Source organism: Bubalus bubalis, chromosome 15, assembly GCF_019923935.1.
Source record: "Bubalus bubalis isolate 160015118507 breed Murrah chromosome 15, NDDB_SH_1, whole genome shotgun sequence".
In the NCBI taxonomy this organism is placed as follows: domain Eukaryota; kingdom Metazoa; phylum Chordata; class Mammalia; order Artiodactyla; family Bovidae; genus Bubalus; species Bubalus bubalis.
Genome location: NC_059171.1, coordinates 68,371,089 through 68,443,177, shown reverse-complemented (window position 1 = coordinate 68,443,177; position 72,089 = coordinate 68,371,089). Strand labels below are relative to the sequence as shown.

General features: G+C 41.7%; 2 protein-coding genes and 1 long non-coding RNA gene across 3 annotated transcripts; 2 read left to right on the top strand and 1 right to left on the bottom strand.

Moving 5' to 3' along the window:
- Positions 1 to 18,437: 18,437 nt before the first annotated feature.
- Positions 18,438 to 19,163, top strand: LOC123329371 (serine/threonine-protein kinase MARK2). Its single transcript, XM_044928466.2, has one exon. It carries the CDS (start codon positions 18,438 to 18,440, stop codon positions 19,092 to 19,094), a length of 657 nt encoding a protein of 218 aa, XP_044784401.2. The 3' UTR covers positions 19,095 to 19,163.
- A 1,927-nt stretch (positions 19,164 to 21,090) lies between these two features.
- LOC112579214 lies at positions 21,091 to 39,287 on the bottom strand. Its single transcript, XR_003103701.3, has 3 exons — positions 38,929 to 39,287; positions 35,690 to 35,850; positions 21,091 to 21,607 (listed from the first exon to the last, which is right to left on the bottom strand). It is a non-coding gene; the product is annotated as an uncharacterized LOC112579214 (long non-coding RNA).
- Positions 39,288 to 49,732: 10,445 nt separating this feature from the next.
- On the top strand, positions 49,733 to 51,791 carry LOC123329503 (serine/threonine-protein kinase MARK2). Its single transcript, XM_044928824.2, has one exon. It carries the CDS (start codon positions 50,965 to 50,967, stop codon positions 51,367 to 51,369), a length of 405 nt encoding a protein of 134 aa, XP_044784759.1. The 5' UTR covers positions 49,733 to 50,964; the 3' UTR covers positions 51,370 to 51,791.
- The last annotated feature ends 20,298 nt before the right edge of the window (positions 51,792 to 72,089 follow it).

Here is a 72,089-nt window from a genome sequence, read left to right as displayed (position 1 = left end):
CCCAGCCATCTAGCTAAGGTCACAGCAGTAACACTACGCCCAGGTGACACCACATGGAGCAGAGATGAGTTTCCCAGATGAACCCAGCCCAAGTCATCAATCCACAGATTCATCATCAAGTAAAGATTTGTCTGAATTTAAACTAAAAGTCACTTGATTTTCAAGTGACTTGTTATGAAGACAAAGCTGACTCATATACCTTCTTGAAGGTACTCTATTCTTGCTTTTCTCATAAAGGCAATATATTCTCCAGTTTGTCCAATTTGCTGTGTAGGATTATGTGCCTTCCTAATGGCCAATCACTCCTTTTCCTTTGACTACAAAATCTTCATTTTGTGTAGGGAGGCAATGTACCTAAGTAACTACTCACTCTGTCCACTTCTCTTTCTGTAGATATCATCATATGACACAGTTGAAGCCTTAGAGAAGGATATGAACAATCAATGAGACAGACCATACCTTTTCCACTTTCTACCTTCTTTCATACTAGAACACAGATGTGATGACGGGGGTCTCAGCAGGCACTTTGATTAAATGAGGGAGAAAATAAAATGAGTAAATGAGCCATGAATGAAAAATAAAAGAGACATCAGATCTGATAGTGTTGAGCTTTTAAAGCAATGCCAGTGACCATCTAACTCCAAAAATGTTACTGTAACAGGAGGGAAAGTGGCTGGGCACAACTTCTCAAAGAACGACATACCCCAAGGGCACAACATAAACAAACGAGAATTAAATTGGACCAGATGGCAGGCAAGACTAGACCTTGATCCTCAATCAGCAAGTGAAATGACACACCCAAGGTGCCCTGACAGTTCCAAGGCAGTGTTAAAAGACCAAGGAGTGGGTGCTGGCCCAAATCCTGGACATCCCCGCCCCTTCCCAAAAATAGTTGGCATAATCCTCCCACTCATTAGCATGTGCAATTCCCCAGCCTATAAAAACAATTCTGTCTGTGGAGTGTGCTTCTCTCTGAATCTGAATAAATTCACTTCTTTCTTATCACTTTGTCTCTCACTGAATTCTTTCTGTGATGAGACATCAAGAACCTGAGTTTCATTAGGTCCGGAAAACAAGTACCATGGGTTTTGGTTGGATTTGAGTTCCAGCCACGTGGGTTCGAATCCCAAACTGGGTTTTGGCTGGCTTCAAGTCCCAGGACATGGGTTCAAGTCCCAATCTGTGGTAAATGGTTTCATTACTGGACAACATAATCAGGAACTTGGTTCTAAGACAACAGTGTAGAGTGAGTCTCAGTTATACAAAGCCAAATACAATTTTAAATGATTTAAGTTAGAGTTTTGTCACTTGTGGCCAGAAGAGTCCTGCCTAGTGATTGGGGCTTTCCTCTGGGGAATCCTCTGGCTACTTCTGAATGCCACACCTTAAGGTGCCTGACCCCTCTTGACTCTCTGATTTGCCTGCAGACACAAAGTCATTTCCATTTTCCTTCTTAAAATACATGAGATAGTGGATGCTTCCAAAAAGTATTTTATTAAAGTCCAAAATAATAAAACACACATGTAAGAAATACAAAAAGCATGTAATTGTCGTGTTCCCATATTTGATCCTAAAAACACCAAAAAAGCTTAAGAGCCCTTATTCTAATCTCTTTAGTTTATGGCACTAGTTCTCAAAGTGGAGGCCCTGACAGGAGCATCAGTATCTCTGGAGAACTTGTTAGAAATGCGAATTCCCAGGCCAGCCCAAACCTACTGAATCCAAACCGTGGTGGTAGGGTGTTTTGCCAAAAGTTTTCACTTTCGTCTCAGGTTCAAAGGATGTGTTAACAAAATAAGCCACTCGTTTTATACAAATAAATATTCCAAATATTTATTAGACAATTATAGAGCTTACTTCCAATATACTAACATTAAAAGAAAAGAGAAATAGAAATAGCAGAAGATACATCACCAAATTGGAGTCAACATGCCGACTTAAACTGCGCTGGGAAGTCCCAAGTCACAGCACATCTGGAGTCCCATTTGAGAAAAGGTCCCAGGCAGCATGTCTGGTCTGTGTGTGAGACCTCCAAGATTGCAGTTCAGATTCCACTATGAATCCCAGGATACAAACAGATACCATCACCAATCTGTGAGCAAACTGCAAGCCTGGGTTCATGTTAATGCTGTTTGTTTTGTCTCGTACAACTTGGAATGTTGTCAGGCCTGGGACTTGGTTGGCCAGGCCCCTCCAGGGGCTCAACCATCTCAACATTCATCTCCCATCTTATCTATGGTGCTGCAAGTTTTACACTCACAGCAGGCAGTCATTCCTGGTCACTTACAGTCAGGGCAGTGTCCAGGCAGGTTAGAAGCAAGGTCAGAGGCCTGCTTTCTTTCTTTCTTTTTTTTTTTTTTCATTTTATTATATTTTTAAACCTGAAACACTGTATTAGTTTTGCTAAACATCAAAACGAATCTGCCACAGGTATACATACGCTCCCCATCCTGAACCCCTCTCCCTCCTCCCTCCCCACACCATCCCTCTGGGTCATCCCAGTGCACCAGCCCCAAGCATCCAGTATCGTGCATCGAACCTGGACTGGCAACTCATTTCATACATGATATTACACATGTTTTAATGCCATTCTCCCAAATCTTCCCACCCTCTCCCTCTCCAACAGAGTCCATAAGACTGTTCTATACGTCAGTGTCTCTTTTGCTGTCTCGTACACAGGGTTATTGTTACCATCTTTCTAAATTCCATATATATGCGTTAGTATACTGTATTGGTGTTTTTCTTTCTGGCTTACTTCACTCTGTATAATAGGCTCCAGTTTCATCCACCTCATTAGAACTGATTCAAATGTGTTCTTTTTAATGGCTGAGTAATACTCCATTGTGTATATGTACCATGGCTTTCTTATCCATTCATCTGCTGATGGGCATCTAGGTTGCTTCCATGTCCTGGCTGTTATAAACAGTGCTGCGATGAACATTGGGGTACACGTGTCTCTTTCCCTTCTGGTTTCCTCAGTGTGTATGCCCAGCAGTGGGATTGCTGGATCATAAGGCAGTTCTATTTTCAGTTTTTTAAGGAATCTCCACACTATTCTCCATAGTGGCTGTACTAGTTTGCATTCCCACCAACAGTGTAAGAGGGTTCCTTTTTCTCCACACCCTCTCCAGCATTTATTACTTGTAGACTTTTGGATGGCAGCCATTCTGACTGGCATGAAATGGTACCTCATAGTGGTTTTGATTTGCATTTCTCTGATAATGAGTGATGATGAGCATCTTTTCATGTGTTTGTTAGCCATCTGTATGTCTTCTTTGGAGAAATGTCTATTTAGTTCTTTGGCCCATTTTTTGATTGGGTCATTTATTTTTCTGGAGTTGAGCTGTAGGAGTTGCTTGTATATTCTCGAGATTAGCTGTTTGTCAGTTGCTTCATTTGCTATTATTTTCTCCCATTCTGAAGGCTGCCTTTTCACCTTGCTAATAGTTTCCTTTGATGTGCAGAAGCTTTTAAGGTTAATTAGGTCCCATTTGTTTATTTTTGCTTTTATTTCCAATATTCTGGGAGGTGGGTCATAGAGGATCCTGCTGTGATGTATGTCGGAGAGTGTTTTGCCTATGTTCTCCTCTAGGAGTTTTATAGTTTCTGGTCTTACGTTTAGATCTTTAATCCATTTTGAGTTTATTTTTGTGTATGGTGTTAGAAAGTGGTCTAGTTTCATTCTTTTACAAGTGGTTGACCAGATTTCCCAGCACCACTTGTTAAAGAGATTGTCTTTAATCCATTGTATATTCTTGCCTCCTTTGTCAAAGATAAGGTGTCCATATGTGCGTGGATTTATCTCTGGGCTTTCTATTTTGTTCCATTGATCTATATTTCTGTCTTTGTGCCAGTACCATACTGTCTTGAAGACTGTGGCTTTGTAGTAGAGCCTGAAGTCAGGTAGGTTGATTCCTCCAGTTCCATTCTTCTTTCTCAAGATAGCTTTGGCTATTCGAGGTTTTTTGTATTTCCATACAAATTGTGAAATTATTTGTTCTAGCTCTGTGAAGAATACTGTTGTTAGCTTGATAGGGATTGCATTGAATCTATAAATTGCTTTGCGTAGTATACTCATTTTCACTATATTGATTCTTCTAATCCATAAACATGGTATATTTCTCCATCTATTAGTGTCCTCTTTGATTTCTTTCACCAGTGTTTTATAGTTTTCTATATATAGGTCTTTAGTTTCTTTAGGTAGATATATTCCTAAGTATTTTATTCTTTTTGTTGCAATGGTGAATGGAATTGTTTCCTTAATTTCTCTTTCTGTTTTCTCATTATTAGTGTATAGGAATGCAAAGGATTTCTGTGTGTTGATTTTATATCCTGCAACTTTACTATAGTCATTGATTAGTTCTAGTAATTTTCTGGCGGAGTCTTTAGGGTTTTCTATGTAGAAGATCATGTCATCTGCAAATAGTGAGAGTTTTACTTCTTCTTTTCCAATTTGGATTCCTTTTATTTCTTTTTCTGCTCTGACTGCTGTGGCCAAAACTTCCAAAACTATGTTGAATAGTAATGGTGAAAGTGGGCACCCTTGTCTTGTTCCTGACTTTAGAGGAAATGCTTTCAATTTTTCACCATTGAGGATAATGTTTGCTGTGGGTTTGTCATATATAGCTTTTATTATGTTGAGGTATGTTCCTTCTATTCCTGCTTTCTGGAGAGTTTTGATCATAAATGGATGTTGAATTTTGTCAAAGGCTTTCTCTGCATCTATTGAGATAATCATATGGTTTTTATTTTTCAATTTGTCAATGTGGTGTATTACACTGATTGATTTGCGGATATTGAAGAATCCTTGCATCCCTGGGATAAAGCCCACTTGGTCATGGTGTATGATCTTTTTAATGTGTTGTTGGATTCTGACTGCTAGAATTTTGTTAAGGATTTTTGCATCTATGTTCATCAGTGATATTGGCCTGTAGTTTTCTTTTTTTGTGGGATCTTTGTCAGGTTTTGGTATTAGGGTGATGGTGGCCTCATAGAATGAGTTAGGAAGTTTACCTTCCTCTGCAATTTCTGGAAGAGTTTGGGCAGGATAGGTGTTAGCTTCTCTCTAAATTTTTGGTAGAATTCAGCTGTGAAGCCGTCTGGACCTGGGCTTTTGATTGCTGGAAGATTTTTGATTACAGTTTCAATTTCCGTGCTTGTGATGGGTCTGTTAAGATTTTCTATTTCTTCCTGGTCCAGTTTTGGAAAGTTGTACTTTTCTAAGAATTTGTCCATTTCTTCCACATTGTCCATCTTATTGGCATATAATTGTTGATCGTAGTCTCTTATGATCCTTTGTATTTCTGTGTTGTCTATTGTGATCTCTCCATTTTCATTTCTAATTTTATTGATTTGATTTTTCTCCCTTTGTTTCTTGATGAGTCTGGCTAATGGTTTGTCCATTTTATTTATCCTTTCAAAGAACCAGCTTTTGGCTTTGTTGATTTTTGCTATGGTCTCTTTTGTTTCTTTTGCTTTCTTTGTCTCTGCAGCCTAAGCAAGACCATTTATTTAATTTCCCTCACAGTTAGCCCCAGGATTGTTTAGGCCAAAGAGCATAGGAATAAGGCAAAATAACATGAGCAGTCTTTTTAATTTCTATAAATACCAATGTAGAACATATTGTAGGTTTTAGGGAAAACAATCCATTCATAGTAATTGATGGAGTCCTCCAATAAGTGGGGTTCTCAAAATCGAGAAGTTAGTCCTTTCATAGCCTTGTCACAGTCTGTCAGTAAATGGGTACAGTTATCAAAGCCTAGATAATTTAACCACCGCTGCACGAGTCTATGACTTTATGTTTCTACTGGCCAATGGTAGGGCAGGTGAAGTTGTCTTGGGTGCTGGCCAGGTGATATTCTTATATAACCACGTGGAGATCCATTTGCTTCATTCTCAAAGAACAAACTTAACAAGAGGGTTAAAGAGGCATACAAGTAGAAGAGCTGCCAAGGTGCCTAGAATAAAAGCTAGCCAGGAGAACCAGGACTAGACTTTGGCCCATGATGTTACTGTTTCTCTAGGTATGAGAAGATGCAAGAGTTTGGGTTCAGAAAAAGGAAAAAACAAAAAAATCTTTACCTGAAAACATCTATCTGAAGGCCTGTTTTGCCCGTTTTTCCCAGAGCACAGAGTGAGTGCCTAATTTCTGATATGCACCCTGAATTCCTTTAAGGGGGTGCTGAAGTTCAGCAGCTGTAGTGGCCATTATTTAATCTTGGCAGTGGCAGTCTGCAAGTGTCAGGCTCCAGTGAGCAGGGCCCCTTCATAGCCATAGATTTGATCATGTTTGGGGGGCATTTCATGGCCATCAGGTCCCATGATGCTGGAAAGGCTCATTCCCAGGTCTAGCGAAGATTCCATTGATAGGACACTCAATGTGCTATTAAAGGACCAGCCCTATGAATAGAAAAAGTCTGTGGACCATTCCTGTCTTACTAGCCTTATGGGCCAGGAAAATATTCCCTCTTGTTGCTTCTTCCCATATCTAGCATTACATTATTATAATCATTGATCTGATATTTTATCAGTGGCTCAGTCACATACTTGGTAATGTAAGAGATAGCAATTTTCTGCAACAGGCAACATAGACAATAATATAGATCGCAGTTATCAGTAAGGTCACAAGCAAGAATTTAAGTCAAGAACTTTCATTAGGTATAGCCCAGTATACCCCAGATCATCTGACTTAGTTAAATGATTACAGCCAGGTATTAATCTCCTTGTTGTACACTATGGAACATCTGATCTTTATCCAGAGATTGACTATTGATATAAACTTTAGAAACAAAATTAGCGTGTCTTTTAATACCTGAACTAAAATTTTAACAATAACACTTAACAAGGAACCATCTCAGAAGTGAGTAACAAAACTAGAATTTAATGTTTAGTGAAACATAAACATTTTTCCTTGTGAAAGCATTAATCTTGCAGCCAGGGAAGGCTTTATCCCATTAAATAAAAATGAGGTTTGTCAGGGAGCCGGGAAAAGCCAAGCGGCCATCTTGGGTTTCCCATAGCCCTGACTGATTTATAGCTACTGCTTACCCATTTTAAATTCCCCAGTTTAGGAACAGACTATTGCCATGTTTTAAGGACATCAGGATAGCAACAATCTGACAGTGAGGAGTTAATTTTGTAGAAGCAGAATGACCTTTAGCTACAAATACCAAAATCTTCATAGATCATTGTGAAATAATGCACATTTACTTTACTAAAGTAACAAAAGATTTTAACAAACATAAATCACTTCAAGGTGAAGAAATTCACAACCTATGATCAAAAGATGCATTCGAAGAAAACTTTATTCTCTTAACAGAGAGAGAAAACCAAATTCCAGTCTGGTACCAGCTCACTGTGAGTAACAAAATTTGTTTATCTGGTTAATCTTTGAAAGATTTCTTCATAAATCTTAAAAAAGTAATAGTGTTCTTTCAAAGGTATCAGAGTAAAACCACAGAAGGCATCATTAAAATCTGATTATATTGCAATTGACAAAGCAACCTGGTCATTACTCTGACATGCAACACTTTACTATGATAACTGGAATTATAATTGACAACATTTTATCAGGATACATCAGATGTTTATGAATTCCACATATTTTTTAGCATATCCATGGTAACATCAACCACAGCGTTTAACCTGAGAAGATTTATCACTCCTTAAACAATACTTCCCATGTAATTTAGCTTGTCAAATGAACCCATGTAGTTTAATATCTCTCTTTGAGAAGTCTTAGGGATCCTCTGAAGTACCCCAAAGTCAGCTAGAGGTCAAAAGAATTTCATTAGAATTTAATTTTAGGAAGTTCTGCCAAAACATCAAAAGGTTTTATAATACTTAGTGAGATAGGATCATTTAGGTCACTATGAAACAATAGTTATTCACTTAGCCAAAGTTAACAAAAGATTTCAAAGTAAACATAGAACAGATCACTTTAGGCATAAAGAAATTTAAAATCCATTATCAAAGGCAGTTCAACATCTCAAGAAAATTTGTATTATGCACTAACCTCTTTTCTTGGGGCCTACTTGCCATAAAACCTGTCTCTCTCTAGTTTTGTTTTTTTAATCACTTTGCTCATTTAGAAACAGCCACCTGTAAGTCAGTCAGACCTACTTTCTTTTTTCTTAATACAATGTAATTATATTTCTCATACTTTTTTTTTTAACTAAAAACACACATTCTCTTTCCCTTAAGCAACCATGACTGTCCTTTATATTAGCATTCTATAGATTACTGAACATAAATACCAGTGATAATTTCTAAAAACATTTGCTTTCTTATAGAGAACATCTCAGGATGGCACCAAACATATTCATTAATTGTCCAAAATCTCTTTAGTTTCTCTGTAATAGGAAATTATATCATCATGCAAGCTAAGTCGCTTCAGTCATGTCCGACTCTTTGAGACCTCATGGGCTGTAGCCCGCCAGGCTCCTCTGTCCATGGGATTTCCCAGGCAAGAATATTGGAGTAGGTTGCCATTTCCTCCTCCAGGGGATCTTCCTGACCCAGGGATCAAACCCTAATATTCCTGCTCCTCCTGCACTGTCAGGCAGGTTCTTTACCGCTAGTGCCACCTGGGAATCCCCAAGAGGAGGTTAGTGTTCAGTAATTAATGTTTCAAAATCTTATTTATTTGGAAATGACCTAGCTATTCAATAAACTTTCATCACTTAGTTTAGCACAACCCTAGAAATCCAAGTTACCCCAATCTGGAGAGACTATTTAGACAGACATTCCCAAAGTATAATTATTCTTAATAGAGTTTATCTAAAAGCTCTTGTCTCATTTATATTTTTCATTTTTAAAGTTTCTTCACTCGAGTTACTTTCCTTGTTGACAAATTTGGTTTACATTAAGCCTAGGCACAATGAAAGTATTACACAATATTGATGACTCAAGACATGTCTTAATTAGATTCGCAAACAGATATTTCTAGTTCACGTGAACCTGAAATTCATTTAGGTTAATTTCTCTTCTAATTGTTTGATTTGTAAGCACTTACTTTTGTTTAAGTCAATTGAATTAGAGCTCATTTACAAACTAACTTCAGCAATGTGACCCAAAAGCAAAGATGCACACTGAGACATAATACATAAATCCAGACAGAGATCTCATAGTTTTCTGCTTGAGATTTAAAATGTCTCTCTCTTTTTTTTTCCCCCGTGGCTTGAAATTCTAATTTGGACAAGGCTGAGGACAGACAAATTGGGCTGTGCATTTCAAGGACGTGACAAAGGTTGCTTGCTGTGCTGAGTCACTTCAGTCATCTCCAAGTCTGGGCAACCTTATGAAAGGCAGCCCACCAGGCTCTTCTGTCCATGGGATTCTCCAGGCAAGAATACTGGAGTGGGCCGCAATGCCCTCCTCCAGGGGATCTTCCTGACCCAGGGATTGAACATGGGCTTAATGCGTTTCCTGCAGTGGCAGACAGCTTATCTACCATGAGCACCATCTGGAAAGCCCAGGCAAAGTTAACTGGAAGCTTTTTTCTAGGTAGGCTTTTTAACAAGCTAGCTGTTTTTAACTGTATATGCAAAAAGCACTGGTTTTGCAGTTTCAAAGGAAAAAAACAATTTCATTTCAATCAGTTTGCTCCAGAATCTAAAGAATATCATGGCCACCCTGCATCCAAAAATGTCATCTTTCCTATCTGTGGTCAAACTTTCATAGCCAAAATATAGATCAAATGGTGTTCACATTGTCTCTGACAACAAGGGCAGAAAAGAAACAGGCGAGAGTGGGGGAAGGAGTTGGGGAAGCTAGGTTCCCCCCTTTCCCCTGAGAAATAGGGGAAGCTAGAAAGCAATTAGCTGATAGAGAGGGAAACAGAGGAAGGGGGATGGATAAGGCAGCAGCAAGATAGCAAGCGGACAAAGAAAGGAGAGAGAAAGGAGAGTTAGGGCTGTGGACTGGCTCAGGGGAGAGCTGACTTAAAGAAAAATGAAGACTTCATGAGTTAAAATATAATTTTGGCAGGGTAACATGGACAACTATTCTCACAAATCACATAATTCATTTTCCAATTGTAACCTCTCTAGACAATTTTAAGTTAGCTTCATGTAACTTACAGGAGGCAGAAAGGAGGATCAAGCCTCTTATCCAGCACGGCACATTCTTATCCTTTCTTAATCAGTGTGAACCACAAACATTCAATAACTTTTAAAGGTTTGGCCCACTTTAATGTAAAGGTACAATTCTCACACAATCCAGTGTATCTGTCCCATGTGTTAGCTAATGAGCAATAAGGTGAATCTTCCTATCTGGGAATAAAAAAACTTCATCAATCTTAATCTCTATCTTATTAGAGTGGCATTTTGTTTCACAAGTCCTGCTCACAGCACCAATTAATGTTTTGCCGGAAAGTTCTCCTTTTCGTCTCAGGTTCAAAGACTTTGTTAACAAGATAAGCCACACATTTTATGCAAATAAATAATATAATTATTAGAGAATTATACAGCTTATTTTCAATATACTAACATTAAAAGAAGGCAGAAATAGAAACAGCAGAGGATACATCACCAAATTGGGTTCAACATTCAGACTTAAACAGCGCTGGGAAGTCCCGTATCACAGCGTATTTGGAGTACCAATTGGGAAAAAGTCCCAGGCAGCGAGTCTCCTCAGTGCGTGAGACTTCCAAGACTGTAGTTCAGGGGTTCCTGCTTATAATCCCAGGACCCAAACTGATATCATCAATCTGCGAGCAAATTGCAAGCCTGGGTTCATGTTAATGCTCTTTGTCTTGTACAACTTGGAATGTTGTCAAGCCTGGGGCTTGGTTGGCCAGCCCCGCTCCAGGGGCTCAACCATCTCAGGATTCATCTCCCATCTTATCTGTGGTGCTGCAAGTCTTGCGCTCACAGCAGGCAGTCACTCCCGGTCACTCACAGTCAGGGCAGTGTCCAGGCAGGTTAGAAGCAAGGCCAGAGGCCTGTTTTGCTTTGTCTTTGAAGCCTAAACAAGACTATATATTTTACTTCCCTAACATGGGGGTAGCAATAAGTGCTTTAAAAAGCTACGGAGGAGATTCTGATGTAGCCAGTGTCTGACAGCCACAACCTTAGAATAGTTATTTGCTAGTTTCCTGTGGCTTCTTTTCTTCCAGGCAGTGTTAGGTAGAGCCCAGGGTTTGGAATCGGAGTCCTTGGTGCCATATCATGACCTCAGCATATCCTCTGTGACATCTTGGGCCAATTGACCAACCCCTAACTCTGGGGTCCTAATTTCTGCACAGGTAAAATGGGATATTCCTTAACATGATTGTTTAAAGGTTAAGTGAGATGAGACCAGCCAAATGACAACTCATCTGTCCCACTGCATGCAAGTACTGAACAAAGTCAGCGAGTCCTTTTAAAGTCTGCATCTCAGTTATGTGGCCAAGGGTCAGTCTAATGCGTACAGTCATCTTATCTTCAAAAAAAAAAAAAATTTTCTCTAAATTCAGTTCAAATCTCCTAATACCCCTAGATACTCCCACTCCAGTCAGGTGTCCAGATGAAGAGTCCATGTTTATTTCTTAACTGATTTACTACAATTACTGACACATCACTCCCAGGCCTTTCCTGACTGAGGATGAAGGAATTTTCCTCTGGAGCATTTCCATCCTCCCCACCTTCAATGGGCTTCCATCAATCTGCTTCTCTCCACTAAATCATAAACAGCCTCCAACCGTATCATAAATGCTCTCAGAGTAAATCACATTCAGAATCAACCATTCACTCACGGGAACCAATATAGAAACATCAGAAGGTAAGATGGACACAGGAATATACTCTGTTTTTAGTTTGTTTGTTTGTTTGTATGTTTAATAGTTTATTGTTTTGAATAAGGAATCCATAGTGATTAAAAGGTTTAAATATTATAAAAGAGAATGTAATGCATAGTTATTCTCTTTCCCACCTTTGGCACTTACGTTCCAACTCAGAGGCAACCATGTTTATGAAGTTTGAAGTAAACTTACAGATAGTCTATATGTGCAAAAATCATGGGGGGGAAATCATTATATGTGTATGTGTGTCTGTGTATCTCATCCTTTGTTTTCCACAAAATGTAGTATATTATACACACTTTGTACCAGGAACATGGAAAGCATGACCAATAAGATTAACAAGAAATCTTGGTAATCTGCAAAGTCCAACAGAGGGGATGCCTGATAATCTGGGTGATATTTCTGCAATAAAAGAATCTTGTCCTGTCTTTTGTGTCTCTGGCTGCACAGATGCTCTTTTGATGGCTGTGTCCGCATGTGTGTGCATGCATGTATGTACACACAATGTCCAATACTTGCTCAGTAGATGCTTGCTGTATGTCTGAAGACAAATCAAAATCTTTATAGACAGGATTTATATTTTAGACTCAAGATCAGATATTCTCCAAGTGGTCCTAAAATTCAGATGATGAATGACAGCTTCCAATACTACACACATATGTGTCTATATATAATCAAAATAGACAGCGTAGAGAAGTTTTCTTTTTTTAACTGTGGACTTTAGAATTAGGCACACTTAAATTTGAACCCTGATTCTGTTATTTTCTCTTTGTCTTTTTGGAAAATTAGTTCAGCTATCTATGCTTCTATTTCCCCATCTGGAGATAATAAAAGTCTCACAAAATTGTTGTAAATTAAAATCACCTATGTAAAACTCTCAGCGTATTCCTCATGCATAGCAATGGAATAAATGGGAATAAACTGAATGACTTTTAAAGACTTCCCAGATTATTTCTGGCATTTTCTAATAGAAAAAATATATCCATTTTAAAGGAAGTATGTATCAGCTCATATATACTATTACATTTGGCTTTAGAAACTTACTTTTGATGAAATAGTCACTCTGATCATATAACTATGGAAACAGTATATGTGTGGCTGAATTAGAAGCTCTCAGCCCTGCTCTACAGGAGCCATAGAGACTGGGTTACTAGTGGAGAATGAATTAATTCCCCAAAGTGTTCATGGGGAGCAGAGGACTTGAAAGACGTGTTGGACCTCCTAGTGCTAGGTCCCCTTTACTCTCAGTGTATTCTTTGCATTCAATGAACACTGTGTAAGCGATGGGGCTAGAGAGTTAAGTATAAACACCTAACCACACTGCAGTGGCACAACAGCCTTTTCGCCTAAATATACTTCCCCAACTAAACTCAAAACCTTTTGGGTCCCATATGACTAATGTCCAGGCCCTAATTCTCTCTGAATCCCTAGAACAGAAATAGGTATCTGGCACGTGGCCTGGGCTAACTATTGGTTATTGCTGATGGAATCAATGAGTGCCTTTTACAATAGTTATGGGGGCAAACAGTGTCCTTTTTAGGTCAACAATAATCGCCTTTAAGGGGCTTCCCAGGTGGGGCCAGTGGTAGAGAATACACCTACCAATGCAAGAGATGCAGAGACATGGGTTTGAGCTCTGGGTAGGGAAGATCCCTGCAGAAGGAAACAGAAAGCTGCTCCAGTATTCTTGCCTGAAAATGTCCATGGACAAAGGAGCCTGGTGGACTACCATGGGCTACAGGCCATGGGGTTGCAAACAGTCGGACACGACTGAGCAAATACAGACAAGAGCCTTTAACATTGAAGAAAGCAGCTCACCTACATGGTGCTCTGCCTCTCATCCGTGCAATCCACATGGAACTGAGAGAACCCACACAGGGCCATGTCAAAGGACATCTGAAACGCCAGGCTCACCTCACCTACTCTTTGGAAACAACAGCCGAAAACATTGTGAGCATGCTTTCACACACACACACTCACACACACTTTTCCCACGGAAATAGTGAGCACCTTAACTACAAATTCATCCTCAGGATTAGGAGGAGGCATTTAGTTTCCCAAAGAGGAATAATCTTAAAAGTATTCTGATCTGGTTCTGGGAATCATACATTAATGCAAAGATTTAAATTGTGATTTTCTAAGTAATATTCCAGTAATGATAACTCTATTTAAAATTAATGAACAGAATAATGTGTTAGTCACTCAGTCATACCCAATTCTTTGCAACCCAATGGACTGTAGCCCAACAGGCTCCTCTGTCCATGGAATTCCCCAGGTAAGAATACTGGAGTGGGTTTCCATTCCCTTCTCCAGGGGATCTTCACACCCATGGATCGAATCAAGGTCTCCTGCATTGCAGGCAAATTCTTTACCATCTGAGCCACCAGGGGCCCTTTCTGATTGGCTCATGCTTGCCCACAGACTCCCCTTACTTGGCATTTAGTCCGAACATATAAAAACATACAGATTCCCAATCCTTATCTCTCTTGACACCATCCTAAATCTGTCTCAGTAAGTCTACGCCCTGGGTTTCTCTATTTTTATAAGCTTCAGAGTGATTCCAGTTCCAGGTATGAGAACCATTCACTTGAACCGCCTCAAACCTCTTTCCATTCCTAACAGTCAATGAGTCAGCCAGGTGAGAAGGCTGTAACATCTATCAGCCCACAGATCTTGAGGGGCCTGGTGTGACTCCTGGAAAGTCGCACCGCCCGCCACCCCCTTAAATGTCCATCTGAAAGCTGCAAGCCAGGTATGAGAGGATACCCATCCCAGCTATAAGTCAGCTCCTCAGTCAAGAGTATACTTTACTGGGATCCCCTGAACAGACTTCAGAGATTTTCTCAGGGTCCTTGTGTGAATCTGATGAGTCCACATGTCAGTCACCATCCATGCTCCATGTTTCTCCAGTCCCTGGAGCTAAGCCAATCATCTAGAGGCATCAGCTCATCGTAGAACATTCTACCCCTTGTTCCCAGGTTCTTTCCTTATTGAAACCTCAAACGCCTTTTCATCTAGACCCATGATCTGAACCTTCCCCTTTGCAAAAAATCCAGAACCATGAAATGACATTGAAACTTTGTCACCTGGTTGAGTGTAAGGACCTGGGGTAAGTACAACTACAAGATGAACCAATCACCCTGTAATCTTTCTTAGCACCCCACATCAATAGGAGTCAATAATTATTTGTGCAACTTTTCTCTGATAGCACCTAACACCACTGTAATCTGACAAACACTTGTGTGTGTGGCCTGGTGCGCTGCAGTCCATGGGGTCACAGAGTTGGACACGACTGAGCGACTGAACTGAACTGTGTAATTTCTTACCCAATAAGTCTCCTCCAGAAAACTAGCATTGTTATCACAGAGACTTGGACTTGTTTTGCTCACTCACATCCCCAGCACCTAGCACAGAGCCTGGCACACAGTGCTCAGGGAAGTCGCACTCATTAGTACAGGAGAATGGGTCTTCTTATGGTTGCACAGGATGCTACTTTCCTGCCCCCTAAGAAATTTCTCTTTCAGAATCAGTTTGTGACTATATTGCTCATACCAACCATGGGGATTCTGTGTTCCCTCACCTGGGTTCAAAGAGGATTAAGTAACCATAAGATGCAGAGGGAAGCTCAGGAAGTTGTAGATATCCTGCCATGTTTAAGCCTCAAGTCAACAACCAACAGACACAGGCTGTCTATGCTAGTTGAGGAGAAGGGTGATGGACAACTCTACAAGACCCCTGTTCTGCTCCTCTGATAACTACCACCCTAGATACCGCAGGCCAGAACGCACTGCAGATTAAATGCCCTGCTTCTGACAGAGAAGAAGCATCAGAAGCCTGTATTCTAAAGGGTACTGACTGGGACTTGAGGAAATAGCGGAGGAAGAGACATACAGGGGAATGGGTAAAAGGAGAGAAAAATCTTAAGGGAGAAAGACAAGTGACTCCAAATGTGTTTAACCAGTCAGTCAAGGTATATTTTTATCCTGACTGATGAAGTACTCCTTCTTCCAATAAGCTGAAGCATCTTTCTTAAACTCTCACCTAATATTTGAGCAATATAATGGGGATTAAATCAATTTTTCATATTTTATAGAGCCAAAGAAGCTACAATGAGTTTGTAAGAATCCAGAATGATTCAAAATATCAGAGGTTTTGGAGATGGGACGGATCTTCCAGAAATCTTCCCATTCAAATGCTTGACTTTGGATAATGCTTAATTTCCCCAATTTTACAGATAACACAAGCTAGTTCTAGGACTGAGATTTGGTGAGAAAGGTGTGAAGGGCCTCAAAAGAGCATAACCTGGTCCATTATACACAGTGTTTGGCAAAACTATGCTTATGACTCAGATAAGCTAGGACCTTATCCAAGTGACCCAGAGATTCCCAGACTCATCAGAATTTATTTCAAAAACTTTTTAATAACTGATTTCTATAAGCCAGTTTCTGTTCAAAAACCTTTAATCCTCACAACAAGCTGGTGAAGTAAATACAATCAGTATTTTGATTTTACTAGCAAAAAAAAAAAGTACAGAGAGGTCAAGTTCGTTTCTTGAAATCGCACAACTAAAAAGCAGCCAACCAATTCTTAAAAATGGCAATAAAAAGATAATCCAGGAGACCTCCCTCATATGGAAGGAGGCTTTACCAACAGCCCTCCTCCAAACTCACATTGCTCCGAAAGAACAGGTTGGTTTTAGCCCTTATGAGATGTTATATCAGAGACCATTTGTTTATGTCAATGACCTCTTTTTAGATCCAGAGACCCAAACCCTTAGAAATTACACTATGGTCATTGGGTAATTCCAATAAGAAATGTGATTGTGGGGTGTCAACCAAGACCCAAAGGAATCTGAGGGACCTCCACTATATACCCTGACCTACTAATTAAGGTTTGGAAAGATGCTTTCCCAAAAGTTCAACTCCAGCCCACATGGAAGGGCCCTTACCCCGTAATACTCTCGCCCTCCACAGCAGCCAGGTTACCAGGCATGACTCCTGGATTCACCACTCTCAAGTAAATTTGTGGAATAAAATAGGAGAAGATACCTGATATATCTGCGAGCCTCTGGAAGACGTCTGATATCTATTCAGGACTACAGGTAAGTGTCATTCTGATGAATATCCAAAAAATTAAGCTCCTGGGGATAAGCTTTCTTGGGATGGTGCTTGTGTTCAGTCTGAGCTACTTCGTTGTCTCTCTCTTGGTTTGTGTTAGTCAGGGAGATCCTTTTCATGTCTGTTATCAGTTCCCATAAGACCATACTCAGGATACCCAGATGTGGTTCATGTACCTCTGGTGCTGTTACTCTTATATACACTCCTTAGGTCTAGCCACCACAGAAATCATGAACACGCTCAATAAGACTAGCTGTGGTATGTTCTAACCCAATTCTTAAATAGCTGACTTATATCAATAGGTCAGGACTGAGCACCAAAAACTTATTCAAAACTAATCAAATCCCGGACAAGGTCACCACAGCAACCTGGTTTCAGTCAATCAAGGATACAGTCCTACTGTGCGTCTGGCCTAAAATTCTGTTTGCTCCCTCTTTCCTCAACTTACTTAATTTACTTCTTCTCAGGTCAACAATGGAGAAGGAAATGGCAACCCACTCCAGTATTCTTGCCTGGAGAATCCCAGGGACAGAGGAGCCTGGTGGGCTGCCGTCTGTGGGGTCACACAGAGTCAGACATGACTGGTGTGACTTAGCAGCAGCAGCAGCAGCAGGTCAACAAAATACAGGCTCAACTTCTGATACAACATGGATATCAACCCCTGACCCCTCTGACGACTTCCTCAAGCCACTCCCCCTGGGATAGACATCAGCAGCCCTTACTGGCCTTCCTCATTGACAGCTAGCAAGATATGGACACCCAAGGCCCCTCACTGCCCCAACTCAGCAGGAAGTAGCCAGAATGAATGACACCCATTTCCCCAATGAGGGGTCCATACACTTGAGGGGGCACTGTTATGTAGGAAGTTAAACATGAGCAACTTGAAGGGAGGCCTGGCTGAAAGGGATGTAAACTGATCTCTAAACTCCATCCCAGACACACCCTGGAGAGTGCACAGATATATTACAAAATAACCACAGAGACTTTTCAACTCCTGCACATGGGCCTAGGCACACCGTGGATACAAAAAGACCACAGGGGTTGCTCCTAGTAACCTTAGGCAGTTAGGAGACCATTAAGGACTCAGGAATATTCTACATCTAACAGACAGAATTATGGGAAGACATAAACAACACAGCCAGCTGCTAGACAACTTATAATTGTCAATCAGCCTTGAGCATATGCCCATTTGCATTCCCTCTCATTGACTGGTGGTGGGTACAGGCCCTATTTGACCTGGGCATAATCAAAAGGAAATGTAAAAAGGGGAAGCCAAGAGGGATCAACGGGGTGAGGAGGACTCCTTTGGGAGTGCTGGACTAGTAAAAGATCTGTCTGCTTGAGCTGAACTGAGCTGTAACTTGTCCGCTGTTCCACACCTTTTGGTCCATCACTTCACAATTTTGTTGCGACAAAACAAGAAACGAGGAAAAGAAAGAAACCAACCTGACACTCTATCGTGTTGTCCGCATCCTCCTCACTGTTAGTACAGTCAGCACGCTTAGTGAGGGCTGGCCGTAGAGTTAGGGGTGCAGGACCTCATGGCCAAGTCCGCTATTGAGAGCTATGCGATCCTTCACACGATTGGTGAAGGCCAATTCGCCAAAGTGAAGTTGGCCCAGCATGTTCTGACCAAGGAGGTGGTAGACATTAAGGTCAATCCAAAGACAAATCAGAGGTCCTCCGGCCTCAAGGAACAGAATCAAGAGGTTAACAGCATAAAAACCATAAACCACCCGAATATTGTAAAACTACTAGAAGTGATTGATACTGAGGAGGCTCTATTTATAATAATGGAGTATGTCAGTGGAGGAGACTTGTTCATCTACTTGGAGGCCAAAGGCCGCGTGACGGAGGGGGAGGCCCGAGGCCTGTCCCGCCAGCTGCTCTCGGCTCTGCAGCACTGCCACCAGCGGGGCGTGGTGCACCGGGACTTGAAGCTGGGCAACCTCCTCCTCGACGCCAACAACAACGCCAAGATCTCCGACTTCGGCCTTAGCAACCAGTGGCACCCACAAAAGAAGCTAGACACTTTGCGGCAGCCCCACGTTCATGGCCCCAGAACTCTTCCTGGGGAGGCCTTACACAGGCCTAGAGGAGGATGTGTGGAGCCTCGGTGGTGTCCTGTACACCATGGTAACTGGATCCCTCCCCTTCGGGGGACAATATTTCTGGGAGCTGCGGCAGCGTGTGCTTAGGGGGCAATACCATGTGCCCAAATATCTATCTAACAAGATAACAGACTTACTAGACAGAATGCTAACACTCACCTACCAACAGAGGTAGTTTAGAAGATGTTTGGCAGCATCCATGGGTGAACATGGGCCAGGAGGAGCCACTCCCACCAGCCTGTGAAGAGCACCCTGGGGTGACAGTGGAGACGATACTGGGCTGGTGCTGGGACCAACTCCAGGGTTTAGACATAAGCAGCGGCAGTGACATGAATGAACCCAAGGTGAGGGCCTGCACCATCACTGTGAGGCCGGCCGTTTCCTCCGACCTCAGTAGCCAAGAACATAAGCCTACCCCCAGCCCTGAGATGTCCAAGCTTATTCCTGCCTGGCTTTGGGAGACCATTCAGCAGCAGGAAAACCAAGAGTCAACAGAGAAGACCAGAGAGCCTGCCACTCCCTGACCCTGCCCGGAGGCGAGGACCGTCACCCCCAGCCCAGCCCCCTCCACTTGCAACACACGCGATGCCAGAAGCCCCTGAGTCACCGATCATGCTGGTGAACACCACGACACGTGCAGGACCAGGCTCACCTGCGACACCTGCGGCAGGCGTGACAGCAGCCACACCCGTGACACCAGCGTTACCCGTGGCACCAGAGACGCCTGCAACACCATCAGCACCTGCGACAGCTGCGATACCAGAGGTAGCAGCCTCACCTGTGACGCCTGCAGCGCCCAGGCCACCACAGGCACTCACGACCCCAGGCGCCTCCGTGTCACCAGCCACACCGTGGACCGCATCGCCCACAGCACTCACAGAACCCATGGCGCACAGGACAACCACATCACCTGTGACACCTGCAACACCAATGGCGCCCACGACATCAGCGGAAAGTCCCAGAAGGAACCACTGCCTCCCGCAGGTGCCTGATGCGCAAAGCTCCACCCTTGTTGGGCAGCCCAAGGATATGTCCCAGTCACTCCCTCTGGCCTCACCCAGAAAAAGAAGGGGGTGGCTGGAAGAATCTTGAGATGGCTCTCTAAATATATTTGCTATGGCCTCCCAGAAAGAGGGCTAATATTAAAGTGATAAAAGAAACAGCCAATGGATGACCTGCCAAGCTCCTTGGGACCTGGTCATGTTCCCACCTGGATGATGGGATTCAAATCCAGCACCTCCACCACCTTCAGGAAAGCCTCCTATGCAAAACCCTGGCCAGCTCAGAGGATGCTCTGGAGTGGTCTGGGCGACCAGAAGAGGCACCACCCTGGCATGGGGCCGCCCCTCCTCCCCTGCTGGGTGAAACTTCAGAGACTGGACTGTGCCCTGGGGCATGTCCCCCATCCCCCACACTTCTGTCTTTCATGTTGGTGGGGAGGGGATAATGCTTGCCATCTCCTTGGTTCTTCATAGTCTTAATAAACTTTATGCTCCAGAAAGATGCATCACACTCTGTTTTGCCTTCTCTCTGGTTAGAGAAGTGTGCAGTCATGTAGTACTTGGCGTTAATGACCTAAGAATTAGCACAATCATTCCCAAGAGCAACAACTGCTGCACCCCAGGGCGGACATGCAGAAAGAGTATTATCCCCCTGCACTGACATTACCTAGTATTTTCAGAAGGGTCAAAGGAAACTTTTGATCCCTGCAGCCAGTGTTAAAGGGACCAGGATGTCTGGCATAGGCTAATAAGTCCTGTGAACAAGCCGGTGTGTGGTGTGCTTAGGTCCCCATGCAGATGAGTTTCTTGAATGTCCTGCAGGAGTTGGGTTCTCTCCTTCTCCCACGGGGAAGGGCCCTGATGTGTGAGGTGTTTAAAACTTTTCTGACATGGATCATTTTTAAAGTCTATTGAACTTGTTACAACATTGCTTCTGTTTTATATTCTGGTTTTTCGACCTGGAAGCATGCGGAATCTTTGCTCCCCAACCAGGGATTGAACCTGCAACCCCCTGTGCTGGAAGGTGAAGTCTTAACTACTGGACCACCAGGGAAGCCCCTCTTTTATCTTAATTTTTTTTGCTGTGTGGGTTTGACTACAGGGACTGGCTGACTATCAAAACTACTAGGTTTGTCAGCGTTCCCTGGTTCCCTGGTTCAAGGAGCCACTGAACACAGGCGTGACTGGAACAGGGTCTTCTTCCCAGAGGCCTGGCTCTGGGGGCGCACGCTCTGGGGGCACACCCTCTCAGAGGCATCAGCTGCACCGTTCCGTGGGCTCTTGTGTGCTTACATGTCACTTGCTGACTGCGCATTTCTTCGCCACCAACATGCAGAGCACTCTGGCCGCTCACCCGCGAGCCACCTCCTGGGGCAGTCACAAAATGGTCTACAAGATTCTAAGACAATCAGGCTCTTTCTGCTTTTCTTCTCAGCTCTTAGCTCTTTGTTTTGTATATCAACAGTGTCACTGACTTTTTTTTCTTTTTTCTTCTCTTCACCTGGATTCTGTAGCAAGGATTCTGGGAGCCTAGGAACTGGCCCAGTATACAAAGATCCTTCCCCTTTCTTCTCATTTCTTCATTACTGTCTCTGAGTTCTGCATCAGAAAAAAAACCCATGTGCCAAGTTAGTGAAAACATATCTCTCACTGCAGAGGGGAAGAAAGAGAGACACTGACAGACCAAACAACAATGATGTTAATTGGATGGGAAGGAGAGGAAGACTTGAATGGATTCTTCCTCTACTATAACACAAAGGTAATCAGAGAGCAACGAACTCTGGATACATGGTACATCTTAACAGCAGTCAGGAAGGAATAAAGTAATCTGAGGTGAGGAGATGGGCTGGGCTGCTGGTCATCCCACATCTGAGATAACATTCTCAGCTGGCTTTTAGGTGAACCCTTCTATCTCAAATGAGAGACTTTAAGATTTGTTCACAGGATAACCACTTTCAGCCATCAATTTCTCTGATATACATCATTCATATGCACAGAATTAAATGTGTTCATTTTGGATATTTCCTGAAATCCAACTCACTAATTCACAAAGCCTTGGGAGTATCTCCCTACAAGATGCTTATTAATTACAAAGTTGAAATTTAAATCTACATTGGAGAAACCTCACAGACACCACCCTAAACACATGGTCAAAGTCTACCTCACTAGTAATAAAATCTGTCAACCTCGTATACCTTTTTGGAGCTTCCCTGGTAGCTCACCCATAAAGAATCTTCCTGCCAATGCAGGAGACCTGGGTCTGAGTGTTCAATCCCTGGGTCAGGAAGGTCCCCTGGAGAAGGAAATGGCAACACACTCCAGTGTTCTTGCCTAGAAAATCCCATGGATAGAGGAGCCTGGTGGGCTACAGTCCATGGGATTGCAAAGGAGTTGGACACAACTGAGCAGCTAAACAACAACCTCATGCACCTCTGGATGCGATGCACCGGGAAGGGGATACTATCGTGTCTGTGCAGAGATCTTCCCAACCATCTCATCCACACCAGCGTAGTGAGCATAGTACCATGTCTTCTGTATGCTGTCCTTCTGTGCACTTCCCCACTCTTACTCCAAAGTCACAGCAATGATGCCTGTGCATGTGGATGCTGAAATACCTTAAGTTTAGTTGACATTACCAACAACAGTCATCAGACAATGGAACTGTGTCGATGCAAAACAAGCCCTCATTCTACTTGGGGAAAAATTCAATTAACGACAGAATCATGTAAAGCCACCCGGTGGTGATGGAGATTTAGTGGCATATTGCAGTTGAAAACTGCCTATAGTGGCCATGGGGCTATTTCCCCTTTATTCTTGCTTTGCCAGCCCCCAGCAACCATGCCTGGTTGCCACTCATCACAAATCAAATGAAACAAAAATCACCAGGGGTTAAAAAGCCTACACTGGATTAGCCATGCCATTTAGAACATAAAATTTACTGGTAATTGCATTCTGCTGAATAAATACCCTGACAACAGCTTATGGCACATAGTATTCTGATGGTGATTATTTTCACTTAAATGTGTCTGCCTCTAAATAAAGTAGGAAAAGGTACAATGACACGAGGATTGGAGATGGAATGGATAGTCTGTTCATTAAACCAGAGGTTCTGGCGTGGAGTTAGGATTGTGGGTGAAACAAATTACACAGAGATTTATTTCATATTATGTCTTTGCAAAGTTATCTACTGAAGCCATACACTTAACGGTTTTCAAACTCTGTTGTATATATATAGAGCCAGGGGCCAGAATTACAGATTCTGAGGCTCTTTCCCAGACATTCTGTATTCGAATCTTTAGGAGCAGGACTCAGGAATCTACATTTTTAACACAGTTCTCAAGTCTTCCAGTGAACTGCCAGTTTGACAAATACTGTCCTAAATGTTTACCAGTCTTATTCCAAGGTATCAATGATGATTCAAGTATAAATTGATCTAAAAAGCACAAAGTCTACCACTGGAAATAGACCAAGGAACAGCAAGTATGATTCATGGGTCAAATCTGACTCACCAACTGTTCTTACATATAAAGTTTTATTGGAACACAACCATGTTTATTTGTTTACAAATTATCTACAGCCACTAAAGGCAGAGGAAACAGAGATCAAATTGCCAACATCTGCTGGATCATTGAAAAAGCAAGAGAGTTCCAGAAAAACATCTATTTCTGCTTTATTGACCATGCCAAAGCTTTTGACTGTGTGGATCACAATAAACTGTGGAAAATTCTGAAAGATGGGAAATAACCAGACCCCCTGACCTGCCACTTGAGAAACCTGTATGCAGGTCAGGAAGCAACAGTTAGAACTCGACATGGAACAACAGACTGGTTCCAAATAGGAAAAGGAGTATGTCAAGGCTGTATATTGTCACCCTGCTTATTTAACTTATATGCAGTGTACATCATGAGAAACACTGGGCTGGAAAAAGCACAAGCTGGAATCAAGATTGCAGGGAGAAATATCAATGACCTCAGATATACAGATGACACCACCCTTATGGCAGAAGTGGAGAACTAAAGAGCCACTTGATGAAAGTGAAAGAGGAGAGTGAAAAGTTGGCTTAAAGCTCAACATTCAGAAAATGAAGATCATGGCACACAATACCCAAAACAAAACCAGAGAAAGTTCTAGATATATTTTTACTATTTTTATGATCCTTCTTTCTTTATTTTTTTTTTAATTTTTTAAAAAATTGTAAGTCCTCTATTATTCCTTTAATTTTCACTTTTATAACCTACTATTACTTTGCAACAACAACAAAAAAAGACCCTATTTTTCTTTTTAAAGCAAACTTCATATATATATTTTTTATAATTTTTGTGACCTTGTTTTTTTTTCTTCTTTTCTTTAACATTGTATTTTTGAAATTCCAAACTCTACTCTAGATTTTTAATTTTAGCTTTTTGGTATTTGTTATCAATTTTATACCTATATATATATATTTATTTTTTATAATTTTTGTGACTTTTTTTTCTCTTTCTTTCTCTTCTTTTATATAACATTGTATATCTGAAATTCCAAACTCTACTCTAGATTTTTAACATATGCTTTTTGGTATTTGTTATCAATTTTGTACCTATATTTTCTTTATAATTTTTGCTACTTGGTTTGTTTTGTTTGTTTTTTCTCTCTTTCTTTTTCTTCTTCTTTGTGTTTTAACACTGTATTTTTGAAATTCTAGACTCTAGATTTTTAACTTTTGCTTTTTGGTATTTGTTATCAATTTTGTACCTATATTTTCTTTATAATTTTTGCGACTTGGTTTGTTTTTGTTTTTGTTTTTTTCTCTCTTTTTCTTCTTCTTTTTTTAACATTGTATTTTTGAAATTCCAGACTCTACTCTAGATTTTTACCTTTTGCTTTTTGGTATTTGTTATCAATTTTGTACCTATGTTTTCTTTATAATTTTTGCGACTTTGTTTTTTTTCTCTCTTTCTTTTCCTTCTTCTTTTCTTTAACATTGTATTTTTGAAATTCTAAACTCTACTCTAGATTTTTAATTCTTGCTTTTATGTATTTGTTACCAATTTTGTACCTTTAAGAACCCAATCTTCACTACCCATTTTTCACTAGGGAGCGAGATTACTGGCTTGACTGTTCTCTCCCTCTTCGGACTCTCCTTTTTCTCCACCAGGTCACCTGTGTCTCCTCCCTAACCCCTCTCTACTCTATGCAACTCTGTGAATTTCTGTGTGTTCCAGACGGTGGAGAACACTTAGGGAATTGATTACTGGCTGGATCTGTCTCCCTCCTTTTCATTCCCTCTTTTATCCTCCTGGCCACCTCTGTCTCCTAACTCCTTCTTCTCTTCTCTGTATAATTCCGTGAACGTCCTGAGCGGTACAATTGTGGAGTGCACATAAGGAAGTGATTACTGGCTAGCTAGCTCTCTCCTCTATTGATTCCACCTTATCTCATTCGGGTCACCTCTAACACCCTCCTCCCTCTTCTCTTCTCCATGTAATGCTGTGAACCTCTCTGGGTGGCATTCACGGTGGAGAAACTTTTCATCTTTAACGTAGATGTTTTATCAATGGTGTTGTATAGAAGCAGAAGTTTTGAAACTACTGTAAAAATAAGACCGATAACTGGAAGCAGGAGGCCTAAGTCCAACCCCTAACTCCAGAGAACTCCTGACTTCAGGGAACATTAATTGACAGGAGCTCATCAAACGCCTCCATACCTACACTGAAACCAAGCACCACACAAGGGCCAACAAGTTCCAGGGCAAGACATACCAAGCAAATTCTCCAGCAACACAGGAACACAGCCCTGAGCTCCAAGATACAGGCTGCCCAAAGTCACCCCAAAACCATAGACATCTCATAACTCATTACTGGACACTTCATTGCACTCCAGAGAGAAGAAATACAGCTCCACCCACCAGAACACCGACACAAGCTTCCCTAACCAAGAAACCTTGACAAGCCACCTGTACAAACCCACACACAGCGAGGAAACGCCACAATAAAGAGAACTCCACAAACTGCCAGAATACAGAAAGGACACCCCAAACTCAGCAATTTAAACAAGATGAAGAGACAGAGGAATACCCAGTAGGTAAAGGAACAGGATAAATGCCCACCAAACCAAACAAAAGAGGAAGAGATAGGGAATCTACCTGATAAATAATTCTGAATAATGATAGTGAAATTAATCCAAAATCTTAAAATCAAAATGGAATCACAGATTAATAGCCTGGAGACAAGGATTGAGAAGATGCAAGAAAGGTTTAACAAGGACCTAGAAGAAATAAAAAAGGGTCAGTATATAATGAATAATGCAATAAATGAAATCAACAACACTCTGGAGGCAACAAATAGTAGAATAACAGAGGCAGAAGATAGGATTAGTGAATTAGAAGATAGAATGGTAGAAATAAATGAATCAGAGAGGAAAAAAGAAAAACGAATTAAAAGAAATGAGGACAATCTCAGAGACCTCCAGGACAATATTAAACACTACAACATTCGAATCATAGGGGTCCCAGATGAAGAAGACAAAAAGAAAGACCATGAGAAAATACTTGAGGAGATAATAGTTGAAAACTTCCCTAAAATGGGGAAAGAAATAATCACTCAAGTCCAAGAAACCCAGAGAGTCCCAAACAGGATAAACCCAAGGCGAAATACCACAAGAAACATATTAATCAAATTAACAAAGATCAAACACAAAGAACAAATATTAAAAACAGCAAGGGAAAAACAACAAATAACACACAAGGGCACTCCCATAAGGATAACAGCTGATCTTTCAATAGAAACTCTCCAAACCAGGAGGGAATGGCAAGACATACTTAAAATAATGGAAGAATATAACCTACAGCCCAGATTACTGTACCCAGCAAGGATCTCACTCAAGTATGAAGGAGAAATCAAAAGCTTTTCAGATAAGCAAAAGCTGAGAGAATTCTGCACCACCAAACCAGCTCTCCAACAAATACTAAAGGATATTCTCTAGACAGGAAACACAAAAACGGGGTATAAATTTGAACTCAAAACAATAAAGTAAATGGCAACGGGATCATACTTATCAGTAATTACCTTAAACGTAAATGGGTTGAATGCCCCAACCAAAAGACAAAGACTGGCTGAATGGATACAAAAACAAGACCCCTACATATGTTGTCTACAAGAGACCCACCTCAAAACAGGGGACACATACAGACTGAAAGTGAAGGGCTGGAAAAAGATCTTCCATGCAAATAGGGACCAAAAGAAAGCAGGAGTAGCAATACTCATATCAGATAAAATAGACTTTAAAACAAAGGCTGTGAAAAGAGACAAAGAAGATCACTACATAATGATCAAAGGATCAATCCAAGAAGAAGATATCACAATTATAAATATATATGCACCCAACACGGGAGCACCACAGTATGTAAGACAAATGCTAACAAGTATGAAAGGAGAAATTAACAATAACACAATAATAGTGGGAGACTTTAATACCCCACTCACACCTATGGATAGATCAACTAAACAGAAAATTAACAAGGAAACACAAACTTTAAACGATACAATAGACCAGTTAGACCTAATTGATATCTATAGGACATTTCATCCCAAAACAATGAATTTCACCTTTTTCTCAAGCGCACATGGAAGCTTCTCCAGGATAGATCACATCCTGGGCCATAAAGCTAGCCTTGGTAAATTCAAAAACATAGAAATCATTCCAAGCATCTTTTCTGACCACAGTGCAGTAAGATTAGATCTCAATTACAGGAGAAAAGCTATTAAAAATTCCAACATATGGAGGCTGAACAACACGCTGCTGAATAACCAACAAATCACAGAAGAAATCAAAAAAGAAATCAAAATTTGCATAGAAACAAATGAAAATGAAAACACAACAACCCAAAACCTGTGGGACACTGTAAAAGCAGTCCTAAGGGGAAAGTTCATAGCAATACAGGCATACCTCAAGAAACAAGAAAAAAGTCAAATAAATAACCCAACTCTACACCTAAAGCAACTAGAAAAGGAAGAAATGAAGAACCCCAGGGTTAGTAGAAGGAAAGAAATCTTAAAAATTAGAGCAGAAATAAACGCAAAAGAAACAAAAGAGACCATAGCAAAAATCAACAAAGCCAAAAGCTGGATGTTTGAAAGGATAAATAAAATTGACAAACCATTAACCAGACTCATCAAGAAACAAAGGGAGAAAAATCAAATCAATAAAATTAGAAATGAAAATGGAGAGATCACAACAGACAACACAGAAATACAAAGGATCATAAGAGACTACGATCAACAATTATATGCCAATAAGATGGACAACGTGGAAGAAATGGACAAACTCTTAGAAAAGTACAACTTTCCAAAACTGGACCAGGAAGAAATAGAAAATCTTAACAGACCCATCACAAGCACGGAAATTGAAACTGTAATCAAAAATCTTCCAGCAATCAAAAGCCCAGGTCCAGACGGCTTCACAGCTGAATTCTACCAAAAATTTAGAGAAGAGCTAACACCTATCCTGCTCAAACTCTTCCAGAAAATTGCAGAGGAAGGTAAACTTCCTAACTCATTCTATGAGGCCACCATCACCCTAATACCAAAACCTGACAAAGATCCCACAAAAAAAGAAAACTACAGGCCAATATCACTGATGAACATAGATGCAAAAATCCTTAACAAAATTCTAGCAATCAGAATCCAACAACACATTAAAAAGATCATGCACCATGACCAAGTGGGCTTTATCCCAGGGATGCAAGGATTCTTCAATATCCACAAATCAATCAATGTAATACACCACATTGACAAATTGAAAAATAAAAGCCATATGATTATCTCAATAGATGCAGAGAAAGCCTTTGACAAAATTCAACATCCATTTATGATCAAAACTCTCCAGAAAGCAGGAATAGAAGGAACATACCTCAACATAATAAAAGCTATATATGACAAACCCACAGCAAACATTATCCTCAATGGTGAAAAATTGAAAGCATTTCCTCCAAAGTCAGGAACAAGACAAGGGTGCCCACTTTCACCATTACTATTCAACATAGTTTTGGAAGTTTTGGCCACAGCCGTCAGAGCAGAAAAAGAAATAAAAGGAATCCAAATTGGAAAAGAAGTAAAACTCTCACTGTTTACAGATGACATGATCCTCTATATAGAAAACCCTAAAGACTCCACCAGAAAACTACTAGAACTAATCAATGACTATAGTAAAGTTGCAGGATATAAAATCAACACACAGAAATCCTTTGCATTCCTATACACTAATAATGAGAAAACAGAAAGAGAAATTAAGGAAACAATTCCATTCACCATTGCAACAAAAGAATAAAATACTTAGGAATATATCTACCTAAAGAAACTAAAGACCTATATATAGAAAACTATAAAACACTGGTGAAAGAAATCAAAGAGGACACTAATAGATGGAGAAATATACCATGATCATGGATTGGAAGAATCAATACAGTGAAAATGAGTATACTACGCAAAGCAATTTATAGATTCAATGCAATCCCTATCAAGCTACCAACGGTATTCTTCACAGAGCTAGAACAAATAATTTCACAATTTGTATGGAAATACAAAAAAACCTCAAATAGCCAAAGCTATCTTGAGAAAGAAGAATGGAACTGGAGGAATCAACCTGCCTGACTTCAGGCTCTACTACAAAGCCACAGTCTTCAAGACAGTATGGTACTGGCACAAAGACAGAAATATAGATCAATGGAACAAAATAGAAAGCCCAGAGATAAATACACGCACATATGCACACCTTATCTTTGACAAAGGAGGCAAGAATATACAATGGATTAAAGACAATCTCTTTAACAAGTGGTGCTGGGAAATCTGGTCAACCACTTGTAAAAGAATGAAACTAGACCACTTTCTAACACCATACACAAAAATAAACTCAAAATGGATTAAAGATCTAAACATAAGACCAGAAACTATAAAACTCCTAGAGGAGAACATAGGCAAAACACTCTCCGACATACATCACAGCAGGATCCTCTATGACCCACCTCCCAGAATATTGGAAATAAAAGCAAAAATAAACAAATGGGACCTAATTAAACTTAAAAGCTTCTGCACATCAAAGGAAACTATAAGCAAGGTGAAAAGACAGCCTTCAGAATGGGAGAAAATAATAGCAAATGAAGCAACTGACAAACAACTAATCTCAAAAACATACAAGCAACTCCTACAGCTCAATTCCAGAAAAATAAATGACCCAATCAAAAAATGGGCCAAAGAGCTAAATAGACATTTCTCCAAAGAAGACATACAGATGGCTAACAAACACATGAAAAGATGCTCATCATCACTCATCATCAGAGAAATGCAAATCAAAACCACTATGAGGTACCATTTCATGCCAGTCAGAATGGCTGCCATCCAAAAGTCTACAAGTAATAAATGCTGGAGAGGGTGTGGAGAAAAGGGAACCCTCTTACACTGTTGGTGGGAATGCAAACTAGTACAGCCACTATGGAGAACAGTGTGGAGATTCCTTAAAAAACTGAAAATAGAACTGCCTTATGATCCAGCAATCCCACTGCTGGGCATACACACTGAGGAAACCAGAAGGGAAAGAGACACGTGTACCCCAATGTTCATCGCAGCACTGTTTATAATAGCCAGGACATGGAAGCAACCTAGATGCCCATCAGCAGATGAATGGATAAGAAAGCAGTGGTACATATACACAATCGAGTATTACTCAGCCATTAAAAAGAATACATTTGAATCAGTTCTAACGAGGTGGATGAAACTGGAGTCTTTTATACAGAGTGAAGTGAGCCAGAAAGAAAAACACCAATACAGTATACTAACGAACATATATGGAATTTAGAAAGATGGTAACAATAACCCAGTGTACGAGACAGCAAAAGAGATACTGATGTATAGAACAGTCTTTTGGACTCTGTGGGAGAGGCAGAGGGTGAGATGATTTGGGAGAATGGCATTGAAATATATATAATATCATATATGAAACGAGTCGCCAGTCCAGGTTCGATGCACGATACTGGATGCTTGGGGCTGGTGCACTGGGATGACCCAGAGGGATGGTATGGGGAAGGAGGAGGGAGGAGGGTTCAGGATGGGGAACATATGTATGCCTGTGGCGGATTCATTTCGATATATGGCAGAACCAATACAATATTGTAAAGTTTAAAAATAAAATAAAATAAAAAAATAAAAGTTTAACATTTAGAAAACTGAGATCATGGCATCCAGTCCCATCACTTCATGGCAAATAGATGGGGAAACAGTGGAAACAGTGGCTGACTTTATTTTTGGGGGCTCCAAAATCACTGCAGATGGTGATTGCAGCCATGAAATTAAAAGACGCTTACTCCTTGGAAGGAAAGTTATGACCAACCTAGACAGCATATTAAAAAGCAGAGACATCACTTTGCCAATAAAGGTCCATCTAGTCAAGGCTATGGCTTTTCCAGTAGCCATGTATGGATGTGAGAGTTGAACTTAAAGAAAGCTGAGTGCTAAAGAATTGATGCATTTGAACTGTGCTGTTGGAGAAGACTCTTCAGAGACCCTTGGACTGCAAGGAGATCCAACCAGTCCATCCTTAAGGAGATCAGTCCTGGGTGTTCATTGGAAGGACTGATGCTGAAGCTGAAACTCCAATACTTTGGCCTCCTGATGCAAAGAGCTGACTCATTTGAAAAGACCCTGATGCTGGGAAAGATTGAGGGCATGAGGAGAAGGGGACGACAGAGAGGAGATAATTGGATGGCATCACCGACTCATGAGTTTGGGGAGGCTCTGGGAGTTGGTGATAGACAGGGAGACCTGGCGTGCTGCAGTTCATGCGGTCGCAAAGTGTCGGACACGACTGAGTGACTGGACTGAACCTAACTGAATGTAGTCAGTGCATATAACCACAACAAACAGTTGTTATTTATTGAATGCCCACTATTTTAAGCACTTTCTATTTACTAATAATAGCCATCATCTGTTGAGTTTTTCTTATGTGCTAGATCCTAAACACATTGCATGAATGAGTCCACATATATTTCTGTAAGGTAGGCAGGATTATTAGCCCATTTTTCCAGGTGAGGAAATTAAGGTCGAGAGAAAACATACCACTTAACAGAGAAAGTTGCCAGTAATAATGGGCAGAGCTAGAATTCAAACCTGGCAGTCTAGTTCCTCAATCTACATTCTTGACCACGACCCTATGTTAAATTATAAAGTGTCATTTAGTCCTACAGTAACCCACAAGGATATATATTGGCTTGCCTACTTTGAAAATTAATAAAATGAAATCCAAAGAAGATAGGAAAGACCTTCAGTCACAGATATGGTTAAGTGGTAATGCTCAACTTCATACCCAGGTCCATCAGACTCCATTAAACATTATTTTATATGCTTGTGCTCTTGAGTTCAACACAACTACCTCTAGAAGCTTATTATGGGAATTAAATAAGACCACCCATGTGTTTTATACATGCTAATATACTATACTGAATGTTGGATTGAATTGCCTGTGAGCACACCGTTCAGTCATCACTATGCCTATTAGCATTAGACAAATAGTCTCTAAATTGCAACCCTGTATGTCTATCGGTCTGTTTGTTGATTTTAAACTGTAATAGTTTATGTATAAGTTACATACGTGCATTATTATACTAATATATCTTCAGTCTGCCACATATTAGCTAATTGCTCCTGGTAGCTTCTTATCCTGTCTGTGCTTCAGCTTCCTTATTTTTCAATAGGGACAAGAGTATTCATATTAGGTGTTGTGAGAGTTAAAGTAATTAATAGAAGTAGAGCATTTGTAACAGTACCTGGTACATAAATAAAATGCATAAACAATAAAATGCATAAAATAACTAATATGATTGTGTATAAGAAAATATATAAAAATAAACTTTAAATAAAATAAGAAACGAGTTAAATTTTATTTTAGTGTACTGATTAATGATATAAACTTTTCTGCCTTACCCTAAAGTATTACTAATATCACTAATTTTATCAAGGAAGTATGATTGAAGAAGTACCACTGATTTTTATGTCTGGATATAACATTTTGTCATAGAGCTATTTGATAGCCTGGTTCTAAGTAATACTGCAGTGAGCTGCCACGCCTTTCTCCGGGGGATCTTCCCAACCCAGGAATCGAACCCAGGTCTCCTACACTGCAGGCAGATTTTTTACAATCTGAGCCACCAGGGAAGCTACTGGAGTGTGTAGCCTATCCCTTCTCCAGGGGATGTTCCTGACCAAGGAACTGAACTGGGGTCTCCTGCATTGCAGGCAGATTCTTTACCAGCTGAGCTACCAGGGAACCCTGATTTTAGCAACGAAGTATGACTGAACATGCACCACTGCTTTTTAAAGCCTGGATATGACATTTTGTGACACAGTGATTTGATGGCCTGGTTCTAAACTTATTTTGGTTTTTCATTGTAGTGGTTGCCTAGTTGAAAACTATACTTCACAAAGTAATACAGGTGCTTATGGAAAAGCATATTCATATACAAGCCTTATGTTTGATCAATGAATTTCCATCTTCTATAATGTTAATCTCTTTCTTTAACAAATTAAAGGAAGGTATGTAATAGTTATATTTTTACAGATGATCTTAAAACCTACCTAAAGGCTTCATTTGGACCATTTTTTAACAAATTAGAAAATTCACTTTCAAAGTATTTTTAATATTGACATATAAGAGTTGCACAGATAAAATACATCAGTCTTAATCTCAGGAACAAAAATCACATGGTAATGAAACATGCACTTTCAAAATTCTTTCTCCAAACCATGAGTTTTCTTCAAAGGCCATTATTTCCTCATTTATTACCAACAAAATCACTTTCATTTCAAAAAGATTGACTAATTATGTATATTTTTTCAAAAAAAATGCTGCTAGATAACATATCACCGATAGCCATTGTTTTCAGCTCATGATATATCTGAGAAAAAGTTCAAAGCAGGATGGGGCATGCTGTTTTTCCATTTTTCCATTGTTGTTATTATTGACTTGAATTATTAGGACCATCTTGACCAGCAGTTTCTTTCCAGAAAATATTTTAAGTCACTTATACATTTTAAGAGTGTTAATTTATCATAATCAGTAATAGTGTATAAATCCATTTCACCAAGAACATGCAAACTACAATACGTCACTGTAAGTTCAGAATGAGGGAGGTGCCACCAACTCTGAGTTACAGAGCTCCCATTCCTCTTGCAGACCATGTGATGCAGAATGCTCTACTTGAGTGATGAGTGACGGAGCCAGTATCAATCACATATTCACTACCAGCAAAGTTTAGTGTATTTCTATTTTCTCAAGATAAAATCTTAATAGAGTTTGGAGTTCTAATATCTGGTGACTCAGTGTACAGTATCCACCTGCTGATGCAGGAGATGCTAGTTTGATCCCTGGGCAGGCAAGATCCCCAGGAGAAGGAAATGGCACTGGGAAATCCCATGGACAGAGGAGCTTGGCAGGCTACACTCCATGGGGTTGCAAAAGAGTCAGACACAACTTAGCGACTAAACAACAACAACAAAATATTTTCTTCAGGCATCTTAAAGGACAGTCTTGCACTTCCCTAGAATGCACACACCATAACTCGGAAGTGACAGCACGAAGCTGGCTCATGTCAACAGTGCCACTGCATGGTCATCAGAGAGTAACATGATTCCTGTTTTTGCCTCAGACCTCTATTCTTCCCATTAAGGGCACTCAAGCACTCACAGCTTTTCTCTTTCTATTCTTCACTATCTTTATTATCAAACTCAAATATATTAACACACAGGCACACTTTTAAACTCCATCTCTCGTTTCACTCTTATATCTCCCCTTCATGAATTTTCCTCTTCCCCACACTTATTTTTCTGTGAACTGAAAAATTAATCATTCCTTAGAAGCATAAAGATAGTCATTAGTCATATGCCAAAGATAGAAACTCTCCATTTTCATCTAAAATTAAACAATGAAAAGTAAAAGTGTTAGTCTCTCAGTCGTGTCCCACTCTCTGTGACCCCATGGACTATAGCCTGCCAGGGTCCTCTGTCCATGGACTTCTCCAGGCAAGAATGCTAGAGTGGGTTTTAACCACAGATATATAAACATATACATGCATAGACACATACACTCACACATACATATGCAGTTGTTGGCCAGTCACTAAGTCCTGTTGGACTCATTGTGACCCCATGGACTGTAGCACACCGGATTCCCTGCCCTTCGCTATAATACATGCATTTTATAAATATATTTAATATGTAGTTAAGATTTCAACCTATGACTTCTGGGGGTACACACACAGCAGTAGTCATGGTAAATTCTAGAAACAACACTTTTTTAACCACAGACATATAAACATAGATACGCACATACACATATACTCGCTCCCTGGTGGCTCAGATGGTAAAGAATCCACCTGCAATGTGGGAGACCTGAGTTCAATCCCTGGGTTGGGGAGACCACCCTGGAGAAAGGCATGGCAACCCACTCCAGTATTCTGGCCTGGAGAATCCCCATGGACAGAGAAGCCTGGCAGGCTACAGTACAAGGGGTTGCAAAGAGTCAGACATGACTGAGCAACTAAGCACAGCACACATACACACTTACATATGCACACATATGTAAGTAATATACACAGTAAGTGCCGGATGGTCAGGACCACATGGCTACGAGCAGAAGCGCTGGACGCGCACAAGCACGTACCTGCCCTGGGATCTGAGGGACACACGTTTTGCTGGAACTGTTTCAAGTTGTTTAGCAAGTTGAGAGCGATGCTTGAGAAGAAACTGCTAATCTTCCGAGCAAGAAGGTTCTTGGGAAGGGCTCCAGAGGCCTCGGCCCAGTCTGACGGGTCTTTGAGGGTCCTAGTGGAAAATCAGACAGTAAAGAGCGATTCGTGACAGGGGCTGTTGTCTCAGTCCAAGTCGCCGAGGCAACAGCCCACGGCCTGGCCAAAGGACACAGCGAAACCCCAGCGGAAATGCTGTAGTTCCCACACAGACCATCAGTATCTCCTGAACATCCAGAGGGTGTGACCACAGGTTGACCCTGGAGCTGGTCCAGACAATGAGGCTCCTCACCCTCCTCTAGCTTTAAAATGTATGCCCACAGGTCCTTCCCTGTGGAAGGGAGCCATTTTCAAGGAGGTAGTTTTGAGAGATTGGGGTGATGTTGAGACCCTTTGAATTGTTAAAACTTCTCTATAAAGTTGAGATTTTGAAGAGCAGGGGAGGAGATCTACTCGCAAGGGTGAGCAAGTAGCATGTGATCATCACTTGTATAAACAAAAATATTTTCAGGTGAAATCCTGCTGTTGTTTAGTTGCTAAGCTGTGTCTGACTCTTTTGTGACCACATGGACTATGTAGTCCACCAGACTCCTCTGTCCATGGGATTTCCCAGGCAAGAACACCAGGTCCATTAAACATAGTGCTTGGCACAATTATGCTCGTGACTTGGATAAGCTAGGACCTTATCCAAGTGGCCCAATGATTCCCAGATACTATCTCAAAACTTAATAAGTGATTTCCATGTGCCAGTTTCTGTTCAAACTCCTTTAATCCTCACAAGAAGCTGGTGAGGTAAATACTATCAGTATTATGATTTTACTAGTGAAAAAAAAAAAGTACAGAGAGATCAAGTGACTTTCTTGAAGTTGCACAGCTAAAAGTAGCTGGGAGATCACTATGAACCCAAATAGTCCACTCTTGTAACCTGGACCCTCTAAGCTATAGTGCCTAACAACTTTATACCTTATCAATCAATGCATTCCTTTTAAAGAAGGAACCACTTTCTTCCTTTTTGGACCCCTCTCAAACTGGGTTTAGAAGGTCCTCATAATCCCATTAAAATATAAACACCTCAGAGAAATGTGAAAACATTGAGTGCTAATAGCACTGCATGTGCTGTGCTTATTCTGATTTTATTAAAATAGAAAGTGGAACTGCAAAAGAAAATCAAGTGCTAAGAAAGGTAACTCCAGGCACCATGTCTGGCTCAACCTGCGGCATTCTATCCATAAATATGGTAACCAACAGGAAAATAAACGTGCCCAAATCATTACCCCAGAGGTATATAGTATGTGAGCACAAAAATTATTTTATTCTGCTCTGGAGCCCATTTTATACTCTTCATTTCTCCACCTCCTTATGAGCCTGTGCTGCAGAAGCTATCCCCAAGTGGAAGTGCTCATTTTCCCCACTTATCTGAGGGGCCAACAGGTCAAAATAATACGATGTACTGAGAAGTGATTGGGTCCTTCCAAGGTTTACATGTCCTCAGAGTAATAGATCCAGAGGACCCCTGACTCCTGCCAGGACCTGAGCATAACACCCGTTCCAGTGTCTCCCCACAGCCTGGAGACTGCCCTTCCCCACCAGACCGAAGCTCCATGAAGACAGAAGGGCATTTACTCTCTTCACTGTCATAGCCCCAGCGCATAGCTCAGAGCCTCTCCTGTCAGGTATTCTCAATAAATATCCAGTGGACGTAAAATCTGCTTCTAGCCCGTGGTGCAGATGAAGATGTTTTTGTCCCCCAAGGGACACTGGACAGTGTCTGGAGAAGGTTTTGTCATCACAACTCGTGAGGAGGGGGTGGAGAAGAGAGGCACTGTGGTCTGCCCGGTAGAGGTCAGGGATGCTGGGAAAGCCTAGGATGCACAGGACAGCCTCCATAACAAAGAATTTCTCAAGGTATCAACCCTGCTGAGGCTGACAATCTCTGTTCTAATCCACTGCATCCCTTTGATTAATGAAAAAACTGAGAACTGAAGAGATGATATTTCTGACTCAATCTTGCCCACCAGAACAGTGGTAGAGTCAGACCCGGGGCCTGACTCCCAGATCAGGCTCATGTCCTCACTGATTAATACTCCAGAAATCAGGACAAGTCTCTTCAGAGCACTGGTGTGGTTGCTCAGGCCAAACAAACTCATGCTAAAAAGACAATCTTAGATTATAGCATGATTCACTGCTATTTTCATAAAAAAAAAAAAAAAACCCTACATAGCTTATTTTACTACACTGTTGAGACATTGGTTTTTTATCACTCATTTTTCTAAAGATGGGTTAATAGCTGGTTGTATGCTGTGCTATGTTGCTTCAGCTGTGTCTGACTCTTTGTGACCCCATGGACCATAGCTCACCAGGCTCCTGGGCCACCTGAGAAGCCCAATGGTTGGTTAAAGGGTGAAAAATTAAAGACAAGAAGGTGACTCCTGAGCTCTTTCTCTCTCATTCTCTTTAAAGAGAAACAAATGGAGAAGAGTTAAATCTGCTAACTTTGAACAGTAGTTGCACTATTAACTTTTGTATTTTTCAAACTCTAAGCAACATGACCTGAGCTCAAGCATCTCCTGAAGCTGCTGACCATCCCCCTGGCTGCCTTGTTTTCACAAGTGCTCTCAGGCTCCAGGAGGAGGCAGAGTGGAAGACAAGCAGAAGCTAACCCTTAGGGTCTAGACACCTCTGCCACTTACTCGGGCAAACTCAAGAGCCTCTCTGAAACTGAATTTTCTTATGAAAATGGAAAATTTCTTAAAGGATGTATAGAACAGTCTTTTGGACTCTGTGGGAGAGGGACGGGGAATGATTTGGGAGAATGGCATTGAAACATGTATAATATCATATAGGAAATGAATCGCCAGTCCAGGTTAGATGCAGGATGCAGGAGGCTTGGGGCTGGTGCACTGAGATGACCCAGAGGGATGGTATGGGGAGGGAGGTGGGAGGGGGGTTTAGGATGGGGAACACATGTACACCTGCGGCCGATGCATGTTGATGTATGGCAAAACCAATACAATATTGTAAAGTAAAAATAAATAAATAAAAGAACCAAAAAAAATTTAAAAAAAGAAGGAAAAAACAAGGAAAAACAATTATAGGGATATTTAAAAAAATGTAAAGATGAATTAAGTTCCTCCTGAAAAGACTGAGCACTTACTTGGTAAAGAGAACAGATGTCTGCTTTTAACTGTCAACAGAGCTTTTACTTTTTTCTTCCTTTTCATCCTTCAAAAGACTAAAAATACCAAGGCAAGAATTAATAGCTAAAATATATTCCTCCCCCTCCTCTTCCTCTCCAGTCAGTAACGCCTGAATTCTTCAGGCACTACAACATGATGTTGAACAGTTTGCTCTGGGAGCTAACCTGATGACTTTTGTCTGTTACCGGCTCCATAGATCTGTTAACACTGATTATCTAGTGTGGATTTGTTACTGCACTAGACATTCCCTGGTGGCTCAGACAGTAAAGAGTCTGCCTGTGGTGCAGGAGAGCAGGGTTCAATCCCTGGGTCGGGAAGCTGCCCTGGAGAAGGAAATGCTGACCCACTCCAGTATTCTTGCCTGGAAAACCCCATGGGTGGAGGAGTTTGGCAGGCTACAGACCATGGGGTCACAAAGAGTCAGACACGACTGAGTGACTTCACTTTCACTTTCACTTTAGACATTCACAAGGAGGGAGGGAGGGACCGACAGGAAAGACTCTGATCTATACCCTGCCCTCAGGAAACTCAGTTTAGTGAAGAGACAAGATGAGAGCACATACAATCCAAAACCACAAACAAGGGGGTGCATGTATGTCTGAGACAGATAATTCTTCCACACTTTCAAACATCAGATTCCACTTGTGGCTGGGTGCATGTGCTAACTAACGTTAGTTCAGTTCAGTTCAGTTCAGTCGCTCAGTCGTGTCGACTCTTTGCGACCCCATGAATTACAGCACGCCAGGCCTCCCTGTCCATCACCAACACCAGGAGTTCACTCAAACTCACATCCACCGAGTCGGTGATGCCATCCAGCCATCTCACCCTCTGTTGTCCGCCATCCAGCCATCTCATCCTCTGTCGTCCCCTTCTCCTACTGCTCCCAATCCCTCCCAGCATCAGTCTTTTCCAATGAGTAACGTTAGACACCCTTCAAACATCACTTGCTGTTGAACACATGCACTGACGTTAGACACCTCCTCAGACAGCACTTGCGGTTTGGCTCATGCGCTGACGTTAGACACCCTTCAGGATTCCTGGCCGTTGGGAATCACTGGCTGTTGGGCGCATGCGCTGGCGTTAGACACCCTTCAGGAGTCTTTGCCGTTGGGACTCACGGGGGGGTTGGCGCATGCGCTGACGTTAGACACCCTTCAGGACTCCTGGCCTTTGGGAATCACTGGCTGTTGGGCGCATGCGCTGACGTTAGACACCCTTAAGGATCACTCGTGGGCGGTTGGGCATCACCAGCGGTTGGGCATCACTAGCGGTTGGGCACATGCGCTGGAGTTAGACACCCTTCAAGGATGAATAGCATTCAAGGAGAGTTTTCAGGGAGGAACACATTTCAGCAGGAGAGAAGAGCCAGGTTCCAGAAAGCAGAGAGCATTGGAGTGTAAGAAAAACGCTTTCCCAGGAGGGCAGGCTCTGCAAAGGGGCCTAATGGGACTGAATATAAAAGCAAACAGGCTTAGAAAAGAGAAATGTACCTGTTTTGTTTTTTTTAATTTATTCCATATTATTTTATTTATCCCCTAGGCAGATGGGAACTGCTCAAGATTTTGGAGCAGTAAGGGATACAAACTGAGAAATGTGCTTTCCAGACGGTTCTTTGGCAACTCCAGGAAGAAGAACAGATGAGTCGATTGATTCAGGGCAGGGAAGAGACTAAAAACATAGTGAAGCTCTTCAACTAAGACCAGTTCATTTTCTCTTTAGTTTGAATTAGAAGTAGGGTCTGATGTTTGGAAGGGGTCTTAAAGGGCGCTTGGTGCAACCTTGGACCCTGTGCCAGACAGTAATGGGAGGGTCACTGGGACACAGAAATGACCCAAGGGGTTAGTGAAGAGCTCAGCTCCACAGCAGACAGAGAGGTGCAGGGGAAAGACCTCAGGCCTGGGCACCCATCCCTCCTGCCCAGTGAGCAGAGCAACCTCAGGCAATCTCAGGCTACTTTCTGGGTCTTGGTGCCTTTCTCTGTGAATATTAACTTTCAACAGACAGAGAGGTAGTGATAACAAAATTATATCTCCTACCCACTGTAGCCTGGGCTACCTAGGTGGCGCTGGTAGTAAAGAACCCGCCTGCCACCACACGAGACATAGAAGACACAGATTTGATCCTTCAGTCAGGAAGATACCCTAGAGGAGGGCATGGCAACCCCCTCTAGTGTTCTTGCCTGGAGCATCCCATGGACAGAGGAGCTAGGAAGGCTGCAGTCTATAGGATTGCACAGACTCAGACACAACTAAAGTGACAGCACACACACCCACTGTGGCCTAGCACGGGACACACACACCACACCTCTTGGTTGCAGCCAAAATCTTCCTTTTTTCACTCATCCATAGGACCAAATTTCATCTCCTAAAAACACACAGGGCATGTTTGATACCAATTTCCTAAGACAAATACTAGAAGATAGAAACCATGGTGCCACAAGTCTTACCTTTGCTAAAGAACATTAAATATCACCCTCCTCAGATAACATATTTTCCAAAGCACTTATCTTTGCAATTCCTAATACATGCACTGTGATGCCTAAAATGGTCTTTAAAATAAAACCATATTCCTGTGTATGGTGAGGGTTAGGTTCACACTAATGCAGTTCTGAGTATTTTACTCCTACAGAGTGAGTTCATTTGGCTAAAAGGAAGAGAGGGGCTCTGTTGCTGACCTCTAGAGACTTCTGAACCCTTTTGCATTCCTCCACACGCTAGTCTGACAAATTCTCAAGTGTACTCTAGGACAAGGCATTAGGAGAAAAAAAAAAAACGAGAACCACTGGTTTAAGACACATGTATCAGTGTTTGGCTGACTACCCAAAATAAACTACGATTAACAAGATTAAAATAACTTCAACACTTCATGTTAAAGAGGCAGGGATACGCTCTCTCTAAGGCAGTGCATAAAAGAGCAGAGCAGTTTTCAGTACAAGCAGCCTGGTCTTGGGACCCTTGGCCTCCCATAGGAGGAAAGAAAGAAAACAGGAGGGAGCGCGTCATGCCTGTCCCATCAGTGTGGAGAACAGACTTCTTCTGCTTTTGAAAATGGGAGTCTCTCTTCCCTGACCCCATGGCCCACAGCAAACACAGTCAGCAACATGAATTACTGGCCTTTCACTCTGGGCCAGGCTCTGTGTGAGGTCTTACAGATGTAAGGGGATTAAACCATCACTGTTGCTCTCAAGCGGCTGGAAGTCTGACTGAGGAGACTGGTAGAGAGCAAGAAAGACTAAGGCAATATAACCTAGTACATGAAACAAGGATAATCAGAACCTAGATTTTGTACTTAAGGTCTAAGCAGGGGGCCAGAACAGCTGTTAAGAGCCAGAGTGGAGATTTCATTCAAAGTGCCATTGGCAGTAGCAAGCAGTCAGGGACACCTCAAAACTAAAATTTCACAAGGATTTCACCAGGCTGAAAGATCAGGCAGGGAATTCCAGGCCAATGGAATAACATGCCCAAAAGCTTACTGGTGGGAAAGCCCAAAGATGATCAAGGAAAAGGCAAATATACCTATGGGCTTTAAAATCCCTAAATCATGTGGAGTCAAAGAAAGGCTTTTAACCATGGAAATTACACAAGAAATTAAGTGGAATCCTCCAGAACTGTGTAGAGAAGGAGGTGGAGGAGCGACTCCAGAATGAGGGAGAGCTGTTAGAAGACATGAGACCAGGTCACAGATGGAGCCCTGGATTAGGGCAGTGTCTTTAGGGATAGAGAAGAGATGGTGGGTTTGGTAGATATTTTGGACAAATAGCCAAATCAAGATGTACCACATTCTTGAGTAAATATTTGAACATGACGCTGTGCTACCGTTGAGGGCCCAACAATTAAAGGAAAGCATGGGTCCTAATATCTCCCAGTACAGACATAGATGAACTACTGTGAAAGAGAGCCACCTTATTCAGGCATTTGTGCTGTGCAAAGATGCAAGGAGAAAATTAAATACTTTATTTCCCTATGTATTTATGAAGCACTTCACTCATCCCAAATTCTCATTTATTGACAGGCACCGTAATACACTCCCTACATACATAATCTCATTTACTATCTTAAAAAAGCTTTTAAAAGCAAGTTTTATTATTTTACATATTTATAAACAATAAAGCCTAGTTTTATCGTTTAAGTACCTTGCCCAAAGTCACAGTTAATAAACTGCTGGCTTACATATACAGAGGAGCAAAGCAAGAAAGTATTTCAATAAATATTAAATTGAATTTTAAAATGTCTGCATCCCAGAAGTTTATGTGGCCCAGTCTCTGACCATTAAATAAATCCCCAAAGGAGATAGTTTCTTTCATACATTGCTGGTGGAAATGAAAATTGGTGTGCTCCATCTGGAAGGGAATTTGGAGATAGTTAACAAAATTTCATACACACCGACCTTTTGACTCAGCAATTTCACTTCTAATCCAGCAGCTACACCTTCAAAAATATGAAAGTAAATGTGAACATTTCTTCAGCATTGCTTGCATATGCAAAATACTGGAAACAACCTAAATATCCATAAATTGAAGAGTTACTGAATAAACTATACTCCATCCATACACTGAATGGTAGATAGCCGTTAAAAAAGAGAGGTGTGTAGGGGGCGGGGGGGACAATTTCCCCAAATTGGTATGGAATGACTTTAATGATCTGATTTTTAACTGAAAAAGAGCTGTCTAAACTGTTTTCTGTAGAGTATGTTATAGCAAGAATCCTGTTAGGTCCTTTTAGCCAGATCCCCTTTTTCTCCCCATAATGTTTTCTCAACCACTGCCTTAGTCTCTGGCTATAAATTCCCATTGGTCCAGGCTGTATACAGAGTTGAGCCCAATCTCATGACTCCACTGTAAAATCCCACTACAGTGGTCCCTCCACCTACCATGATGGTTCTGAACAAAGTCTGCCTTACCATCTGTAACACACATCATAGAGTATTTTTTTCTTTAAGATTAGCAAATTTGTTTTTGATGCAAGACTATGAGTTAGAAATTCGGAAACTAGTTTATGTGTATACTTGGATTATAGTAAGTAAATCTGTGGTGAAAAATGTGGGCCAAGTTTCTCCCAGTCAGAGAAAGGAGCTATAAATAAGGAAAGAAAGTGACAATAAATCCACTGATGTGGGACTGGGATTAGGACTATTAGTATGAACTCATAGTTGTAATATGTGTGTACATAAATAGATACAGAAATGAATATATATGTATATTTTTCATTAGTAAATAAATCATTTCATAGCTATCTTTCCTGAGAAATCCTAGAATCAGTAACATATCAGTAGCAATAACTATAAGTAGTGCCCATCTTTTGGTTTATAAATATCATTATTTGATAAAAGGAAATAGAGATCCTTAAAGATATAGGAAACTGGAGGACAGAAGCATTAAAAATTATTATGTGTAAGATGAGCCTGGAATATTTATGGAACGAAAAATTAAGAAGGAAATGTTCAACAAATGATGTGAACATGTTGAGAAAGACACATGAACTAAATTGAATAAGCTCCCACTGACTAAATATGGGACAGTTGGAGCAACAACATAAATACAAGTATAGTAATGGGTTATAACCCATAGACTAAAAAAATATCCATGAATACATACTAATACAAAAAATAAATGAATAATAAGCGGAGATGAAGCACTTGCTCTTCCTTACAGTATAATTCAGTTAATAATTTTATAAGGAATGATGAATATTAAAAATGACCATTAGTAAACACCACAGTGAACACTGTTGCAGAGAAGTAATCATTGAAGGATGCTAAAGTTAATGGGCAAAAGTGAGATGAGAAACAGAGTATTTGAATAGTCTCAAAGTATCTCCCCACAAGATATTTATTCATGACAAATGTGAAAACACATTTATAGTAGATAATTCTATCATTCAGCACCTTAACCAAGTACAAAATCGGTATCATTAGTGGCACAAACTGCACTCATGCACCTTCTGAAATGACGCACAGACAAGGATAAAGGTCATAACATCACTTCAGTAGTGATCTTGCCAAAAACGCTTTATCCCTTCTGATCAGACAAATCCAGGCTGAGGGGCACTTGATAAGGTAACTGCTAGGTGGTTGTTGTTTAGTTGCTAAGTCGTGTCCAACTCTTTGCAACCCCATGGACTGTAGTCCACCAGCCTCCTTTGTCCATGGATTCCTCCAGGCAAGAATACTGGAGTGGGTTGCCATGTCCCTCTCCAGATCTTCCCCATGCAGATATCAAAGCCACGTCCCCTGCATTGGTAGTTGGATTCTTTACCACTGAGCCACCTTCTGCTGCTGCTAAGTCAATTCAGTCATGTCTGACTCTGTGTGACCCCATAGACGGCAGCCCACCAGGCTCCCCCGTCCCTGGGATTCTCCAGGCAAGAACACTGGAGTGGGTTGCCATTTCCTTCTCCAATGCATGAAAGTGAAAAGTGAAAGGGAAGTCACTCAGTCGTGTCTGACTCTTCGCGACCCCATGGACTGCAGCCCACCAGGTTCCTCCATCCATGGGATTTTCCAGGCAAGAGTACTGGAGTGGGGTGCCATCGTCTTCTCCAAATGAGCCAGCAGGGAAGCCCAATAACCACTAGATAGTATTTCTCAAAAGTGTCAAGGTCATCGTGAAAAAGGAAAGAAAGAAGGAAGGAGGAGGCAAGAAAGGAAAGGCAGAAAAGAAAGTAACAAAAGACCAAAGATTTCACAGATTGGGCACACTAAAAAGATAGATAACCAAATTAATCAAGAAGTCTAAAGTGGATCCTAGACTGGAAAAAGGACTGATCCAGTCTAGTTGAACAACTGATAAAATTCAAATATTGTCTATAATAACTACTGCCTCAGTGTTAATTTCCTGATTTTAATCATTGTAATATATAAGATATTCACATTAGTAGAAGCTGGTTGAAGGCATGTCAGACTTTTGTATTATTTTTCCAGTTTCTATAAGTTCTAAATTCTTTCAAAATAAGAAGTGAAATACATACATATCCTAAATCCCAAAATGGTCTTATTGCTGTTGTTTAGTCATTAAGTCATGTCCAACTCTTTTTGAGCCCATAGACTGTAGCCCACCAGGCTCCTCTGCCCATGCAGTTTCCCAGGCTGGAGAATACTGGAGTGGGTTGCCATTTTCTTCTCCAAGAATCTTCCCAACCTAGGGATCAAACCCGTATCTCCTGCATTGGTAGCTGGGTTCTTTACCACTGAGCCACCAGGGAAGCCCATGTTAGTACCATACTGTTCTGGTTTTTACGGCTTTGTAGTGTATTTTGAAACTGAGAAGTCTGAGTCCTCCAACTTTGTTCTTTTTCTAAATTGTTTTGGCTATCCTGGGTCTCTGTATTTCCATTAGAATGTTAGGATCAGCTCATCAATTTCCGCAAAGATGCTGGGATTGTGTTGAATCTGTAGATCAAATTGCTGTCATGTGAATAATACTAAGTTTGTGATCTATCAGTATATGATGCCTTTTCATTTATTTAGGTCTTCTTTAATGTCCATAAAAAACCTTTCTCTGGTTTAATACTGTTCATTTTTTAAAACTCTTCTTCCCTCTATGATTAACTTCTTTTGAACTTTACTCATTTAACATGGATCTGTTTCTGTATCTAATTATACTCCAGACCTATGTCTATTCTGCACTGATGCTGCACTATTTTACTTACACCAGCTCTGCAGGACACTCTGAAATCAGAAAAGGAAAGTCTTTCTATACTTCTAATAAGTTGTTTTTCTCAAAATCTCTTGTCCTCACTCATTCTCCCATATGAATGTCAAAATTATCTTAAGTTCTGAAAGAAAGAATTCCACAGCAATCTGAATTGGAGGTACATGTTCCAGTTCATTTAACGGACTGGACTCCTTTATACCACTGAGAGTACCTTTACTTGTTCAACTTTTCTGTTATTTGTTTTTCAACAATGTGTTATATTTTTCTTTACGGGTTCTGTGAGGGCTAATTTTGTGCATCACTTCTCACCCATACCTGATCAGGTGACATTTTAATGAGACTTTGGACTTGGAATCGATGTTGGAATGGCTTAAGACTTCTAGGGATGTCGAGATGAGGTGAGTGTATTTTAATAGCACATGACAAGGACATGAATCTGGGCGGGGGTGGACAAGAGATGGAATGTATAGACCAAACTGTTCCCCTTCAAAATGTATATACCGAAGCCCTAACCACTAATTTGACTGTATTTGGAGATAGAGTCTATAAGGAGGTTAGTAGTTAAAAGAGGCCAAAGGGTGGGGCCTTAATCCAATAGGAAGTGTCCTTACAAAGAGAGGAAGAGACACCAGAACACTCTGTCTTTGTGTGTACACAGAGAAGAGGTTATGTGAGGATGTGACAGAGGGGCCTGGGGGGCTACAGTCCTGTCCATGGGGTTGCAGAGGAGTTGGACATGACTCAGCGACTGAACAACAACAACAATAGGAGGTGGCTGTCTACAAGACAGTAAGTCTGATCCAAACCAACCTTGACAAAATCTTGATTGTGGACTTCAACCCTCTAGAACTGTGAAACAATATTAATTTCTGCTGTTTAAGGCACAAAGTGTGTGCTTTTCTGTTATGGTACCCTGCAGACTATTAGGGCTTCGTAGGTGGCACTAGTGGTAAAGAACTTGCCTGCCAACGCAGGAGACACAAGAGATGCTGGTTCAATTCCTGGGCTGGGAAGATACCCTGGAGGGAGGGCATGGCAACCTACTCCAGTATTCTTGCCTGGAGAATCCCATGGACAGAGGAGCCTGGTGGGCTACAGTCCAAAGCATTGCAAAGAGTTGGACACGACTGAAGCGACTTGGCACATATGCACACAGATTTACTAATACTAGGTCCTACACATTTCTTAATTTTTCCCAGATATTTTTTACTGTAATATTATTCAGGCAGTATCTGGAATTCAGGTTCTGAGACTTTTCTGCACCTATTACTAGTGTTCCTCAGTTCCTTTTCTTGAAGCCTGCTCGTAATGTTATTGCCTCACATGAGTTTATTTTGTAGCTTCTGTTATTTAGCTGCTTCATTCAAAGGGACCTGACCCTGGTTTACCTTCATATTGGAGGACAAAGATTTCCAAATGCCTTCCTTGAGATCAGACACGTATATTCATTTTAGAGACCAATCACAGTTCTCCCCCAAAGTAAACAAACAAACAAAAAGTATTAGAAATGGTTGCTATATATTAGTCTCAAATTAAAAACAAAAAGTGGGGCTACAAATCAGTTACAATAGTACTAGCTTTTCAATTTCTTTTTTCTAAGCTAATTTTATACTCGTCTTTCAGTGTCATATTTTTGTTGAGACAGTGTGTTGAAAAGCAGAGACGTTACTCTGCCACCAAAGGTCCATGTAGTAAAGGCTCTGCTCTTCCCAAAGTTTGTGAGACCTGGACTGAAAGAAGGAAGAGCACCAAAGAATTGATGTCCTTGAACTATGGTGCTGCAGAAGACTCCTGAGAGTCCTATGGACAGCCAGGAGATCAAACTATTCAATCCTAAGGAAAATCAACCCTTAACATTCATTGGAAGGACTGATGCTGAAGCTGAAGCTCCAGTATTTTGGTCACTTGATTCAAACAGCCAACTCATTGGAAAAGCCACTGATGCTAGGAAAGATGAGGGCAGAAGGAGAAGAGGGCATCAGAGGATGTGATGGTTGGATGGCATCACCGACACAATAGTTTAAGTAAACTCTGAGAATTGGTGATAGACAGGGAGGCCTGGTGTGCTGCAGTCCATGGGGTCACAAAGAGTCGGACACGACTGAGCGACTGAACTGACTGACTGAGGGACAGGGAGGCCTAGAGTGCTGTAGTCCATGGGGTTGCAGAGTGGGACATGACTAGGTGACTGAACAACAATAACACAGATGATTGACAACATTGTGATAATTTCAGATGGCCAGAAAAGGGATTCAGCCATATACACACATGTATCCATTCTCCCCCAAAGTCCTCTCCCATCCAGGCTGCCACATATCATTGAGTGGAATTCCTTGGGCTATACAGTAGGTCCTTGCTGGTTATCCATTTTAATTACAGTAGTGTAGCACTTTTTTCTAATCATCCATTTATCTCCTTTTACCAGAGATCTTCATCTCTTCATAAGGCTTAGAGTTACTGTTGAGGATCTTTCATTCCAACCTGAAGGACTCCCTGCTCAGGAAGGTCGGGTGGTGGAGAATTCTCGCAGCTCTCATGAACTGGGAATGCCTCAATCACTGGTTCATGTTCGAAGGACAGTTTTGCTAAACATAGGATTCTTGGTTAACAGCTGCTTTCCTTCAACATTTCAAAGACACTCACCCATGTCATTTGACTTCTGAGGCTCCCGATGAGAAATCTGCTCTTGATCCTCCTGGAAAATCTTCTCTCAGCTTCATAAACATTAATAATGTGCTTTACCAGTGTCTCACACAATAGAACATTTTCCTACAGTTTCATCAAGTCAGTTAAATCATCACTTTACGACCAGAGATTAAGGAAAAAGAACTGAATATTTCAAGTGTAGTCATTATGAGGTCCTTTACTACTACGACGATGACGATGACGACGACGACGACGACGACGCTTCAGTCGTGTCTGACTCTGTGCGACCCCATAGACGGCAGCCCACCAGGCTCCGCCATCCCTGGGATTCTCCAGGCAAGAATACTGGACTGGGTTGCCATTTCCTTCTCCAATGCATGAAAGTGAAAAGTGAAAGTGAAGTCGCTCAGTCGTGTCTGACTCTTTGCGACCCTGTGGACTACAGCCTACCAGGCTCCTCTGTCCATGGGATTTTCCAGGCAAGAGTACTGGACTGGGTTGCCATTGCCTTCTCCGATGAGGTCCTTTAAATTATTACTAATTATTCAAACTAGAAATGAAAAAGTTGCTGAAGCCTCCTACAGATTTTAATTTCTATCAAAGTGAATGCCAGTGTCTAATATATTAAAAGAAAAATCTCTTTGGGACCTTTTTCCTAAATGTAAAGGGGCCTTCAACCTGAAAAGGGAGAAAACCACTGGGTTTATCCCCAGCCATGATCGGTCCATTGCTTGCTCTGCCCGCACAGGGAATCACTGTGATGAAACTCACAAAACACCCTTTATAAGACCCCCAGCTGGGTGCAGATTTTGTCCACAGAGCCCAGGAAGCTGATTTTGGTGACCTGACGGCTGGACCTACAGTTAGCGAGCTTTTGTCCGTGATTTTGTGATTTTGTTGATTTTTTCCTTTTACTCTTTCTTTTTCTTTTTTTCCTTTGTTATTTTCTCATTTTGTAAATTTGCGTCTGATCATTTGTTTCTTTCATTTTTAGTTTCTCCTCATTTTTTTGTTTTTTTTTTCCCATTTTTCCCCTTAGTTCTTTTTCTTATTTTATCTTATTTTTTTTTTAGTTAGTATAGCTAGTATTAGTAGAGAGAGTATCATTGATATAGTTAGAATATTTGGTGTAGATAATATTGTTAGCATAGATAGTACAGTTAGTGTTAGCGCTGTTAGTACCATTGGTATACTTAGCAAAAGTCTGTACAGTTAATACTTTATTAGCATAGTTAGTGTTAGCGCTGCTAGCACAGTGGTGAGCAGTAATATAGTTGTATAGCACTGTTTGCATATGCAGTATTGCTAGAACAGTCAGGATGCTTAGTGAGGGCTTAGTGGTGGTGAGTATACTTAGTGGTATAGTTAGCATAGTTAGGTAATTAGTACAGCTTACTGGTAGTTAGTATAGTTAGAGATGCAGGACCTTATGGCCATCTCCGCTAACAAGATTGCTCATATTGATTATTATGAGATATTTCAGACAATTGGTGAAGGCCACTTTGCCAAAGTGAAGTTGGCCAGGCATGTTCTGACCATGGGAGTGGTAGCCATCAAGGCCATTAACAAGACAAATCAGAGCTTCTCCAGGCTCCAGGAACTGTTTTGAGAGGTTAATAGCCTGAGAATTGTAAACTACCCAAATATTGTGAAACTCCTTGAACTGATTGATACTGAGGAGACTCTGTTTATAGTAATGGAGTACCTCAGCAGGGGAGACGAGTTCACCCACTTGGAAGCCAAAGGCCGCAAGACGGATGGGGAGGCCCGAGGCCCATTCCGCCAGCTGGTCTCGGCTCTGCAGCACTGCCACCAGCGGGGCATGGTACACGGGGACTTGAAGCTGGGCAACCTCCTCCTCGATGCCAACAACGACGCCAAGATATCTGACTTCGGCCTTAGCAACCAGTGGCACCCACAAAAGAAGCTAGACACTTTCTGCGGCAGCCCTGCGTTTACAGCCCCAGAACTCTTCCTGGGGAGGCCTTACACAGGCCCAGAGCAGGATGTGTGGAGCCTTGGCAGCATCCTATACACCATGGTAACTGGATCCCTCCCCTTCGGGGACAAGATTTCTGGGAGCTTGGCAGCCTGTGCTTAGGGGGCAGTACCATGTGCCCAAATATCTAATGAGATAATAGACTTCTAGAAATAATGCTAACACTCAACCTACCAAGAGAGGTACTTTAGATGATGTTTGGCAGCATCCATGGCTGAACGTGGGCCAGGAGTCACTCCCGCCAGCCTGTGAACAGCACCCTGGGATGACAGTGGAGACAATACTGGGCTGGTGCAGGGACCAACTCCAGGGTTTACACATAAGCAGCGGCAGTGACATGAATGAACCCAAGGTGAGGGCCCGCACCATCATTGTGAGGCCGGCCGTTACCTCCAACCTCAGCAGCCAAGAACATAAGCCTACCCCCAGCCCTGAGATATCCATGCTTATTTCTGCCTGGCTTTGGGAGACCATCCAGCAGCAGGAGAACCAGGAGTCAAGGGAGAAGACCAGAGAGCCTGCCACTCCCCCACCCTGCCCGGAGACGAGGACCGTCACCTGCAGCCCAGCTGCAGTCAACGCCCGCAATGACAGCAGCGCTCTAACCACTGATCACACTGGTGACCGCCACCACACGCGTGGGACCAGGCTCACCTGTGACACCTGCAGCAGGCGTGACAGCAGCCACACCTGGGATACCAGCCTCACCTATGACGCCCTAAGCACCCAGGACACCACTGGGGCCTGCAGCATAGATGACAAAAGACAAAAGACAAGACAAAAGAGAGCCTTTCCAGCCGCCAAGAACTGTTTTGAGAGGTTAACAGCATGAGAATGTTGAGCCACCCAAATACTGTGAAACTACTGGAGCGATTGATATTGAGGAGACTCTGCTTATACCAATGGAGTACCTCAGCGGGGGAGACTTGTTCACCCACTTGGAGGCAAAACACAGAGGCGGAGGCCCGAGGTCCATTTCGCCAGCTGGTCTCGGCTCTGCAGCACTGCCACCAGCGGGGCATGGTGCTCAGGGACTTGAAGCTGGGCAACCTCCTCCTCAATGCCAACAACAACGTCAAGATCTCCCACTTCGTCCTTAACAACCAGTGGCCCCCAGGAAAGAAGCTAGATGCTTTCTGCGGCAGTCCCGCGTTCATGGCCCCAGAACTCCTCCTGGGGATGCCTTACACAGGCCCAGAGGCGGATGCGTGTAGCCTCGGCGGCGTCCTGTACACCATGGTAAGTAGATCCCTCCCCTTTGGGGGACAAGATTTCTGGGAGTTCCAGCAGCGTGTGCTTAGAGGGCAGTAACATGTGCCCAAATACCTATCCAATGAGATAACAAACTTACTACAAAGAATGCTAACGCTCAACCTACCAAGAGAGGTACTTTAGATGATGTTTGGCAGCATTCATGGGTGAACATGGGGCAGGAGGAGCCTCTCCTACCAGCCTGTGAACAGCACTCCCACCCAGGATACATCCAGGGCCTGGGGCCTCTGCCTCCATCATGCAGCCTGTGGCCTCCAAGGGGGTAGACCAGTCTCCCCAACTGACAAATTCCATTACCAGAAAGAGTGAGATGATACTGGGCTGGTGGAGGAACCAGATCCAGGGGCGTAGACATAGTCAGTGGTAGTGACAGCAAGCACGTGAATGAGCCCTACAAGGGGGCCCACACCATCATTGTGAGGCCGGCTGTTTCCTCCGACCTCAGCATCCAAGAACATACACCTCCCGCCAGCCCTGAGCTGTCCATGCTTATTCCCGACTGATTTTGTCATACCATTCAGCAGCAGGAAACCAGGAGTCAAGGGAGAAGAACAGAGAGCCTGCCACGCCCCCGCCCTGCCCAGAGGCGAGGACCGTCACCCCCAGCCCAGCCCCCTCCAGCCGCAACACCCGCGATGCCAGCAGTGCGTGAGGTACCGATCACACTGGGGAACGCCAGAACACACGTGGGACCAGGCTCACCTGCGACATCTGCGGCAGGCATTTCAGCCGCCACACCTGTGATAGCAGCGTTACCTGTGACACCAGAGATGCCTGCGACACCATCAGCACCTGCGACACCATCAGCACCTGCGACAGCTGTGATACCAGAGGTAGCAGCCTCACCTGTGATGCCTGCAGCACCCGTGACACCAGCCACACCTGGGATCCCAGCCTCACCTATGACGCCCTAAGCACCCAGGCCACCACCGGCGCTTGCAACAATGATGACACCCGTGGCACCCACGATACCTGTTACACCAGTGACACCTGCCTCATCCGTGACACCAGAGGCACCTGCAACAGCTGCAATACCAGTGGTACCAGCCTCACCTGTGATGCCTGCAACGCCTGGGACACCACAGGCACTCATGACACCAGTGGCCCCCGTGACACCAGGGGCTGCGTTGTCACCAGCCACACCCGTGACACCAACCTCACCTGCAATGCTCTAAGCACCTGGGGCACCGCAGGTACCTGCAACACAGATGGCATCCGTGGCACCCGCAATACCCGTGACACTTGCCTCACCTGTGACACCAGCATCATCCATGACTTCAATGATGGCCGTGACGCCAGTGAACCCATGACAGCTATGAACCAGCAGCACCAGCCTCACCCATTACGCCTGTGGCACCCAAGACACAAGGGGCACCCATGACACCAGCCACACCTGTGACATCAGCCTCACCTATGACGCCCTGAGCACCCAGGACACCACTGGGGCCTGCAACATACATGACACCCATGGCAACCGAGATACCTGTGACACCAGTATCAACAGTGACACCTGCCTCACCCACGACACCAGGGGCACCCGTGACACCAGTGTCACCCGTGGACCCGCATCACCCACAACGCTCACAGAACCCATGGCACACAGGACAACCACATCACCTGTGACACCTGCAACACCAATGGCACCCATGACATCTGCGGAAAGTCCCTGAAGGAACCACTGCCTCCCGCAGGTGCCTGATGCGCAAAGCTCCACCCTTGTTGGGCAGCCCGAGAATGTGTCCCCAGTCACTCCCTCTGGCCTCACCCAGAAAAAGAAGGGGGTGGGTGGGAGAATTTGGAGACGTATATTTAAATATCTTTGCTATGGGCTTCCCAGCAAGAGGGCTAATATTAAAATGATAAAAGAAATAGCCAATGGTTAACCTGCCAAGCTCCCTGGGACCTGGTCATGTTCCCACCTGGATGATGGGATTCAAATCCAGCACCTCCACCACCTTCAGGAAAGCCTCCTATGCAAAACCCTGGCCAGCTCAGAGGATTCTCTGGAGTGCTCTGGGCGACCAGAAGAGGCACCACCCTGGCCTGGCTGCCCCTCCTCCCCTGCTGGGTGAAACTTCAGAGACTGGACTGTGCCCTGGGGCATGTCCCCCATCCCCCACACTTCTGTCTTTCATGTTGGTTGGGGAGGGGATAATGCTTGCCATCTCCTTGGTTCTTCATAGTCTTAATAAACTTTATGCTCCAGAAAGATGCATCACACTCTGTTTCGCCTTCTCTCTGGTTAGAGAAGTGTGCAGTCATGTAGTACTTGGCGTTAATGACCTAAGAATTAGCACAATCATTCCCAAGAGCAACGCTGCACTGCAGGGCGGACATGCAGAAAGAGTATTATCCCCCTGCACTGACATTACCTAATATTTTCAGAAGGGTCAAAGGGAATTTTTGATCCCTGCAGGCTGTGTTAGAGGGACAGGGACGTCTGGCATAGGCTAATAAGTCCTGTGAACCAGCCGGTGTGCGGTGTGGTCAGCTCCCCATGCAGATGAGTTTCTTGAACGTCCTGCAGGAGTTGGGTTCTCTCCTTCTCCCATGGGGAAGGGCCCTGATGTGTGAGGTGATTAAAAATTTTTTGATATGGATCACTTTTAAAGTCTATTGAATTTGTTATAATATTGCTTCTGTTTTATATTCTGGTTTTTCCGCCTGGAAGCATGTGGAATCTTTGCTCCCCAACCAGGGATTGAACCTGCAACCCCCTGTGCTGGAAGGTGAAGTCTTAACTACTGGACCACCAGGGAAGTCCCTCTTTTATCTTAATTTTTTTTGCTGTGTGGTTTGACTACAGGGACTGGCTGACTATCAAAACTACTAGGTTTGTCAGCGTTCCCTGGTTCCCTGGTTCAAGGAGCCACTGAACACAGGCGTGACTGGAACAGGGTCTTCTTCCCAGAGGCCTGGCTCTGGGGGCGCACGCTCTGGGGGCACACCCTCTCAGAGGCATCAGCTGCACCGTTCCATGGGCTCTTGTGTGCTTACATGTCACTTGCTGACTGCGCATTTCTTCACCACCAACATGCAGAGCACTGGCCACTCGCCCGCGAGCCACCTCCTGGGGCAGTCACAAAATGGTCTACAAGATTCTAAGTCAATCAGGCTCTTTCTGCTTTTCTTCTCAGCTCTTAGCTCTTTGTTTTGTATATCAACAGTGTCACTGACTTTTTTTTCTTCTCTTCACCTGGATTCTGTAGCAAACAGGAGCCTAGGAACTGGCCCAGTATACAAGGATCCTTCCCCTTTCTTCTCATTTCTTCATTACTGTCTCTCATTACTGTCTAACTTGACCCATGGGCCAAGTTAGTGAAAAACAGATCTCTCACTGCAGAGGGGGAGAAAAACAGACATCGACAGACCAAACAACAATTATGTTAACTGGGTGGGAAGGACAGGAAGACTTGAATGGAGTCTTCCTCTACTATAACACAAACATAATCAGAGAGCAACGAACTCTGGATACATGGTACATCCTAACGACAGTCAGGAAGGAATAAAGCAATCTGAGGTGAGGAGATGGGCTGGGCTGCTGGTCATCCCACATCTGAGATGACATTCTCAGCTGGCTTTTAGATGAACCCTTCTATCTCAAATGAGGGACTTTAAGATTCGTTCACAGGATAACCACTTTTAGCCATCAATTACTCTGATATACATCATTCATATGCACAGAGTTAAATGTGTTCATTTGGGATATTTCCTGAAATCCAACTCACTAATTCACAAATCTCCCTACAAGATGCTTATTAATTACAAAGTTGAAATTTAAATCTACATTGGAGAAACCTCACAGACACTACCTTAAACACTTTGACCAAAGTCTACCTCACTAGTAATAAAATCTGTCAACCTCGTATACCTTTTTGGAGCTTCCCTGGTAGCTCACCCATAATCTTCCTGCCAATGCAGGAGACATGGGTCTGAGTGTTCAATCCCTGGGTCAGGAAGGTCCCCTGGAGAAGGAAATGGCAACACACTCCAGTGTTCTTGCCTAGAAAATCCCATGGACAGAGGAACCTGGCGGGCTACAGTCCATGGGATTGCAAAGGAGTTGGACACAACTGAGCAGCTGAACAACAACCTCATGCACCTCTGGATGTGAGGCACCGGGAAGGGGATACTATTGTGTCTGTGCAGACCTTCCCAACCATCTCGTCCACACAAGCGTAGTGAGCATAGTACCATGTCTTCTGTATGCTGTCCTTCTGTGCACTTCTCCACTCTTACTCCAAAGTCACAGCAATGAAGCCTGTGCATGTGGATGCTGAAATATCTTAAGTTTAGTTGACATTACCAACAACAATCATCAGACAATGGAACTGTGTCGATGCAAAACAAGCCCTCATTCTACTTGGGGAAAAATTCAATTAGCAACAGAATCATATACAGCCACCCAGTAGTGATGGAGATTTAGTGGCATATTGCAGTTGAAAACTGCCTGTAGTGGCCATGGGGCTATTTCCCCCTTATTCTTGCTTTGCCAGCCCCCAGCAACCATGCCTGGTTGCCACTCATCACAAATCAAATGAAACAAAAATCACCAGGGGTTAAAAAGCCTACACTGGATTACAGCCATGCCATTTAGAACATAAAATTTTACTGGTAATTGCATTCTGTTGAATAAATATCCTGACATCAGCTTATGGTACATTAGTATTCTGATGGTGATTATTTTCACTTAAATGTGTCTGCCTCTAAATAAAACAGGAAAGGGTACAATGACACGAGGTCTGGAGATGGAATGGAGAGTCTGTTCATTAAACCAGAGGTTCTGGCGTGGAGTTAGGATTGTGGGTGAAACAAATTACACAGAGATTTATTTCATGTGATGTCTTTGCAAAATTATCTATTGAAGCCATACACTTACAGTTTTCAAGCTCTGTTGTATATATATAGAGCCAAGGGCCAGAAGTACAGATTCTGAGGCTCTTTCCCAGACACTCTGTATTCGAATCTTTAGGAGCAGGACTCAGGAATCTACATTCTTATCACAGTTCTCAAGTCTTCCAGTGAACTGCCAGTTTGATGAATACTGTTCTAAATGTTTACCAGTCTTATTCCATTTATTCCAAAGTATCAATGATGATTCAAGTATAAATTCATCTAAAAAGCACAAAGTCTACCACTGGAAATAGACCAAGGAACAGCAAGTATGATTCATGGGTCAAATCTGACTCAACAACTGTTCTTACATATAAAGTTTTATTGGAACACAACCATGTTTATTTGTTTACAAATTATCTACAGCTACTATATTTCATTAAAAAATTTTTGTTACTTTCTTGCTAAAACCGCAGAGAGCAGTTGTGACAGAGACCATATAACCTGCAAAGCCTGAAATAGTCACCACCTGGTCTTTGTGGAAAAAAGTTTGTCAACACCTGATATAAACAGATATCAGGAACTGAGGGACTAGGAAAGTGAGTAAACTAAGAGAGATAGGCAGGTTGAGCCGCTGGCTCCTGCCAAATTGTCAAATCCCTTCTTTGCTTTCTTCTTTTTTTAAAAGTGGTGGATGCACTCTGTAATTTTTGCAGATTTGCTGAAATATAATTGATATATAATGTTGTGGAAGTTCAAGGCATACCATGTAATTATTTGATACATGTATATACTAGAAACTTCCCAGGTGGTTCAGTGGTAAAGAACCAGCCTGCCAATGTAGGAGACACGGGTTTGATCATGGGTCAGTAAGATCCCCTGGAGAAGGAAATGGCAACCCACTCTAGTATTCTTGCCTGGGAAATCCCACGGGCAGAGGAGCCGGATGGGTGATAGTCCATGGGGTCTCCAAAGAGTCAGACATGACTGAGCAACTAAATAACAACAACAAAGTACGCTATAAAAAAATTTCCATAATAAGGTTAGTTCACACATCTTCCACCTCATATAATTACCCTTTTCTTTCTTTTTGTGGTCAAAACATTTAAGATCTACTCTGTTAACAACCCTCAAATATACATTACAACACTCTATGGTATTATAGTCACCATGCTATATATTAGACCCCTAGAACTTAGTCATCTCATGTTTATGTCCTTCGACCAATACCTCCCAAACGTCCTCCCCCTTAAAGCAACAAACATTTCTCCAAGTGTTTGGCATTTTTAGATTCCATATACCAGTGAGATCGTACAGTATTTGGCTTTCTCTATCTGAAGTATCTCACTAGGCATATGCCCTCAAGCTTCATCCATGTTGTTACAAATAGGAGGATTTCCTTCTTTCTCCTGGCTGAATAATATGCCACCATACATATACATATAGAATACATATGAATGTATATATACACACACCATATTTTTGTTATCCACCTTTATTCATCTGTCAATTGACACAGATTCTTCTATTTCTTAGTAGTTTCAAATAATGCTGCAATGAACACTGGGGTACAGAAAGCTCTTCAACATACTGATTTCATTTCCTTTGGCTTATTTCCCAGAAGTGGGGATGCCAGATCATATGGGAGTTATCTTTCACTCTTTGACTTATTATCATAACTGTTTTCCATAATAGCTAGGCCACTTTCCTTGGATTCTAATCTCAGCTCTGCCACATATTAGAAGGACTTAACCTTCCTGAACTTCACTTTTCTTTATCTATAAAAATGAGAAGCATTAGACTAAATAAAATGACAGATAAAAGGCATTTTGGCAGTCCTTGTACTAGGTTTAAGGAAGACAGATGGCTAAATCATAGTAGGTGCCCTCTGGGTTGCTCAAGCATGATCTCCAGGTTCCGTTTTATCTTCAGCTTAAGAAGCTCTATGGTCCAGTTATTAAAATTGTAGGTTCTGAGATCTAATCTAGGACACTGTTTAAAAACTGGTCCTGCCATTTACTTAGCAACATAACCCTGAAAGACTTTCTCCTTTTAGCCATTCATGAAAGTAGAGATAGTTTTTACTCCAAAGTGACAAGGTGAGCTTAAATTAAACAATGCAGTGAAGGTGTTTCAGACAGTATGGTGTATAATAAATCACTGCCACTAGTACTTATTCTTTTTCTAGCATTTGTTTATCAATGGAGACACCACTGCTTAGGGCTGGATAATTCTTTATGCAAATCTTTCCACAGTGTTCCTGTAATGTCCCCCAGGTCACTGGAACAAACCAAACGGCCCCCAGATATGTTCAAAGATGGAGAGAATATTCTTATGCCTCCTGATTGAGAACTACGTAGACAGCAAACTTCTTCTAAGGACTTGTTTATTTTTGTGTTCTAAGTATAATACTGTGACTAGCACACAACTCAGTAAACACCTTTAATAGAAATGGGTAGAGAATGAATAAAACAATATGACTTTATAGATATGCTTGAAATGCCACCATTATATATTTATACCTTAGTGTGTATGTGTATGCTTCTATTAAATGTCTAGAATCCCTCATTAAATTGCAGGTAGTTTCAAGGGGAAATTAGAGACGGCAGCGGCAACCCACTCCAGTACTCTTGCCTGGAAAAGCCCATGGATGGAGGAGCCTGGTGGGCTACAGTCCATGGGGTCACGAAGAATCAGACATGACTGAGCGACTTCACTTTCACTTTTCATTTCCATGCATTGGAGAAGGAAATGGCAACCCACTCCAGTGTTCTTGCCTGGAGAATCCCAGGGACAGCAGAGCCTGGTGGGCTGCCATCTATGGGGTCACACAGAGTCTGACATGACTGAAGCAACTTAGCAGCAGCAGCAGCCAAGGGGAAATACTCTCAGCTATTACTAACTAACATCAAGGTGGGTGGATACCAGCTGTGACAAAGGCCCTGCAGGAGTAGTTCACGGGACAGGAAACATGGAGAGACAGTTGTGTTCAATATAAATTCAAAACTGAGAAGCTTTGTATGGTCTCTAATTGTCTCTCTGCAAAAAATCTGCGCACAAAAATAAGAACATGTGTGACAATGTGAGCCCAATGGGAGACACATCTCTTACCTCTCATTTTATTTTAAAAGAACTGAAACCTAAGTTCCCTTTCCATCTATCAGCCTCTTGCCTTCTTTCTTCCTTACAGAATTACATCACATCCCATAGTTCTCTTTCCTCCCTAATCAGTCTTCCTGAGAAACGAAGCTGAAAATTTTTATTTAATACCTGTTTTCGTTTAATTAGTCAAATTCTTCTTGTAATTCTTTGAAAACTCATTCTCCCACCCAGGAACATTCAATATTTTTGTCCTCAACTCTAAAAGTCAGGGGCCTCGTGTGTATTTTGGTTTTCATTCCACTTCTCACAAAGCACTTTACTCTGAAGAACATACCTATTCTCGTGGACTTAACGATGACAACTTATCTTTATCTGATTATTTACCATCAGAAACCCCAAATTCACAGTTTAATTCTGTAAAAAATATTCACTACACAACTGACAATTTATAAAAATTAGTCTCCATTTCACATCCCTCCCTACTTAACACAAAGATCTCCTAATGCATTGAGACAAGTGAGGTAGCATTCACTGGTTAGCACATGTAAACAACTATTTCCACTATGAAATACAAGAGCAAATCTATTTCAGAACAGAATTGCACTTCTTGCAAATGATGCAGGATTTCATGATGTCAAAACACAGTTCAGACACTTAGAAAGGCACTCGTATGGAAGAGTTACTCTAGTGAACAAATGAAGATAAATTTACAAGGCTGATGACAGAATGGTGACTTCAAAGGCTTCACATAAAATTACTTGAATATCAAAAAATTAGACTTAGGAAAAAAAAATGATGAAGCCTCATGTATGTTTTGCAAATTTTATGTTTTGCCCTCTTTATAACTGTGCCATAACAGTAAAGCTGAGAGCTTCAATAGCCAAAACAATCTTGAAAAAGAACAAAGTTAAATGTCTCACACTTTATGATTTCAAGCTTATCACAATGCTATTGTAATCAAAACAGTGTGGTATGTGTATAAATACAGACAGAACAATGGAATAGAATAGAGAGCCCAGAAATAAACCCTCACAATCACAGCCAAATGATTCCTGATAAGGAAGCTAAGACCATTCAATGGGGAAAAAAAAAAAAAAAAACCCTTTTCAACAAACAGTTGTGGGCAAACTAGATATCCACATGCAAAAGAACAAGTTGTACCCTTACCTTACACTATAGACAAAAAGAACTGAAAATGGATCAAAGATCTAAATGCAAGACCTCAATCTATAAAACTCTTAGAAGAAAACAAAGAAGAAAAGCTTCATGACATATTTCACTGTAATTTCTTAGAAATTTAAGTGAATTTCTTTTTTTACTCCACCTTCTTAGTAATCCCTGGCTGGCTTTGAAAATTGAATACAACAAAAAACAGGAGAAAATTATAAATGTATTTAATATAAGTCTTAACATGGGAGCCTTTACAAGAAAATCAAGATCTGAAAGAAACAGTGAAACCTGAAAATTTTTACACTAGATTTGATGAAGAGTAGATAGTCATGGAGAAATATAATATGACAAAGAGCAGAGTTAAATGTAGTATACTGAGGGAAACAGCCTATTTGGGGTCTTTCTGGCATTCTTTTGTCTTTGGAGATGAGGATGCACCTTTGCTATCTACAGAGAAAGCACTTCTCACTTAAAGAGTATTATGACCTACTTCAGAGGTGAAGGGTGAGCAGAGGGTCAAAGTAACCTTCCTGCTACTGCTGTTTTCTCTCAAAGTCCTTCAACTTAAAATGCCGAGGTGTCATAGTTTAGTGTAGCATGGTCTGAACTCTGTAAGACATGACACCAAAAGCATAGACAAAGTTAAAAGAGATAAATTGGACTACACCAAAATGTAAAACTTGTGCATCAAGGACCCAACAGAGTGAAAAGCTAACCCATGGAACAGAAGGAAATATTTGCTAACAATGTATCTGACAAGGAGTTACAATCCAGAATACACAGACAACTTCTAAGATTCAACAAGGACAGAAACAAAAACAACCTGATCAAAAATGAGCAAAGAACTTGAAAAAACATTTCTCCAAAGAAGATAAATGGGCAAGAAGCATACGAAAAGATGGACAACATCTCTAGTCATTAGGGAAATGCAAATCAAAACCACAGATATCCAGCTCATACCCATTGAAGTGGCTACTATAAAAAGAAAAGAAAAGAAACAACCATTGACAAGGATGTGAAAAACCTGGAACCCTTGTGCACTATTTTTATGTTTATGGCTGTGCTGGGTCTTTGTTTCTGGGCATGGGCTTTCTCTAGTTGCTGCAAGTGGGGAATACTCTTTAGATACACTGTGTGGGCTCTGTAGTTTCAGCATATGGGCTCTGGAGCACACAGGCTCAGCAGTTGTGGCCCTTGGGCTTAGTTGGGCAGAAGCCCAAAGGTGGAACGAACTCAAAGGTCCACTGATAGATTATTGGATAAACAAAATGTGATGCATGTATACAACAGAACATCATTGAGACATAAAAAAGAAAATCCTGACATGTCCTACAACCTGTATAAACCTAAAAGACATAATACTAAAATAATCCAGTAAGAAAAAGACAAATACTGTGTGATTGATTACACTTATAGGAAGCATCTAGGTACTCAAACCCAGAGAAATAGAAAATATAATACAATGGGACTTCCCTAGCAGTCCAACAGTTAAGACTCTGCCCTTCCACTACAGGGAGCACAGATTCAACCCCTGGTCAGGGAATTAAGTTCCCACATGCCTTGTAGCAGGGTCAAAAAGTAAAAAAAAGAAAAAATAAAGAAAATATGGCAATGGTGGTTTCTAGGAACTAAGAAGAAGTAGACATGGAGCACTGCTTAATGGTTATAGAGTTTCACTCTGCAAGATTAAAAAATTCTGGAGATTGGTTGCACAAAAATGTAGATAAACTTAATACTATTGAACTGCACACTTGAAAATGATTTAGATGATATTAATACATTTTACATTATGTGTATTTTACCACAATTTTTTTAATATCAAAAAGATAGTTCAAAGGAAACAATAACAGAAATCTAAATGACCTTGCATGCAGATTGCTTGCCAAAAGAGTCTTTAAAGTGTCACTCCACGATAAAGAGTCCAAGACAGACTTTTTTTTACTATGTATTAGGTTTGTGTATAAAAGACCACACAGGATTCAAATCAATATACCAATGATTTGTTTAAAAAAAAAAAAAAAGACTTTGTGATGACTAAAAGATTAAAAACTAAATATGCATTTATACAATTTTTTAGAAAGTAAGACAGACTGTAGATTCTCGGAGACTAGTGCACATATTCACTGGGTCTACGGTAACAGCAACAACAAGAAATTAATTCTTTGTTCATTCTAAGAATTAGTGGCCAGTTGGAATTGGAATATAAATTGCTTTAAATATAAGATATAGATAACTATAATTACTTATTCCCTTTTAAGTTTTTCACTATTTACTGGTAAATAGTGGTACTGTTCTCTATGAAGTTATTTAAATGATCTTTTCACTATACAGCTCTAAATAATAAAGACCTCCTTCAGTTATGTCCTCTGTACAGATTACTTTCAACTCCATCTTTGGACCAGAGCAATCTAAGTTTACTTGGGTTTCTCTTACCTTGGATGTGGGGTATCTCTTCACGGTTCCTCCAGCAAAGCGCAGCCGCTGCTCCTTACTTGGACGAGGGGTATCTCCTCACCGCCGCCCCTCCCGACCTTGAACGTGGAATAGCTCCTCTAGGCCCTCCGGCGCCCCTGCAGCCACCGCTCCTTGGATATGCGGCTGCTGCTCCCAGCCGCCGCCCCTGACCTCGGACGCGGAACAGCTCCTCTTGGCCCTTACTGCGCCGTGGCCGCCTGGCACTCTGGGACGCTGCCCCTGACCTCAGGCTGGGGTAGCTCCTCCCCGCTGCCGCCCCTGGCCTCAGATGTGGGGTAGCTCCTCTCAGCCGTCCCTGCGCCGTCGCAGCCTGGCACTCTGGGACGCTGCCCCAGACTTCGGATATGGGGTAACTCCTCTTGGCCGCCGCCCCTCGGGCATGGGGTCCTCCTGGCTTCTGCCCTTGACTTCGGACGTGGGGCAGCTCCTCTAGGCCACGCTCTGTGCGCCGTCGCAGCCGCCCGTGCTCTGTGCGCCGTCGCAGCCGCCCGTGCTCTGTGCGCCGTCGCAGCCGCCCGTGCTCTGTGCGCCGTCGCAGCCGCCCGTGCTCTGTGCGCCGTCGCAGCCGCCCGTGCTCTGTGCGCCGTCGCAGCCGCCCGTGCTCTGTGCGCCGTCGCAGCACAGCCGCCCGCCGGCGCTCTGTGCGCCGTCTCAGCCATTAAAGAATGTGACGTGAAATGTGAAGTCAAGTGGGCCTTAGAAAGCATCACTACGAACAAAGCTAGTGGAGGTGATGGAATTCCAGTTGAGCTAGTTCAAATCCTGATAGATGATGCTGTGAAAGTGCTGCAGTCAATATGCCGGCAAATTTGGAAAACTCAGCAGTGGCCACAGGACTGGAAAAGGTCAGTTTTCATTCCACTCCCAAAGAAAGGCAATGCCAAAGAATGCTCAAACTACCGCACAATTGCAGTCATCTTCCACGCTAGTAAAGTAATGCTCAAAATTCTCCAAGCCAGGCTCAAGCGTGAACTTCCAGATGTTCAAGCTGGTTTTAGAAAAGGCAGAGGAACCAGAGATCAAATTGCCAACATCCGCTGGATCATGGAAAAAGCAAGAGAATTCCAGAAGAACATCTATTTCTGCTTCATTGACTATCCCAAAGCCTTTGACTGTGTGGATCACAATAAACTGTGGAAAATTCTTCAAGAGATGGGAATACCAGACCCCCTGACCTGCCGCTTGAGAAACCTATATGCAGGTCATGAAGCAACAGTTAGAACTGGACATGGAACAACAGACTGGTTCCAAATAGGAAAAGGAGTATGTCAAGGCTGTATCTTGTCACCCTGCTTATTTAACTTATATGCAGAGTACATCATGAGAAACGCTGGGCTGGAAGAAGCACAAGCTGGAATCAAGATTGCTGGGAGAAATATCAATAACCTCAAATATGCAGATGACACTACCCTTATGGCAGAAAGTGAAGAGGAACTAAAAAGTCTCTTGATGAAAGTGAAAGTGGAGAGTGAAAAAGTTGGCTTAAAGCTCAACATTCAGAAAAGGAAGATCATGGCATCTGGTCCCATCACTTCATGGGAAATAGATGGGGAAACAGTGGAAACAGTGTCAGACTTTATTTTTTGGGGCTCCAAAATCACTGCAGATGGTGATTGCAGCCATGAAATTAAAAGACGCTTACTCCTTGGAAGGAAAGTTATGACCAACCTAGATAGCATATTCAAAAGCAGAGACATTACTTTGCCAACAAAGGTCCGTGTAGTCAAGGCTATGGTTTTTCCTGTGGTCATGTATGGATGCGAGAGTTGGACTGTGAAGAAAGCTGAGTGCTGAAGAATTGATGCTGTTGAACTGTGGTGTTGGAGAAGACTCTTGAGAGTCCCTTGGACTGCAAGGAGATCCAACCAGTCCATTCTGAAGGAGATCAGCCCTGGGATTTCTTTGGAAGGACTGATGCTAAAGCTGAAACTCCAGTCCTTTGGCCACCTCATGCGAAGAGTTGACTCATTGGAAAAGACTCTGATGCTGGGAGGGATTGGGGGCAGGAGGAGAAGGGGACGACAGAGGATGAGATGGCTGGATGGCATCATTGACTCGATGGACGTGAGTCTGAGTCAACTCTGGGAGTTGGTGATGGACAGGGAGGCCTGGCGTGCTGCGATTCATGGGGTCGCAAAGAGTCGGACACAACTGAGCGACTGAACTGACTGAATTGAACTGAATCTAAGTTTTCCAAATGCCCCCTGACATTTTTACTTAAAACTGTTTCTCTATTAATTCAAATTCAACATAAAAATGTCAAACTTATCATTGCCCTTCTAAATATTACTTTCCCATTTCTCAATGTCATTGTACATGCAACACCAACTTAAATGAAAATACTGGTGTCATTCTGTCTTCCATTTGCTCACCTGTCATTTAATGTGTCCAAGCCCTGCTGACTTGTCTTTTGAAGGCTATCTTTCATCTGGACTCCTTTTTCTTCCCTCCAAGTTTCACTCTTTCTGGCCTTTACCTCTTATGCCTAAGTGAGCACAATAAACTTCTCTTTTGCCTCCTCACTTATTCAATTTTTTCCTGTTCTAAGTCTACCCAAATACATCCCTGTTAATCTTTACAGTTGTTGTTGTTGTTTATGTGGGTGTTTTTGTTTTTTTGGCAATGTCACACAGCATGTGTGATCTTAGTTCCCTGACCAGGGATCGAATGCATGCCCTTTCCATTGGAAGCTCAGAGTCTTAACCACTGGACCACCAGGTAAATCCCCAACACTAAAATCTTTTAATGCAGCTCAGTTAGTTCAGTCACTCAGTCTAGTCCAATTCTTTGTGACCCAGTGGACTGCAGCATGCCAGGCTACCCTGCCCATCACAGGGAATATCCACTCCTGGAGTCTGCTCAAACTCAGTTCCATCGAGTTGGTGATGCCATCCAACTATCTTATCCTCAGTTGTCCCCTTCTCCTTCTGCCTTCAATCTTTCCCAGCATCAGGGTCTTTTCCAATAAGTCAGTTCTTCACATCAGGTAGCCAAAGTATTGGAGCTTCAGTTTCAGCATCAGGCCCTCCAAAGAATATTCAGGACTTATTTCCTTTAGGATTGACTGGCTGGATCTCCTTGCAGTCCAAGAGACTCTCAAGAGTCTCCTCCAACACCACAGTTCAAAAGCATCAATTCTTCGGATTAAAGATTTACTGAACATGGCCCCACCCATCAGAACAAGATCCAGTTTCCCCCTCAGTCTCTCCCCGGTCAGGAAGCTTCCATAAGCCTCTTATCCTTCTCCATCAGAGGGCAGACAGACTGAAAAACCACAGTCACAGAAAGTTAACCAATCTGATCTCACGGACCACAGCCTTGTCTAATTCAATGAAACTATGAGCCATGCCATGTAGGGCCACCCAAGATGAACGGGTCATGGTGGAAAGTTCTGACAAAATGTAGTCCACTGGAGAAGGGAATGGCAAACCACTTCAGTATTCTTGCCTTGAGAACCCCATGAACAGTATGAAAAGGCTAGCGTGTAAGATGAGTGCAATTGTGCAGTAGTTTGAATATTCTTTGGGATTGCCTTTCTCTGGGATTGATATTAAAACTGACTTTTTCCAGTCCTGTGTCCACTCTGAGTTTTTCAAATTTGCTGGCATATTGAGTGCAGCACTTTCACAGCATCATCTTTCAGGATTTGAAATACTCAGTGGAATTCCATAACCTCCACTAGCTTTGTTCATATCTGGCTCTAGGTGAGTCATCACACTATTGTTATCTGGATCATTGAGACATTTTTTTGTATAGCTTTTCTGTGTCTTCTTGCCACTTCTTCTTAATATTCTGCTTCTGTTAGGTCCACATCATTTCTGTCCTTAATTGTGCCCATCTTTGCATGAAATTTTCCCTTGGTATCTAATTTTCTTGAAGAGTTCTCTCATGCAGCTCTGCTTCAGCCAAAACACATTATTCATTCTTCTACAAACTTTTTTACTTTTCCTATCTCTTGGCTTTTACTTCATTGCCTCCTCCATGTTTTCTAACTCTACAAATCTTATTCAGATCCCAAAGCTGCCTTTCTTGATGAGCTCAAGACTAAATGTTTTCTCCCCAGGAACACATGTTTGCCTACATCCCTCTGAAGGCAATTTTCCATGCATGTAAACCCAGAAGTAGGCGACCAGGATACTTTTTAATTGTATGATCATGTCTAAAGTGCTCAGTGCATATAATGACAACAAACAGTTGTTATTTATTGAATACCTGCTAAACACTTTCTATTTACTAATAATAGCAACCATTTGTTGAGTTTTTCTTATGTGCTATATCCTAAACACATTACATCAATGAGTCCACATAAAAGTTCTGTAAGGTAGGCAGGATTATTAGCACATTTTTTTTCTAGATGAGGAAACTAAGGTAGAGAGAAAACATACAGCTTAACAAAAAAAGTTGCTAGTAATAGTGGGCAGAGCTAGAATTCAAACCCAGGCAGTCCAGATGCTCAATCCACATTCTTGACCACTACCCTGTGTTAAATTATAATGTGACATTTAATCCTACACTAACCCACAAGGATATATATTAGCTTGCCCACTATGAAAATTAACAAAATGAAATCCAAAGAAGACAGGAAATACCTTCAGTCACACATATAGTTAAGTGGTAATGTTCAACTTTATACCCAGGTCTGTCAGACTCCATTAAACATTATTTTATATGCATGTGCTCCTGAGATCAACACAACTATCTTAAAAGGTTACTATGGGAATTAAATAAGACCATGCATATGTTTTATAAATGCTAATACACTATACTGGTGTTGGATTGAATTTCCTGTGAGCATACCCTTATGTCACCACCATACCTATTAAAATTAGGCATAGAGTCTCTAAACTTTAATCCTATATGTCTATCGGTCTGTTCATTGGTCTTAAAATCTAATAGCTCATGTATATGCATTACTATACTAATAAATCTTCAGTCTGTCACATATTCACTAATTGTTCCTAAGCCAGTTTCTTATTCTATCTCTGCTTGAGCTTCCTAATTCTTTAAATGGGAACAATAGCATATATATTAGCTGTTGTGAGAGTTTAATTAATATAAATAGGATATTTGTAACAGTACAGGGTACAGAATAAAATGTATAAAACATCAATTATAATTATGATCATGTCTATAAGAAAATATATAAAAATAAACCTTAAAGAAATGAGAAAATATGAGCTAAACAAATTTTATTTTAGTGTATTAATTAATGATATACAATTTTCTGCTTTATGTAAAAGTATTACTAATATCACTAATTTTAGCAAAGAAGTATGATTGAACATATACCATGCTTTAAAGTCTGGATATAACATTTTGTAATACAGTGATTTGATGGGCTGGTGATTTTGATGATTTTGATGGCCAACATTTATTTTGGTTTTTTATTTTAATGACAGCCTCATTGAAAAATACACTTCACAAAGAAACACAGGTCCTTATGAAAAAGCTTATTCATATACAAGTCTTATTTTTGATCAATACATTGCATCTTCTATAATGGTAATCTCTTTTTTTACAAATTAAAAGAAGGTATATAATGCTTATATTTTTACAGATGATCTTAAAACCTACCTAAAGTCTTCACATGGACAGTTTTTTAACAAATTAGAAAATTTATTCTCAAAGTATTATTAATATTGAAATATGAGAGTTTTACAGGTAAAATAAATCAGTTTTAATCTCAGGAACAAAAATCACATAGTGATAGAAGTATTTTTAAACATATGCTTTCAAAATTCTTTCTCCAAACCATGAATTTTCTTCAAAGGCCATTATTTTCTCATTTATTATCAAAAAGTATCACTTTCACTCAAAAAGATTGGCAAAGTGGGTATCTTTTGTCAAAAAAAAAAAAAAATGCTGCTAGATAGCATATCGCCAATAGCCTTTGTTTTTAGCTCATGATACAGCTGAGAAAGAGTTCAAACCAGGAGGGGGCATACTGCTTTTCCATTTTTTCGCTCTTATTATTGGCTTGAATTATTAGGATCGTCTTGACCAGCAGTTTCTTTGCAGAAAATATATTAAGTCACTTGTACATTTTAAGAGTGTTAATTTATCATCATCATATAGTGTAGAAATCCATTTCACCAAGAACTTGTAATCTACAACATGTCACTGTATGTTCAGAATGAGGTAGCTGCCACCAACTCTGAGTTACAGAGCTCCCATTCCTCTTGCAGACCATGTGACCCAGAATCATCCACCCTAGTGACTGAGTGATGGAGCCAGTATCAATCATATATTCAGTACTAGCAAAGTTTAGTGTATTTCTATTTTCTCAAGATTAAAAACTAAATAGAAATTAAAGTTCTAATAACTAGTGGTTTGGTGGTTAAAAAAAAAAAAATCTGTTTACCAATGCAGGAGACACCTGTTTGATCCCTTGATGAGCAAGATCCCCTGGAGAAGAAAATCACAAGCCACTCCAGTATTCTTGCCTGGGAAATCCAAGGGACATAGGAGCCTGACGGGCTATAGTCCATGGGGTTGCAAAGAGTCAGACCTGACTTAACAATTAAACAACAAAACAAAATATTTTCTTCAGGCACCTTAAAGGACAGCCTTGCACATCCCTAGAATGTACAACCTTATTTTGGAAATGACAGTACTAAGCTGTCTCATGGCAACATTGACACCACATGGTCACCAAAGAATAACAGGATTCTTTTTTCTTTTTTTTCCTCAGACCTCTATTTTTCCCTTTAAGGAGACTCAAGCACTCACAGCTCTCTTCTTTGCTTTCTTCACTATCCTTAGTATCAAACTCAAATGTATTAACACACACACACACTTTTAAACTCCATTTCCCTCTTGTTTCACTCTTATATCTCTCCCCATCCCCCATGAATGTTCCTCTTTCCCACTTTTTTTTTTTTCTTTATCTGTGAACTGAAAAATTACCAAACTGATCACATGGACCACAGCCTTGTCTAACTCAATGAAACTATGAGCCATGCCATGTATGGCCACCCAAGATGGATGGGTCATGGTGGAGAGTTCTGACAAAATGCCTTCCACTGGAGGAGGGAATGGCAAACTACTTCTGAATTCTTGCCTTGAGAACCCCATGAATAGTATGAAAAGGCAAAAAGATACAACACTGAAAGAAAAACTTCCCAGGTCGATAGGTGCCCAATATGCTACTGGAAGAGTGGATAAATAAGTCCAGAAAGAATGAAGAGACGCATCCAAGGCGAAAAAAATGCCCAGTTGTGGATGTGACTGGTGATGGAAGTAAAGTCCGATGCTGTAAAGAACAATATTGCATAGGAACCTGGAATGTTAGGTCCATGAATCAAAATAAAATTGGAAGTGGTTAAACAGGAGATGGCAAGATTGAATATCAGCATGTAAGGAATCAGCGAACTAAAATGGACTGGAATGGGCAAATTTAATTCAGATGACCATTATATCTACTACTGTGGGTTAGAATCTCTTAGATGAAATGGAGTAGCCCTTATAGTCAAAAAAGAGTCCAAAATGCAGTACTTGGGTACAATCTCAAAAATGACAGAATTATCTCTGTTTGTTTCCAAGGCAAGTTTATTTCAGTTCAGTCGTGTCCGACTATTTGTAACCCCATGGACTGTAGCACGCCAGGCTTCCCTGTCCATCCCCAACTTCAGGAGCTTGCTCAAACTCATGTTCATCGAGTCGGTGATGCCATCCAACCATCTCATCCGCTGTTGTCCCTTTCTCCTCCTGCCTTCGATCTTTCCCAGGATCAGGGTCTTTTTCAATGAATCTTTTCCAAGGCAAACCATTCAATACCACAGTAATCCAAGTCTATGCTCCAACCACTAATGCTGAAGAAACTGAAGTTGAATGGTTCTATGATAACCTGCAAGACCTTCTAGAACTAACACCAAAAAAAGATGTCCATTTCATCATGGGAGACTGGAATGCAAAATAGGAAGTCAAGAGATACCTGGAGTAACAGGCAAGTTTGGCCTTGGAGTTCAAAA

Coding starts and splice junctions, on each gene's coding strand:
- LOC123329371 (XM_044928466.2), top strand. CDS start 18,438: ATGGCCAAGTCCGCTATTGAGAGCTATGCGATCCTTCACACGATTGGT.
- LOC123329503 (XM_044928824.2), top strand. CDS start 50,965: ATGGAGTACCTCAGCAGGGGAGACGAGTTCACCCACTTGGAAGCCAAA.